This window comes from Pristiophorus japonicus, chromosome 31, assembly GCF_044704955.1.
Source record: "Pristiophorus japonicus isolate sPriJap1 chromosome 31, sPriJap1.hap1, whole genome shotgun sequence".
In the NCBI taxonomy this organism is placed as follows: Eukaryota; Metazoa; Chordata; class Chondrichthyes; family Pristiophoridae; genus Pristiophorus; species Pristiophorus japonicus.
The window spans coordinates 245,188-314,149 of record NC_092007.1 but is presented as its reverse complement, the minus strand read 5'-3'; positions in this window follow the sequence as shown (position 1 = coordinate 314,149).

Genomic DNA, 68,962 nt, shown 5'->3' with positions numbered 1-68,962 from the left:
TCTGACTAGCACGTGGCACTGGTAGCAATCCCGAGATTACTACTTTTGAGGTCCTACTTTTTAATTTAGCTCCTAGCTCCTTAAATTCGTTTCATAGGACCTCATCCCTTTTTTTACCTATGTCGTTGGTACCAATGTGCACCACGACAACTGGCTGTTCTCCCTCCTTTTTTAGAATATCCTGCACCCGCTCCGAGACACCCTTGACCCTTGCACCAGGGAGGCAACATACCATCCTGGAGTCTCGGTTGCGGCCGCACAAACGCCTATCTATTCCCCTTACAATTGAATCCCCAATCACTATCGCTTTCCCACTCTTTTTCCCCCCCTCCTGTTCAACAGAGCCAGCCACGGTGCCATGAACTTGGCTGCTGCTGCCCTCCCCTGATGAGTCATCCCCCTCAACAGTACTCAAAGCAGTGTATCTGTTTTGCAGGGGGATGACCACAGGGGACCCCTGCACTACCTTCTTTGCACTACTCTACCTGCTGGTCTTCCATTCTCTATCTGGCTGTGGACCCTTCACCTGCGGTAAGACCAACTCGCTACATGTGCTACTCACGTCATTCTCAGCATCGTGGATACTCCAGAGTGAATCCACCCTCAGCTCCAACTCCGCAACGCGGTCCATCAGGAGCTGGAGGCGGATACACTTCCCGCACACGTAGTCGTCAGGAACTCTGGAGTCGTCCCTGAGTTCCCACATGGTACAGGAGGAGCATAACACGCGACCGAGCTCTCCTGTCATGACTTAACCCTTTGATAAGCAACAACAATGCTAAAGTTTACTCACTGTTATCGAAGAGAAAAGAGAAAAACTACTTACCAATCACCAGCCAATCACTTACCCCCTTGGCTGTGACGTCACTTTCTGTTTCTTTCTACTTCTTTTTTGCCTTCTCCCTGTAGCTGCACAAGTACGCCTCTCACTGCCGCTGGGCCTTTTATAGGCCTCCGACCCCAGACTCGCGCCTCACCAACCTATCGGTAACGTCTCTCTGCAATGTCTCTCTGTAACGTCTCGCTGCAGCGTCTGTCTGTAGCGTCTCTCTGTAGCGTCTCTCTGTAACCACTCTCTGTAACGTCTCTCGGTAACGTCTCTCGGTAACGTCTCTCGGTAACGTCTCTCTGTAGCGTCTCTCTGTAACCACTCTCTGTAACGTCTCTCTGTAACGTCTCTCTGTAGCGTCTCTCTGTAACGTCTCTCGGTAACGTCTCTCGGTAACGTCTCTCGGTAACGTCTCTCGGTAACGTCTCTCGGTAACGTCTCTCGGTAACGTCTCTCGGTAACGTCTCTCGGTAACGTCTCTCTGTAACGTCTCTCTGTAGCGTCTCTCGGTAACGTCTCTCTGTAGCGTCTCTCTGTAGCTTCTCTCTGTAGCGTCTCTCGGTAACGTCTCTCGGTAACGTCTCTCTGTAGCGTCTCTCTGTAGCGTCTCTCTGTAGCGTCTCTCTGTAGCGTCTCTCTGTAGCGTCTCTCTGTAGCGTCTCTCTGTAACATCTCTCGGTAACGTCTCTCGGTAACGTCTCTCTGTAACGTCTCTCGGTAAAGTCTCTCTCTCACGTCTGTCGGTAACTTCTCTCTGTAGCGTCTCTCCCGTAACATCCCTCGGTAGCGTCTCTCGGTAACGTCTCTCTGTAACGTCTCTCTGTAGCGTCTCACTGCAATGTCTCCCTGTAACGTCTCTCTGTAACGTCTCTCTACAGCGTCTCTCTGTAACATCTCTCTGTAACGTCTCTCGGTAACGTCTCTCGGTAACGTCTCTCGGTAACGTCTCTCTGTAACGTCTCTCTGTAGCGTCTCTCTGTAACGTCTCTCTGTAATGTCTCTCTGTAATGTCTCTCGGTAACGTCTCTCGGTAACGTCTCTCGGTAACGTCTCTCTATAACGTCTCTCGGTAGCGTCTCTCGGTAGCGTCTCTCGGTAAGGACTCTCGGTAAGGTCTCTCGGTAACGTCTCTCTGTAGCATCTCTCGGTAATGTCTCTCTGTTACGTCCCTCGGTAATGTCTCTCTGCAGCGTCTCTCTGTAACGTCTCTCGGTAACGTCTCTCGGTAACGTCTCTCGGTAGAGTCTCTCGGTAGCGTCACTCGGTAACGTCTCTCTGTAGCGTCTCTCTGTAGCGTCTCTCTGTAGCGTCTCTCGGTAACGTCTCTCGGTAACGTCTCTCGGTAGAGTCTCTCGGTAACGTCTCTCGGTAGAGTCTCTCTGTAGCGTCTCTCGGTAACGTCTCTCGGTAACGTCTCTCGGTAGAGTCTCTCGGTAGCGTCACTCGGTAACGTCTCTCTGTAGCGTCTCTCGGTAACGTCTCTCTGTAACGTCTCTCGGTAACGTCTCTCGGTAACGTCTCTCGGTAACGTCTCTCTGTAACGTCTCTCGGTAACGTCTCTCTGTCGCGTCTCACTGTAACGTTTCTCGGTAGCGTCTCTCGGTAACGTCCCTCGGTAACGTCTCTCTGTGGCGTCTCTCGGTAACGTCTCTCGGTAACGTCTCTCGGTAGCGTCTCTCGGTAGCGTCTCTCGGTAGCGTCTCTCTGTAGCGTCTCTCTGTAGCGTCTCTCGATAACGTCTCTCTGTAACGTCTCTCTGTAACGTCTCTCGGCAACGTCTCTCGGTAACGTCTCTCGGCAACGTCTCTCGGTAACGTCTCTCGGCAACGTCTCTCGGTAACATCTCTCTGCAACGTCTCTCTGTAGCGTCTCTCTGTAACGTCTCTCGGCAACGTCTCTCGGTAACGTCTCTCGGCAACGTCTCTCGGTAACGTCTCTCGGTAACGTCTCTTTGCAACGTCTCTCTGCAGCGTCTCTCGGTAACGTCTCTCTGTAACGTCTCTCTGTAACGTCTCTCTGTAACGTCTCTCTGTAGCGTTTCTCTGTAGCGTCTCTCTGCAATGTCTCTCTGTAGCGTTTCTCTGTAACGTCTCTCGGGAAAGTCTATCGGTAACGTCTCTCTGAAACGTCTGTCGGTAACGTCTCTCTTTAGCGTCTCTCGGAAACGTCTCTCTGTAACGTCTCTCTGTAACGTCTCTCTGTAACGTCTCTCTGTAACGTCTCTCTGTAACGTCTCTCTTTAGCGTCTCTCAGCAACGTCTCTCTGTAACGTCTCTCTGTAACGTCTCTCTGTAATGTCTCTCGGTAACATCTCTCTGTAACGTCTCTCTGTAGCGTTTCTCTGTAACGTCTCTCTGTAACGTCTCTCTGTAACGTCTCTCGGTAACGTCCCTCGGTAACGTCTCTCGGTAACGTCTCTCCGTCGCGTCTCTCTGTAACGTCTCTCTGTAGCGTCTCTCTGTAGCGTCTCTCGGTAACATCTCTCTGTAGCGTCTCTCTGTAACGTCTCTCTGTAGCGTCTCTCTGTAACGTCTCTCTGTAACGTCTCTCTGTAACGTCTCTCTGTAACGTCTCTCTGTGACGTCTCTCTGTAACTTCTCTCTGTAATGTCTCTCGGTAACGTCTCTCTGTAACGTCTCTCTGTAACGTCTCTCTGTAGCGTCTCTCTGCAACGTCTGTCGGTAATGTCTCTCGGTAACGTCTCTCGGTAACGTCTCTCGGTAATGTCTCTCGGTAACGTCTCTCGGTAACCTCGCTCTGTAACGTCTCTCTGTAGCGTCTCCCTCTAACGTCTCTCTGTAACGTCTCTCTGTAGCGTCTCTCAGTAACGTCTCTCGGTAACGTCTCTCGGTAATGTCTCTCTGTAACGTCTGTCGGTAACGTCTCTCTTTAGCGTCTCTCGGTAACGTCTCTCTGTAACGTCTCTCGGTAATGTCTCTCTGTAACGTCTCTCAGTAACGTCTCTCTGTAACGTCTCTCGGTAACGTCTCTCGGTAATGTCTCTCGGTAACGTCTCTCGGTAACGTCTCTCGGTAATGTCTCTCTGTAACGTCTCTCAGTAACGTCTCTCGGTAACGTCTCTCGGTAATGTCTCTCTGTAACGTCTGTCGGTAACGTCTCTCTTTAGCGTCTCACTGTAACGTCTCTCGGTAGCGTCTCTCGGTAACGTCTCTCGGTAACGTCACTCTGTAGCGTCTCTCTGTAACGTCTCTCGGTAACGTCTCTCGGTAGCGTCTCTCTGTAGCGTCTCTCTGCAGCGTCTCTCGGTAACGTCTCTCGGTAACGTCTCTCGGTAATGTCTCTCTGTAGCGTCTCCCTCTAACGTCTCTCTGTAACGTCTCTCTGTAGCGTCTCTCGGTAACGTCTCTCGGTAATGTCTCTCTGTAACGTCTCTCGGTAACGTCTCTCGGTAATGTCTCTCTGTAGCGTCTGTCGGTAACGTCTCTCTGTAGCGTCTCTCGGTAACGTATCTCTTCAGCGTCTCTCGGTAACGTCGCTCTGTAATGTCTCTCTGTAACGTCTCTCGGTAACGTCTCTCTGTAACGTCTCTCGGTAACGTCTCTCTGTCGCGTCTCACTGTAACGTCTCTCGGTAGCGTCTCTCGGTAACGTCTCTCTGTAACGTCTCTCGGTAACGTCTCTCTGTAACGTCTCTCGGTAACGTCTCTCTGTCGCGTCTCACTGTAACGTCTCTCGGTAGCGTCTCTCGGTAACGTCTCTCTGCAACGTCTCTCTGCAGCGTCTCTCGGTAACGTCTCTCGGTAACGTCTCTCTGCAACGTCTCTCTGTAGCGTCTCTCTGTAACATCTCTCGGTAACGTCTCTCTGCAACGTCTCTCTGTAGCGTCTCTCTGTAACGTCTCTCTGTGACATCTCTCTGCAACGTCTCTCTGCAGCGTCTCTCGGTAACATCTCTCTGTAACGTCTCTCTGTAACGTCTCTCTGTAACATCTCTCGGTAACGTCTCTCTGCAACGTCTCTCTGTAGCGTCTCTCGGTAACGTCTCTCTTTAGGGTCTCTCGGTAACGTCTCTCTGTAACGTCTCTCTGTAACGTCTCTCGGTAACGTCTCTCTTTAGGGTCTCTCGGTAACGTCTCTCTGTAACGTCTCTCTGTAACGTCTCTCGGTAACGTCTCTCTGTAACGTCTCTCGGTAACGTCTCTCTTTAGCGTCTCTCTGTAACGTCTCTCTGTAACGTCTCTCGGTAACGTCTCTCTTTAGCGTCTCTCGGTAGCGTCTCACTGTAACGTCTCTCGGTAGTGTCTCTCTGTAACGTCTCTCGGTAACGTCTCTCTTTAGCGTCTCACTGTAACATCTCTCGGTAGCGTCTCTCGGTAGCGTCTCTCTGTAACGTCTCTCGGTAACATCTCTCGGCACGTCTCTCGGTAACGACTCTCGGTAACGTCTCTCGGTAACCTCTCTCTGTAACGTCTCTCTTTAGCGTCTCTCGGTAACGTCTCTCTGTAACGTCTGTCGGTAACGTCTCTCTTTAGCGTCTCTCGGTAACGTCTCTCTGTAACGTCTCTCGGTAACGTCTGTCGGTAACGTCTCTCTTTAGCGTCTCTCTGTAGCGTCTCTCTGTAACGTCTCTCTGTAATGTCTCTCGGTAACGTCCCTCTGTAACGTCTCTCTGTAACGTCTCTCGGTAACGTCCCTCGGTAACGTCTCCCTGTAACGTCTCTCTGTAACGTCTCTCTGTCGCGTCTCACGGAAACGTCTCTCGGTAACGTCTCTCGGTAACGTCTCTCGTTAACGTCTCTCGGTAGCGTCTCTCTGTAACGTCTCTCTGTAACGTCTCTCTGTAACGTCTCTCTGTAACGTCTCTCAGTAACGTCTCTCGGTAACGTCTCTCGGTAACGTCTCACTGTAACGTCTCACTGTAACGTCTCTCGGTAACGTCCCTCGGTAACGTCTCTCTGTGGCGTCTCTCGGTAACGTCTCTCGGTAACGTCTCTCTGTAACGTCTCTCGGTAGCGTCTCTCGGTAACGTCCCTCGGTAACGTCTCTCTGTGCGTCTCTCGGTAACGTCTCTCGGTAACGTCTCACTGTAACGTCTCTCGGGAGCGTCTCTCTGTAATGTCTCTCGGTAACGTCTCTCGGTAACGTCTCTCGGTAACGTCTCATTGTAACGTCTCTCGGTAGCGTCTCTCGGTAACGTCCCTCGGTAACGTCTCTCGGTAACGTCTCACTGTAACGTCTCTCGGTAGCGTCTCTCGGTAACGTCTCTCGGTAGCGTCTCTCGGTAACGTCTCTCGGTAACGTCTCTCTGTAACGTCTCTCAGTGACATCTCTCTGCAACGTCTCTCTGTAGCGACTCTCTGTAACGTCTCTCGGCAACGTCTCTCGGTAACGTCTCTCTGCAACGTCTCTCTGCAACGTCTCTCGGTAACATCTCTCTGTAACATCTCTCTGTAACATCTCTCGGTAACGTCTCTCTGTCGCGTCTCACTGTAACGTCTCTCGGTAATGTCTCTCTGTAGCGTCTCTCGGTAACGTCTCTCTGTAACGTCTCTTGGTAGCGTCTCTCTGTAACGTCTCTCTGTAACGTCTGTCGGTAACGTATCTCTTCAGCGTCTCTCGGTAACGTCGCTCTGTAATGTCTCTCTGTAACGTCTCTCTGTAACGTCTCTCTGTCGCGTCTCACTGCAACGTCTCTCGGTAGCGTCTCTCGGTAACGTCCCTCGGTAACGTCTCTCTGTGGCGTCTCTCGGTAACGTCTCTCGGTAACGTCTCTCGGTAGCGTCTCTCGGTAGCGTCGCTCGGTAGCGTCTCTCTGTAACGTCTCTCGGTAACGTCTCTCTGTAGCGTCTCTCTGTAACGTCTCTCGGCAACGTCTCTCGGTAACGTCTCTCTGAAACGTCTGTCGGTAACGTCTCTCTTTAGCGTCTCACTGTCGCGTCTCTCTTTAACGTCTCTCTGTAACGTCTCTCGGTAACGTCTCTCTGTAGCGTCTCTCGGTAACGTCTCTCTGTCGCGTCTCTCTGTAACGTCTCTCTGTAACGTCTCTCGGTAACGTCTCTCTTTAGCGTCTCTCGGTAACGTCTCTCTGCAGCGTCTCTCTGTAACGTCTCTCGGTAACGTCTCTCTGTAACGTCTCTCGGTAAAGTCGCTCTGTAACGTCTCTCGGTAACGTCTCTCGGTAACGTCTCTCGGTAACGTCTCTCGGTAACGTCTCTCTGTAACGTCTCTCTGTAACGTCTCTCTGTAGCGTCTCTCTGTAGCGTCTCCCTGTAACGTCTCCCTGTAACGTCTCCCTGTAACGTCTCCCTGTAACGTCTGTCTGTAACATCTCTCTGTAGCGTCTCTCTGTAACGTCTCTCTGTAACGTCTCTCTGTAACGTCTCTCTGAAACGTCTCTCTGTCGCGTCTCACGGTAACGTCTCTCGGTAACGTCTCTCTGTAACGTCTCTCTGCAGCATCTCTCTGCAACATCTCTCTGTAACGTCTCTCGGTAACGTCTCTCGGTAACGTCTCTCGGTAACGTCTCTCGGTAACGTCTCTCTGTAACGTCTCTCTGTAACGTCTCTCTGTAACGTCTCTCGGTAACGTCTCTCGGTAACGTCTCTCTGTAACGTCTCTCTGTAACGTCTCTCTGTAACGTCTCTCGGTAACGTCTCTCGGTAACGTCTCTCTGTAACGTCTCTCTGTAACGTCTCTCTGTAACGTCTCTCTGTAACGTCTCTCTGTAACGTCTCTCGGTAACGTCTCTCTGTAACGTCTCTCTGTAATGTCTCTCGGTAACGTCTCTCGGTAACGTCTCTCTGTAACGTCTCTCGGTAGCGTCTCTCGGTAATGTCTCTCGGTAACGTACGTCCCTCGGTAACTTCTCTCTGCAGCGTCTCTCTGTAACGTCTCTCGGTAACGTCTCTCGGTAACGTCTCTCAGTAGAGTCTCTCGGTAGCGTCACTCGGTAACGTCTCTCTGTAGCGTCACTCTGTAGCGTCTCTCTGTAGCGTCTCTCGGTAACGTCTCTTGGTAACGTTTCTCTGTAACGTCTGTCGGTAACGTATCTCTTCAGCGTCTCTCGGTAACGTCGCTCTGTAATGTCTCTCTGTAGTGTCTCTCTGTAACGTCTCGCTGTAACGTCTCTCTGTCGCGTCTCACTGTAACGTCTCTCGGTAGCGTCTCTCGGTAACGTCCCTCGGTAACGTCTCTCTGTGGCGTCTCTCGGTAACGTCTCTCGGTAACGTCTCTCGGTAACGTCTCTCGGTAGCGTCTCTCGGTAGCGTCTCTCGGTAGCGTCTCTCGGTCGCGTCTCTCTGTCGCGTCTCTCGGTAACGTCTCTCGGTAACGTCTCTCGGTAACGTCTCTCTTTAGCGTCTCTCGGTAACATCTCTCTGCAACGTCTCTCTGTAGCGTCTCTCTGTAACGTCTCTCGGTAGCGTCTCTCGATAACGTCCCTCGGTAACGTCTCTCTGTAACGTCTCTCTGTAGCGTCTCTCGGTAACGTCCCTCTGTAACGTCTCTCTGTAACATCTCTCAGTAACGTCTCTCTATAACGTCTCTCTGTAACGTCTCTCTGTAACGTCTCTCGGTAACGTCTCTCGGTAGCGTCTCTCGGTAACGTCTCTCTGTAACGTCTCTCTGTAGCATCTCCCTGTAACGTCTCCCTGTAACGTCTCCCTGTAACGTCTCTCTGTAACGTCTCTCTGTAACGTCTCTCTGTAGCATCTCCCTGTAACGTCTCCCTGTAACGTCTCTCTGTAACGTCTCTCTGCAACGTCTCCCTGTAGCGTCTCACTGCAATGTCTCCCTGTAACGTCTCTCTGTAACGTCTCTCTGTCGTGTCTCACGGTAACGTCTCTCGGTAACGTCTCTCGGTAACGTCTCTCTGTAACGTCTCTCTGTAACGTCTCTCTGTAACGTCTCTCTGTAACGTCTCTCTGCAGCGTCTCTCTGTAACGTCTCTCTGTCACGTCTCTCTGTAATGTCTCTCTGTAACGTCTCTCTGTCGCGTCTCACGGTAACGTCTCTCGGTAACGTCTCTCGGTAACGTCTATCCGTAACGTCTCTCGGTAACGTCTCTCTGTAACGTCTCTCTGTAGCGTCTCTCTGTAACGTCTCTCTGTAACGTCTCTCTGTAATGTCTCTCTGTAACGTCTCTCTGTAACGTCTGTCGGTAACGTCTCTCTTTAGCGTCTCACTGTAACGTCTCTCGGTAGCGTCTCTCGGTAACGTCCCTTGGTAACGTCTCTCTGTAGCGTCTCTCTGTAACGTCTCTCGGTAACGTCTCTCGGTAGCGTCTCTCGGTAGCGTCTCTCTGTAACGTCTCCCTGTAACGTCTCTCTGTAACGTCTCTCGGTAGCGTCTCTCGGTAAGGTCTCTCGGTAACGTCTCTCTGTAGCATCTCTCGGTAATGTCTCTCTGTAACGTCCCTCGGTAACGTCTCTCTGCAGCGTCTCTCTGTAACGTCTCTCGGTAACGTCTCTCGGTAACGTCTCTCTGTAGCGTCTCTCTGTAGCGTCTCTCTGTAGCGTCTCTCGGTAACGTCTCTCTGTAACGTCTCTCGGTAACGTCTCTCTGTAACGTCTCTCGGTAAGGTTTCTCTGTAGCATCTGTCGGTAACGTCTCTCTGTAATGTCTCTCGGTAACGTCTCTCTGTAACGTCTGTCGGTAACGTATCTCTTCAGCATCTCTCGGTTACATCGCTCTGCAGCGTCTCTCTGTAACATCTCTCGGTAACGTCTCTCGGTAGCGTCTCTCTTTAGCGTCTCTCGGTAACGTCCCTCGGTAACGTCTCTCTGTGGCGTCTCTCGGTAACGTCTCTCGGTAACGTCTCTCTGCAACGTCTCTCTTTAGCGTCTCTCTGTAACGTCTCTCGGTAACGTCTCTCTGTAACGTCTCTCGGTAAGGTCTCTCTGTAACGTCTCTCGGTAATGTCTCTCTGTAACGTCTCTCTGTAACGTCTCTCTGGAACGTATCTCGGTAACGTCTCTCTGTCGCGTCTCACTGTAACGTCTCTCGGTAGCGTCTCTCGGTAACATCTCTCTGTAACATCTCTCGGTAATGTCTCTCTGTAACGTCTCTCAGAAACGTCTCTCTGTAACGTCTCTCGGTAACGTCTCTCTGTAACGTCTCTCTGGAACGTCACTCTGTAACGTCTCTCTGTAACGTCTCTCTGTAGCGTCTCTCTGCAATGTCTCTCTGTAACGTCTCTCTGTAACATCTCTCGGTAATGTCTCTCTGCAACGTCTCTCAGAAACGTCTCTCTGTAACGTCTCTCGGTAACGTCTCTCGGGAAAGTCTCTCGGTAACGTCTCTCTGTAGCGTCTCTCTGTAGCGTCTCTCTGTAGCGTCTCTCGGTAACGTCTCTCGGTAACGTCTCTCTGTCACGTCTCTCTGTAGCGTCTCTCGGTAACGTCTCACTGTAGCGTCTCTCTTTAACGTCTCTCTGTAACGTCTCTCTGTAACGTCTCTCGGTAACGTCTCTCTGTAACGTCTCTCTGTAGCGTCTCTCGGTAACGTCTCTCTGTCGCGTCTCTCGGTAATGTCTCTCTGCAACGTCTCTCAGAAACGTCTCTCTGTAACATCTCTCGGTAACGTCTCTCTGTAACGTCTCTCTGGAACGTCACTCTGTAACGTCTCTCTGTAACGTCTCTCTGTAGCGTCTCTCTGCAATGTCTCTCTGTAACGTCTCTCTGTAACATCTCTCGGTAATGTCTCTCTGCAACGTCTCTCAGAAACGTCTCTCTGTAACGTCTCTCGGTAACGTCTCTCGGGAAAGTCTCTCGGTAACGTCTCTCAGTAGCGTCTCTCTGTAGCGTCTCTCTGTAGCGTCTCTCGGTAACGTCTCTCGGTAACGTCTCTCGGTAACGTCTCTCTGTAGCGTCTCTCGGTAACGTCTCACTGTAGCGTCTCTCTTTAACGTCTCTCTGTAACGTCTCTCTGTAACGTCTCTCGGTAACGTCTCTCTGTAACGTCTCTCTGTAACGTCTCTCGGTAAAGTCTCTCTGTAACGTCTCTCGGTAACGTCTCTCTGTAACATCTCTCTGTAACGTCTCTCTGTAATGTCTCTCGGTAGCGTCTCTCGGTAACGTCTCTCTTTAGCGTCTCTCGGTAACGTCTCTCTGTAACGTCTCTCTGTAACGTCTCTCTGTAACGTCTCTCTTTAGCGTCTCTCTGTAACGTCTCTCTGTAACGTCTCTCTGTAACGTCTCTCTTTAGCGTCTCTCTGTAACGTCTCTCTGTAACGTCTCTCTGTAACGTCTCTCTTTAGCGTCTCTCTGTAACGTCTCCCTGTAACGTCTCTCGGTAACGTTTCTCTGTAACGTCTCTCGGTAACGTCTCTCTGTAACGTCTCTCGGTAACGTCTCTCTGTAACGTCTCTCGGTAACGTCTCTCTTTAGGGTCTCTCGGTAACGTCTCTCTGTAACGTCTCTCTGTAACGTCTCTCGGTAACGTCTCTCTTTAGGGTCTCTCGGTAACGTCTCTCTGTAACGTCTCTCGGTAACGTCTCTCGGTAACGTCTCTCGGTAACGTCTCTCTGTAACGTCTCTCGGTAACGTCTCTATTTAGCGTCTCTCGGTAACGTCTCTCTTTAGCGTCTCTCTGTAGCGTCTCTCTGTAACGTCTCTCTGTAACGTCTCTCGGTAACGTCTCTCTTTAGCGTCTCTCGGTAGCGTCTCACTGTAACGTCTCTCGGTAGCGTCTCTCTGTAACGTCTGTCGGTAACGTCTCTCTTTAGCGTCTCTCGGTAACGTCTCACTGTAACGTCTCTCGGTAACGTCTCTCTTTAGCGTCTCACTGTAACATCTCTCGGTAGCGTCTCTCGGTAGCGTCTCTCTGTAACCTCTCTCGGTAACATCTCTCGGCACGTCTCTCGGTAACGACTCTCGGTAACGTCTCTCGGTAACCTCTCTCTGTAACGTCTCTCTGTAGCGTCTCCCTCTAATGTCTCTCTGTAACGTCTGTCGGTAACGTCTCTCTTTAGCGTCTCTCGGTAACGTCTCTCTGTAACGTCTCTCGGTAACGTCTGTCGGTAACGTCTCTCTTTAGCGTCTCTCGGCAACGTCTCTCTGTAACGTCTCTCGGCAACGTCTCTCGGTAACGTCTCTCTGCAACGTCTCTCTGCAACGTCTCTCGGTAACGTCTCTCGGTAACGTCTCTCTGTAACATCTCTCTGTAACGTCTGTCGGTAACGTCTCTCTTTAGCGTCTCTCGGTAACGTCTCTCTGTAACGTCTCTCGGTAACGTCTCTCTTTAGCGTCTCTCTGTAACGTCTCGGTAACGTCCCTCGGTAACGTCTCTCTGTAGCGTCTCTCTGTAACGTCTCTCGGTAACATCTCTCGGTAGCGTCTCTCGGTAGCGTCTCTCAGTAGCGTCTCTCTGCAGCGTCTCTCGGTAACGTCTCTCGGTAACATCTCTCGGCAACGTGTCTCGGTAACGTCTCTCGGTAACGTCTCTCGGTAACCTCTCTCTGTAACGTCTCTCTGCAGCGTCTCTCTGTAGCGTCTCTCGGTAACGTCTCTCGGTAACGTCTCTCTGTAGCGTCTCTCGGTAACGTCTCTCTGTAGCGTCTCCCTCTAACGTCTCTCTGTAACGTCTCTCTGTCGCGTCTCCCTCTAACGTCTCTCTGTAACGTCTCTCTGTAACGTCTCTCTGCAGCGTCTCTCTGTAGCGTCTCTCGGTAACGTCGCTCGGTAACGTCTCTCTGTAACGTCGCTCGGTAACGTCTCTCTGTCGCGTCTCTCTGTAACGTCGCTCGGTAACGTCTCTTTGTAACGTCTGTCGGTAACGTCTCTCTTTAGCGTCTCACTGTAACGTCTCTCGGTAACGTCCCTCGGTAACGTCCCTCGGTAACGTCTCTCTGTAACGTCTCTCGGTAACGTCTCTCGGTAGCGTCTCTCGGTAGCGTCTCTCGGTAGCGTCTCTCTGTAGCGTCTCTCGGTAACGTCTCTCGGTAACGTCTCTCGGTAACGTCTCACTGTAACGTCTCTCGGGAGCGTCTCTCTGTAATGTCTCTCGGTAACGTCTCTCGGTAACGTCTCTCGGTAACGTCTCATTGTAACGTCTCTCGGTAGCGTCTCTCGGTAACGTCCCTCGGTAACGTCTCTCGGTAACGTCTCACTGTAACGTCTCTCGGTAGCGTCTCTCGGTAACGTCTCTCGGTAGCGTCTCTCGGTAACGTCTCTCGGTAACGTCTCTCTGTAACGTCTCTCAGTGACATCTCTCTGCAACGTCTCTCTGTAGCGACTCTCTGTAACGTCTCTCGGCAACGTCTCTCGGTAACGTCTCTCTGCAACGTCTCTCTGCAACGTCTCTCGGTAACATCTCTCTGTAACATCTCTCTGTAACATCTCTCGGTAACGTCTCTCTGTCGCGTCTCACTGTAACGTCTCTCGGTAATGTCTCTCTGTAGCGTCTCTCGGTAACGTCTCTCTGTAACGTCTCTTGGTAGCGTCTCTCTGTAACGTCTCTCTGTAACGTCTGTCGGTAACGTATCTCTTCAGCGTCTCTCGGTAACGTCGCTCTGTAATGTCTCTCTGTAACGTCTCTCTGTAACGTCTCTCTGTCGCGTCTCACTGCAACGTCTCTCGGTAGCGTCTCTCGGTAACGTCCCTCGGTAACGTCTCTCTGTGGCGTCTCTCGGTAACGTCTCTCGGTAACGTCTCTCGGTAGCGTCTCTCGGTAGCGTCGCTCGGTAGCGTCTCTCTGTAACGTCTCTCGGTAACGTCTCTCTGTAGCGTCTCTCTGTAACGTCTCTCGGCAACGTCTCTCGGTAACGTCTCTCTGAAACGTCTGTCGGTAACGTCTCTCTTTAGCGTCTCACTGTCGCGTCTCTCTTTAACGTCTCTCTGTAACGTCTCTCGGTAACGTCTCTCTGTAACGTCTCTCTGTAGCGTCTCTCGGTAACGTCTCTCTGTCGCGTCTCTCTGTAACGTCTCTCTGTAACGTCTCTCGGTAACGTCTCTCTTTAGCGTCTCTCGGTAACGTCTCTCTGCAGCGTCTCTCTGTAACGTCTCTCGGTAACGTCTCTCTGTAACGTCTCTCGGTAAAGTCGCTCTGTAACGTCTCTCGGTAACGTCTCTCGGTAACGTCTCTCGGTAACGTCTCTCGGTAACGTCTCTCGGTAACGTCTCTCTGTAACGTCTCTCTGTAACGTCTCTCTGTAGCGTCTCTCTGTAGCGTCTCCCTGTAACGTCTCCCTGTAACGTCTCCCTGTAACGTCTCCCTGTAACGTCTGTCTGTAACATCTCTCTGTAGCGTCTCTCTGTAACGTCTCTCTGTAACGTCTCTCTGTAACGTCTCTCTGAAAAGTCTCTCTGTCGCGTCTCACGGTAACGTCTCTCGGTAACGTCTCTCTGTAACGTCTCTCTGCAGCATCTCTCTGCAACATCTCTCTGTAACGTCTCTCGGTAACGTCTCTCGGTAACGTCTCTCGGTAACGTCTCTCGGTAACGTCTCTCTGTAACGTCTCTCTGTAACGTCTCTCTGTAACGTCTCTCGGTAACGTCTCTCGGTAACGTCTCTCTGTAACGTCTCTCTGTAACGTCTCTCTGTAACGTCTCTCGGTAACGTCTCTCGGTAACGTCTCTCTGTAACGTCTCTCTGTAACGTCTCTCTGTAACGTCTCTCTGTAACGTCTCTCGGTAACGTCTCTCTGTAACGTCTCTCTGTAATGTCTCTCGGTAACGTCTCTCGGTAACGTCTCTCTGTAACGTCTCTCGGTAGCGTCTCTCGGTAATGTCTCTCGGTAACGTACGTCCCTCGGTAACTTCTCTCTGCAGCGTCTCTCTGTAACGTCTCTCGGTAACGTCTCTCGGTAACGTCTCTCAGTAGAGTCTCTCGGTAGCGTCACTCGGTAACGTCTCTCTGTAGCGTCACTCTGTAGCGTCTCTCTGTAGCGTCTCTCGGTAACGTCTCTTGGTAACGTTTCTCTGTAACGTCTGTCGGTAACGTATCTCTTCAGCGTCTCTCGGTAACGTCGCTCTGTAATGTCTCTCTGTAGTGTCTCTCTGTAACGTCTCTCTGTAACGTCTCTCTGTAACGTCTCGCTGTAACGTCTCTCTGTCGCGTCTCACTGTAACGTCTCTCGGTAGCGTCTCTCGGTAACGTCCCTCGGTAACGTCTCTCTGTGGCGTCTCTCGGTAACGTCTCTCGGTAACGTCTCTCGGTAACGTCTCTCGGTAGCGTCTCTCGGTAGCGTCTCTCGGTAGCGTCTCTCGGTCGCGTCTCTCTGTCGCGTCTCTCGGTAACGTCTCTCGGTAACGTCTCTCGGTAACGTCTCTCGGTAACGTCTCTCGGTAACGTCTCTCTTTAGCGTCTCTCGGTAACATCTCTCTGCAACGTCTCTCTGTAGCGTCTCTCTGTAACGTCTCTCGGTAGCGTCTCTCGATAACGTCCCTCGGTAACGTCTCTCTGTAACGTCTCTCTGTAGCGTCTCTCGGTAACGTCCCTCTGTAACGTCTCTCTGTAACGTCTCTCAGTAACGTCTCTCTATAACGTCTCTCTGTAACGTCTCTCTGTAACGTCTCTCGGTAACGTCTCTCGGTAGCGTCTCTCGGTAACGTCTCTCTGTAACGTCTCTCTGTAGCATCTCCCTGTAACGTCTCCCTGTAACGTCTCCCTGTAACGTCTCCCTGTAACGTCTCTCTGTAACGTCTCTCTGTAACGTCTCTCTGTAGCATCTCCCTGTAACGTCTCCCTGTAACGTCTCTCTGTAACGTCTCTCTGCAACGTCTCCCTGTAGCGTCTCACTGCAATGTCTCCCTGTAACGTCTCTCTGTAACGTCTCTCTGTCGTGTCTCACGGTAACGTCTCTCGGTAACGTCTCTCGGTAACGTCTCTCTGTAACGTCTCTCTGTAACGTCTCTCTGTAACGTCTCTCTGTAACGTCTCTCTGCAGCGTCTCTCTGTAACGTCTCTCTGTCACGTCTCTCTGTAATGTCTCTCTGTAACGTCTCTCTGTCGCGTCTCACGGTAACGTCTCTCGGTAACGTCTCTCGGTAACGTCTATCCGTAACGTCTCTCGGTAACGTCTCTCTGTAACGTCTCTCTGTAGCGTCTCTCTGTAACGTCTCTCTGTAACGTCTCTCTGTAATGTCTCTCTGTAACGTCTCTCTGTAACGTCTGTCGGTAACGTCTCTCTTTAGCGTCTCACTGTAACGTCTCTCGGTAGCGTCTCTCGGTAACGTCCCTTGGTAACGTCTCTCTGTAGCGTCTCTCTGTAACGTCTCTCGGTAACGTCTCTCGGTAGCGTCTCTCGGTAGCGTCTCTCTGTAACGTCTCCCTGTAACGTCTCTCTGTAACGTCTCTCGGTAGCGTCTCTCGGTAAGGTCTCTCGGTAACGTCTCTCTGTAGCATCTCTCGGTAATGTCTCTCTGTAACGTCCCTCGGTAACGTCTCTCTGCAGCGTCTCTCTGTAACGTCTCTCGGTAACGTCTCTCGGTAACGTCTCTCTGTAGCGTCTCTCTGTAGCGTCTCTCTGTAGCGTCTCTCGGTAACGTCTCTCTGTAACGTCTCTCGGTAACGTCTCTCTGTAACGTCTCTCGGTAAGGTTTCTCTGTAGCATCTGTCGGTAACGTCTCTCTGTAATGTCTCTCGGTAACGTCTCTCTGTAACGTCTGTCGGTAACGTATCTCTTCAGCATCTCTCGGTTACATCGCTCTGCAGCGTCTCTCTGTAACATCTCTCGGTAACGTCTCTCGGTAGCGTCTCTCTTTAGCGTCTCTCGGTAACGTCCCTCGGTAACGTCTCTCTGTGGCGTCTCTCGGTAACGTCTCTCGGTAACGTCTCTCTGCAACGTCTCTCTTTAGCGTCTCTCTGTAACGTCTCTCGGTAACGTCTCTCTGTAACGTCTCTCGGTAAGGTCTCTCTGTAACGTCTCTCGGTAATGTCTCTCTGTAACGTCTCTCTGTAACGTCTCTCTGGAACGTATCTCGGTAACGTCTCTCTGTCGCGTCTCACTGTAACGTCTCTCGGTAGCGTCTCTCGGTAACATCTCTCTGTAACATCTCTCGGTAATGTCTCTCTGTAACGTCTCTCAGAAACGTCTCTCTGTAACGTCTCTCGGTAACGTCTCTCTGTAACGTCTCTCTGGAACGTCACTCTGTAACGTCTCTCTGTAACGTCTCTCTGTAGCGTCTCTCTGCAATGTCTCTCTGTAACGTCTCTCTGTAACATCTCTCGGTAATGTCTCTCTGCAACGTCTCTCAGAAACGTCTCTCTGTAACGTCTCTCGGTAACGTCTCTCGGGAAAGTCTCTCGGTAACGTCTCTCTGTAGCGTCTCTCTGTAGCGTCTCTCTGTAGCGTCTCTCGGTAACGTCTCTCGGTAACGTCTCTCTGTCACGTCTCTCTGTAGCGTCTCTCGGTAACGTCTCACTGTAGCGTCTCTCTTTAACGTCTCTCTGTAACGTCTCTCTGTAACGTCTCTCGGTAACGTCTCTCTGTAACGTCTCTCTGTAGCGTCTCTCGGTAACGTCTCTCTGTCGCGTCTCTCGGTAATGTCTCTCTGCAACGTCTCTCAGAAACGTCTCTCTGTAACGTCTCTCGGTAACGTCTCTCTGTAACGTCTCTCTGGAACGTCACTCTGTAACGTCTCTCTGTAACGTCTCTCTGTAGCGTCTCTCTGCAATGTCTCTCTGTAACGTCTCTCTGTAACATCTCTCGGTAATGTCTCTCTGCAACGTCTCTCAGAAACGTCTCTCTGTAACGTCTCTCGGTAACGTCTCTCGGGAAAGTCTCTCGGTAACGTCTCTCAGTAGCGTCTCTCTGTAGCGTCTCTCTGTAGCGTCTCTCGGTAACGTCTCTCGGTAACGTCTCTCGGTAACGTCTCTCTGTAGCGTCTCTCGGTAACGTCTCACTGTAGCGTCTCTCTTTAACGTCTCTCTGTAACGTCTCTCTGTAACGTCTCTCGGTAACGTCTCTCTGTAACGTCTCTCTGTAACGTCTCTCGGTAAAGTCTCTCTGTAACGTCTCTCGGTAACGTCTCTCTGTAACATCTCTCTGTAACGTCTCTCTGTAATGTCTCTCGGTAGCGTCTCTCGGTAACGTCTCTCGGTAACGTCTCTCTTTAGCGTCTCTCGGTAACGTCTCTCTGTAACGTCTCTCTGTAACGTCTCTCTGTAACGTCTCTCTTTAGCGTCTCTCTGTAACGTCTCTCTGTAACGTCTCTCTGTAACGTCTCTCTTTAGCGTCTCTCTGTAACGTCTCTCTGTAACGTCTCTCTGTAACGTCTCTCTTTAGCGTCTCTCTGTAACGTCTCCCTGTAACGTCTCTCGGTAACGTTTCTCTGTAACGTCTCTCGGTAACGTCTCTCTGTAACGTCTCTCGGTAACGTCTCTCTGTAACGTCTCTCGGTAACGTCTCTCTTTAGGGTCTCTCGGTAACGTCTCTCTGTAACGTCTCTCTGTAACGTCTCTCGGTAACGTCTCTCTTTAGGGTCTCTCGGTAACGTCTCTCTGTAACGTCTCTCGGTAACGTCTCTCGGTAACGTCTCTCGGTAACGTCTCTCTGTAACGTCTCTCGGTAACGTCTCTATTTAGCGTCTCTCGGTAACGTCTCTCTTTAGCGTCTCTCTGTAGCGTCTCTCTGTAACGTCTCTCTGTAACGTCTCTCGGTAACGTCTCTCTTTAGCGTCTCTCGGTAGCGTCTCACTGTAACGTCTCTCGGTAGCGTCTCTCTGTAACGTCTGTCGGTAACGTCTCTCTTTAGCGTCTCTCGGTAACGTCTCACTGTAACGTCTCTCGGTAACGTCTCTCTTTAGCGTCTCACTGTAACATCTCTCGGTAGCGTCTCTCGGTAGCGTCTCTCTGTAACCTCTCTCGGTAACATCTCTCGGCACGTCTCTCGGTAACGACTCTCGGTAACGTCTCTCGGTAACCTCTCTCTGTAACGTCTCTCTGTAGCGTCTCCCTCTAATGTCTCTCTGTAACGTCTGTCGGTAACGTCTCTCTTTAGCGTCTCTCGGTAACGTCTCTCTGTAACGTCTCTCGGTAACGTCTGTCGGTAACGTCTCTCTTTAGCGTCTCTCGGCAACGTCTCTCTGTAACGTCTCTCGGCAACGTCTCTCGGTAACGTCTCTCTGCAACGTCTCTCTGCAACGTCTCTCGGTAACGTCTCTCGGTAACGTCTCTCTGTAACATCTCTCTGTAACGTCTGTCGGTAACGTCTCTCTTTAGCGTCTCTCGGTAACGTCTCTCTGTAACGTCTCTCGGTAACGTCTCTCTTTAGCGTCTCTCTGTAACGTCTCGGTAACGTCCCTCGGTAACGTCTCTCTGTAGCGTCTCTCTGTAACGTCTCTCGGTAACATCTCTCGGTAGCGTCTCTCGGTAGCGTCTCTCAGTAGCGTCTCTCTGCAGCGTCTCTCGGTAACGTCTCTCGGTAACATCTCTCGGCAACGTGTCTCGGTAACGTCTCTCGGTAACGTCTCTCGGTAACCTCTCTCTGTAACGTCTCTCTGTAACGTCTCTCTGTAACGTCTCTCTGTAGCGTCTCCCTCTAACGTCTCTCTGTAGCGTCTCTCTGTAACGTCTCTCTGTAACGTCGCTCGGTAACGTCGCTCGGTAACGTCTCTCTGTAACGTCTCTCTGTAACGTCGCTCGGTAACGTCTCTCTGTCGCGTCTCTCTGTAGCGTCTCTCGGTAACGTCGCTCGGTAACGTCTCTCTGTAACGTCTCTCTGTAACGTCGCTCGGTAACGTCGCTCGGTAACGTCTGTCGGTAACGTCTCTCTTTAGCGTCTCACTGTAACGTCTCTCGGTAACGTCCCTCGGTAACGTCCCTCGGTAACGTCTCTCTGTAACGTCTCTCGGTAACGTCTCTCTGTCGCGTCTCACTGTAACGTCTCTCGGTAGCGTCTCTCGGTAACATCTCTCTGTAACATCTCTCGGTAATGTCTCTCTGTAACGTCTCTCAGAAACGTCTCTCTGTAACGTCTCTCGGTAACGTCTCTCTGTAACGTCTCTCTGGAACGTCACTCTGTAACGTCTCTCTGTAACGTCTCTCTGTAGCGTCTCTCTGCAATGTCTCTCTGTAACGTCTCTCTGTAACATCTCTCGGTAATGTCTCTCTGCAACGTCTCTCAGAAACGTCTCTCTGTAACGTCTCTCGGTAACGTCTCTCGGGAAAGTCTCTCGGTAACGTCTCTCTGTAGCGTCTCTCTGTAGCGTCTCTCTGTAGCGTCTCTCGGTAACGTCTCTCGGTAACGTCTCTCTGTCACGTCTCTCTGTAGCGTCTCTCGGTAACGTCTCACTGTAGCGTCTCTCTTTAACGTCTCTCTGTAACGTCTCTCTGTAACGTCTCTCGGTAACGTCTCTCTGTAACGTCTCTCTGTAGCGTCTCTCGGTAACGTCTCTCTGTCGCGTCTCTCGGTAATGTCTCTCTGCAACGTCTCTCAGAAACGTCTCTCTGTAACGTCTCTCGGTAACGTCTCTCTGTAACGTCTCTCTGGAACGTCACTCTGTAACGTCTCTCTGTAACGTCTCTCTGTAGCGTCTCTCTGCAATGTCTCTCTGTAACGTCTCTCTGTAACATCTCTCGGTAATGTCTCTCTGCAACGTCTCTCAGAAACGTCTCTCTGTAACGTCTCTCGGTAACGTCTCTCGGGAAAGTCTCTCGGTAACGTCTCTCAGTAGCGTCTCTCTGTAGCGTCTCTCTGTAGCGTCTCTCGGTAACGTCTCTCGGTAACGTCTCTCGGTAACGTCTCTCTGTAGCGTCTCTCGGTAACGTCTCACTGTAGCGTCTCTCTTTAACGTCTCTCTGTAACGTCTCTCTGTAACGTCTCTCGGTAACGTCTCTCTGTAACGTCTCTCTGTAACGTCTCTCGGTAAAGTCTCTCTGTAACGTCTCTCGGTAACGTCTCTCTGTAACATCTCTCTGTAACGTCTCTCTGTAATGTCTCTCGGTAGCGTCTCTCGGTAACGTCTCTCGGTAACGTCTCTCTTTAGCGTCTCTCGGTAACGTCTCTCTGTAACGTCTCTCTGTAACGTCTCTCTGTAACGTCTCTCTTTAGCGTCTCTCTGTAACGTCTCTCTGTAACGTCTCTCTGTAACGTCTCTCTTTAGCGTCTCTCTGTAACGTCTCTCTGTAACGTCTCTCTGTAACGTCTCTCTTTAGCGTCTCTCTGTAACGTCTCCCTGTAACGTCTCTCGGTAACGTTTCTCTGTAACGTCTCTCGGTAACGTCTCTCTGTAACGTCTCTCGGTAACGTCTCTCTGTAACGTCTCTCGGTAACGTCTCTCTTTAGGGTCTCTCGGTAACGTCTCTCTGTAACGTCTCTCTGTAACGTCTCTCGGTAACGTCTCTCTTTAGGGTCTCTCGGTAACGTCTCTCTGTAACGTCTCTCGGTAACGTCTCTCGGTAACGTCTCTCGGTAACGTCTCTCTGTAACGTCTCTCGGTAACGTCTCTATTTAGCGTCTCTCGGTAACGTCTCTCTTTAGCGTCTCTCTGTAGCGTCTCTCTGTAACGTCTCTCTGTAACGTCTCTCGGTAACGTCTCTCTTTAGCGTCTCTCGGTAGCGTCTCACTGTAACGTCTCTCGGTAGCGTCTCTCTGTAACGTCTGTCGGTAACGTCTCTCTTTAGCGTCTCTCGGTAACGTCTCACTGTAACGTCTCTCGGTAACGTCTCTCTTTAGCGTCTCACTGTAACATCTCTCGGTAGCGTCTCTCGGTAGCGTCTCTCTGTAACCTCTCTCGGTAACATCTCTCGGCACGTCTCTCGGTAACGACTCTCGGTAACGTCTCTCGGTAACCTCTCTCTGTAACGTCTCTCTGTAGCGTCTCCCTCTAATGTCTCTCTGTAACGTCTGTCGGTAACGTCTCTCTTTAGCGTCTCTCGGTAACGTCTCTCTGTAACGTCTCTCGGTAACGTCTGTCGGTAACGTCTCTCTTTAGCGTCTCTCGGCAACGTCTCTCTGTAACGTCTCTCGGCAACGTCTCTCGGTAACGTCTCTCTGCAACGTCTCTCTGCAACGTCTCTCGGTAACGTCTCTCGGTAACGTCTCTCTGTAACATCTCTCTGTAACGTCTGTCGGTAACGTCTCTCTTTAGCGTCTCTCGGTAACGTCTCTCTGTAACGTCTCTCGGTAACGTCTCTCTTTAGCGTCTCTCTGTAACGTCTCGGTAACGTCCCTCGGTAACGTCTCTCTGTAGCGTCTCTCTGTAACGTCTCTCGGTAACATCTCTCGGTAGCGTCTCTCGGTAGCGTCTCTCAGTAGCGTCTCTCTGCAGCGTCTCTCGGTAACGTCTCTCGGTAACATCTCTCGGCAACGTGTCTCGGTAACGTCTCTCGGTAACGTCTCTCGGTAACCTCTCTCTGTAACGTCTCTCTGTAACGTCTCTCTGTAACGTCTCTCTGTAGCGTCTCCCTCTAACGTCTCTCTGTAGCGTCTCTCTGTAACGTCTCTCTGTAACGTCGCTCGGTAACGTCGCTCGGTAACGTCTCTCTGTAACGTCTCTCTGTAACGTCGCTCGGTAACGTCTCTCTGTCGCGTCTCTCTGTAGCGTCTCTCGGTAACGTCGCTCGGTAACGTCTCTCTGTAACGTCTCTCTGTAACGTCGCTCGGTAACGTCGCTCGGTAACGTCTGTCGGTAACGTCTCTCTTTAGCGTCTCACTGTAACGTCTCTCGGTAACGTCCCTCGGTAACGTCCCTCGGTAACGTCTCTCTGTAACGTCTCTCGGTAACGTCTCTCGGTAGCGTCTCTCGGTAGCGTCTCTCGGTAGCGTCTCTCTGTAGCGTCTCTCGGTAACGTCTCTCGGTAACGTCTCTCGGTAACGTCTCTCTGTAACGTCTGTCTGTAACGTCTCTCTGTAACGTCTCTCTGTAACGTCTCTCTGTAACGTCTCTCTGTAGCGTCTCACTACAATGTCTCCCTGTAACGTCTCTCTGTAACGTCTCTCTGTCGCGTCTCACGGAAACGTCTCTCGGTAACGTCTCTCGGTAACGTCTCTCGGTAGCGTCTCTCGGTAGCGTCTCTCTGTAACGTCTCTCTGTAACGTCTCTCGGTAACGTCTCTCGGTAACGTCTCTCGGTAACGTCTCTCGGTAACGTCTCACTGTAACGTCTCTCGGTAACGTCCCTCGGTAACGTCTCTCTGTGGCGTCTCTCGGTAACGTCTCTCGGTAACGTCTCTCTGTAACGTCTCTCGGTAGCGTCTCTCGGTAACGTCCCTCGGTAACGTCTCTCTGTGCGTCTCTCGGTAACGTCTCTCGGTAACGTCTCACTGTAACGTCTCTCGGGAGCGTCTCTCTGTAATGTCTCTCGGTAACGTCTCTCGGTAACGTCTCTCGGTAACGTCTCACTGTAACGTCTCTCGGTAGCGTCTCTCGGTAACGTCCCTCGGTAACGTCTCTCGGTAACGTCTCACTGTAACGTCTCTCGGTAGCGTCTCTCGGTAATGTCTCTCGGTAGCGTCTCTCTGTAGCGTCTCTCGGTAACGTCTCTCTGTAACGTCTCTCAGTGACATCTCTCTGCAACGTCTCTCTGTAGCGTCTCTCTGTAACGTCTCTCGGCAACGTCTCTCGGCAACGTCTCTCGGTAACGTCTCTCGGCAACGTCTCTCGGTAACGTCTCTCTGCAACGTCTCTCGGTAACGTCTCTCTGTAACATCTCTCTGTAACATCTCTCGGTAACGTCTCTCTGTCGCGTCTCACTGTAACGTCTCTCGGTAATGTCTCTCTGTAGCGTCTCTCGGTAACGTCTCTCTGTAACGTCTCTTGGTAGCGTCTCTCTGTAACGTCTCTCTGTAACGTCTGTCGGTAACGTATCTCTTCAGCGTCTCTCGGTAACGTCGCTCTGTAATGTCTCTCTGTAACGTCTCTCTGTAACGTCTCTCTGTCGCGTCTCACTGCAACGTCTCTCGGTAGCGTCTCTCGGTAACGTCCCTCGGTAACGTCTCTCTGTGGCGTCTCTCGGTAACGTCTCTCGGTAACGTCTCTCGGTAGCGTCTCTCGGTAGCGTCGCTCGGTAGCGTCTCTCTGTAACGTCTCTCGGTAACGTCTCTCTGTAGCGTCTCTCTGTAACGTCTCTCGGCAACGTCTCTCGGTAACGTCTCTCTGAAACGTCTGTCGGTAACGTCTCTCTTTAGCGTCTCACTGTCGCGTCTCTCTTTAACGTCTCTCTGTAACGTCTCTCTGTAACGTCTCTCGGTAACGTCTCTCTGTAACGTCTCTCTGTAGCGTCTCTCGGTAACGTCTCTCTGTCGCGTCTCTCTGTAACGTCTCTCTGTAACGTCTCTCTGTAACGTCTCTCTGTAACGTCTCTCTGTAACGTCTCTCTGTAACGTCTCTCGGTAACGTCTCTCTTTAGCGTCTCTCGGTAACGTCTCTCTGCAGCGTCTCTCTGTAACGTCTCTCGGTAACGTCTCTCTGTAACGTCTCTCGGTAAAGTCGCTCTGTAACGTCTCTCGGTAACGTCTCTCGGTAACGTCTCTCGGTAACGTCTCTCTGTAACGTCTCTCTGTAACGTCTCTCTGTAGCGTCTCCCTGTAACGTCTCCCTGTAACGTCTGTCTGTAACATCTCTCTGTAGCGTCTCTCTGTAACGTCTCTCTGTAACGTCTCTCTGTAACGTCTCTCTGTAACGTCTCTCTGTCGCGTCTCACGGTAACGTCTCTCGGTAACGTCTCTCTGTAACGTCTCTCTGCAGCATCTCTCTGCAACATCTCTCTGTAACGTCTCTCGGTAACGTCTCTCGGTAACGTCTCTCTGTAACGTCTCTCTGTAACGTCTCTCTGTAACGTCTCTCGGTAACGTCTCTCTGTAACGTCTCTCTGTAACGTCTCTCTGTAACGTCTCTCTGTAACGTCTCTCTGTAACGTCTCTCTGTAACGTCTCTCTGTAACGTCTCTCTGTAACGTCTCTCTGTAACGTCTCTCGGTAACGTCTCTCGGTAACGTCTCTCTGTAACGTCTCTCTGTAACGTCTCTCTGTAACGTCTCTCGGTAACGTCTCTCTGTAATGTCTCTCGGTAACGTCTCTCGGTAACGTCTCTCTGTAACGTCTCTCGGTAGCGTCTCTCGGTAGCGTCTCTCGGTAATGTCTCTCGGTAACGTACGTCCCTCGGTAACTTCTCTCTGCAGCGTCTCTCTGTAACGTCTCTCGGTAACGTCTCTCGGTAACGTCTCTCAGTAGAGTCTCTCGGTAGCGTCACTCGGTAACGTCTCTCTGTAGCGTCACTCTGTAGCGTCTCTCTGTAGCGTCTCTCGGTAACGTCTCTTGGTAACGTTTCTCTGTAACGTCTGTCGGTAACGCATCTCTTCAGCGTCTCTCGGTAACGTCGCTCTGTAATGTCTCTCTGTAGTGTCTCTCTGTAACGTCTCTCTGTAACGTCTCTCTGTAACGTCTCTCTGTAACGTCTCTCTGTAACGTCTCTCTGTCGCGTCTCACTGTAACGTCTCTCGGTAGCGTCTCTCGGTAACGTCCCTCGGTAACGTCTCTCTGTGGCGTCTCTCGGTAACGTCTCTCGGTAACGTCTCTCGGTAACGTCTCTCGGTAGCGTCTCTCGGTAGCGTCTCTCGGTCGCGTCTCTCTGTCGCGTCTCTCTGTAACGTCTCTCTGTAACGTCTCTCGGTAACGTCTCTCTTTAGCGTCTCTCGGTAACATCTCTCTGCAACGTCTCTCTGTAGCGTCTCTCTGTAACGTCTCTCGGTAGCGTCTCTCGGTAACGTCCCTCGGTAACGTCTCTCTGTAACGTCTCTCTGTAGCGTCTCTCGGTAACGTCCCTCTGTAACGTCTCTCTGTAACGTCTCTCGGTAACGTCTCTCTATAACGTCTCTCTGTAACGTCTCTCTGTAACGTCTCTCGGTAACGTCTCTCGGTAGCGTCTCTCGGTAACGTCTCTCTGTAACGTCTCTCTGTAGCATCTCCCTGTAACGTCTCCCTGTAACGTCTCCCTGTAACGTCTCTCTGTAACGTCTCTCTGTAACGTCTCTCTGTAACGTCTCTCTGTAGCATCTCCCTGTAACGTCTCCCTGTAACGTCTCTCTGTAACGTCTCTCTGCAACGTCTCCCTGTAGCGTCTCACTGCAATGTCTCCCTGTAACGTCTCTCTGTAACGTCTCTCTGTCGTGTCTCACGGTAACGTCTCTCGGTAACGTCTCTCGGTAACGTCTCTCGGTAACGTCTCTCGGTAACGTCTCTCTGTAACGTCTCTCTGTAACGTCTCTCTGTAACGTCTCTCTGCAGCGTCTCACTGTAACGTCTCTCGGCAGCGTCTCTCGGTAACGTCCCTTGGTAACGTCTCTCTGTAGCGTCTCTCTGTAACGTCTCTCGGTAACGTCTCTCGGTAGCGTCTCTCGGTAGCGTCTCTCTGTAACGTCTCCCTGTAACGTCTCTCTGTAACGTCTCTCGGTAGCGTCTCTCGGTAAGGTCTCTCGGTAACGTCTCTCTGTAGCATCTCTCGGTAATGTCTCTCTGTAACGTCCCTCGGTAACGTCTCTCTGCAGCGTCTCTCTGTAACGTCTCTCGGTAACGTCTCTCGGTAACGTCTCTCTGTAGCGTCTCTCTGTAGCGTCTCTCGGTAACGTCTCTCTGTAACGTCTCTCGGTAACGTCTCTCTGTAACGTCTCTCGGTAAGGTTTCTCTGTAGCATCTGTCGGTAACGTCTCTCTGTAACGTCTCTCGGTAACGTCTCTCGGTAACGTCGCTCTGTAACGTCTCTCTGTAGCGTCTCTCTGTAACATCTCTCGGTAACGTCTCTCGGTAGCGTCTCTCTTTAGCGTCTCTCGGTAACGTCCCTCGGTAACGTCTCTCTGTGGCGTCTCTCGGTAACGTCTCTCGGTAACGTCTCTCTGCAACGTCTCTCTTTAGCGTCTCTCTGTAACGTCTCTCGGTAACGTCTCTCTGTAACGTCTCTCGGTAAGGTCTCTCTGTAACGTCTCTCGGTAACGTCTCTCTGTAACGTCTCTCTGGAACGTATCTCGGTAACGTCTCTCTGTAACATCTCTCGGTAATGTCTCTCTGCAACGTCTCTCTTTAGCGTCTCTCTGTAACGTCTCTCGGTAACGTCTCTCTGTAACGTCTCTCGGTAAGGTCTCTCTGTAACGTCTCTCGGTAACGTCTCTCTGTAACGTCTCTCTGGAACGTATCTCGGTAACGTCTCTCTGTAACATCTCTCGGTAATGTCTCTCTGCAACGTCTCTCAGAAACGTCTCTCTGTAACGTCTCTCGGTAACGTCTCTCTGTAACGTCTCTCTGGAACGTCACTCTGTAACGTCTCTCTGGAACGTCTCTCTGTAGCGTCTCTCTGCAATGTCTCTCTGTAACATCTCTCGGTAATGTCTCTCTGCAACGTCTCTCAGAAACGTCTCTCTGTAACGTCTCTCGGTAACGTCTCTCGGGAAAGTCTCTCGGTAACGTCTCTCTGTAGCGTCTCTCTGTAGCGTCTCTCTGTAGCGTCTCTCGGTAACGTCTCTCGGTAACGTCTCTCTGTAACGTCTCTCTGTAGCGTCTCTCGGTAACGTCTCACTGTAGCGTCTCTCTTTAACGTCTCTCTGTAACGTCTCTCTGTAACGTCTCTCGGTAACGTCTCTCTGTAACGTCTCTCTGTAGCGTCTCTCTGTCGCGTCTCTCTGTAACGTCTCTCTGTAACGTCTCTCTGTAACGTCTCTCTGTAACGTCTCTCGGTAAGGTCTCTCTGTAACGTCTCTCGGTAACGTCTCTCTGTAACGTCTCTCTGGAACGTATCTCGGTAACGTCTCTCTGTCGCGTCTCACTGTAACGTCTCTCGGTAGCGTCTCTCGGTAACGTCTCTCTGTAACATCTCTCGGTAATGTCTCTCTGCAACGTCTCTCTGTAACGTCTCTCGGTAACGTCTCTCTGTAACGTCTCTCTGTAACGTCACTCTGTAACGTCTCTCTATAACGTCTCTCTGTAGCGTCTCTCTGCAATGTCTCTCTGTAACGTCTCTCTGTAACATCTCTCGGTAATGTCTCTCTGCAACGTCTCTCAGAAACGTCTCTCTGTAACGTCTCTCGGTAACGTCTCTCGGGAAAGTCTCTCGGTAACGTCTCTCTGTAGCGTCTCTCTGTAGCGTCTTTCTGTAGCGTCTCTCGGTAACGTCTCTCGGTAACGTCTCTCTGTAACGTCTCTCTGTAGCGTCTCTCGGTAACGTCTCACTGTAGCGTCTCTCTTTAACGTCTCTCTGTAACGTCTCTCTGTAACGTCTCTCGGTAACGTCTCTCGGTAACGTCTCTCGGTAACGTCTCTCGGTAACGTCTCTCGGTAACGTCTCTCTGTAAAGTCTCTCTGTAACGTCTCTCGGTAACGTCTCTCTGTAACGTCTCTCTGTAACGTCTCTCTGTAATGTCTCTCGGTAGCGTCTCTCGGTAACGTCTCTCGGTAACGTCTCTCTTTAGCGTCTCTCGGTAACGTCTCTCTTTAGCGTCTCTCGGTAACGTCTCTCTGTAACGTCTCTCTGTAACGTCTCTCTGTAACGTCTCTCTGTAGCGTCTCTCTGTAACATCTCTCTGTAACGTCTCTCGGTAACGTTTCTCTGTAACGTCTCTCGGTAACGTCTCTCGGTAACGTCTCTCGGTAACGTCTCTCTGTAACGTCTCTCGGTAACGTCTCTCTTTAGGGTCTCTCGGTAACGTCTCTCTGTAACGTCTCTCGGTAACGTCTCTCTTTAGGGTCTCTCGGTAACGTCTCTCTGTAACGTCTCTCTGTAACGTCTCTCGGTAACGTCTCTCGGTAACGTCTCTCGGTAACGTCTCTCTGTAACGTCTCTCTGTAACGTCTCTCGGTAACGTCTCTATTTAGCGTCTCTCGGTAACGTCTCTATTTAGCGTCTCTCGGTAACGTCTCTCTTTAGCGTCTCTCTGTAGCGTCTCTCTGTAACGTCTCTCTGTAACGTCTCTCGGTAACGTCTCTCTTTAGCGTCTCTCGGTAGCGTCTCACTGTAACGTCTCTCGGTAGCGTCTCTCTGTAACGTCTGTCGGTAACGTCTCTCTTTAGCGTCTCTCGGTAACGTCTCACTGTAACGTCTCTCGGTAACGTCTCTCTTTAGCGTCTCACAGTAACATCTCTCGGTAGCGTCTCTCGGTAGCGTCTCTCTGTAACGTCTCTCGGTAACATCTCTCGGCACGTCTCTCGGTAACGACTCTCGGTAACGTCTCACTGTAACGTCTCTCGGTAACGTCTCTCTTTAGCGTCTCACTGTAACGTCTCTCGGTAGCGTCTCTCGGTAGCGTCTCTCTGTAACGTCTGTCGGTAACGTCTCTCTTTAGCGTCTCTCGGTAACGTCTCTCGGTAACGTCTCTCGGTAGCGTCTCTCGGTAGCGTCTCTCGGTAGCGTCTCTCTGTAGCGTCTCTCGGTAACGTCTCTCGGTAACGTCTCTCTGTAACGTCTCTCTGTAACGTCTCTCTGTAACGTCTCTCTGTCGCGTCTCACGGTAACGTCTCTCGGTAACGTCTCTCGGTAACGTCTCTCGGTAACGTCTCTCGGTAGCGTCTCTCTGTAACGTCTCTCTGTAACGTCTCTCTGTAACGTCTCTCTGTAACGTCTCTCGGTAACGTCTCTCGGTAACGTCTCTCGGTAACGTCTCACTGTAACGTCTCTCGGTAACGTCCCTCGGTAACGTCTCTCTGTGGCGTCTCTCGGTAACGTCTCTCGGTAACGTCTCTCGGTACCGTCTCTCGGTACCGTCTCTCGGTAACGTCTCTCGGTACCGTCTCTCGGTACCGTCTCTCGGTAACGTCTCTCGGTAACGTCTCTCGGTAACGTCTCTCGGTAACGTCTCTCGGTAACGTCTCTCGGTAACGTCTCTCTGTAACGTCTCTCTGTAACGTCTCTCTGTCGCGTCTCACGGTAACGTCTCTCTGTAACGTCTCTCTGTAACGTCGCTCGGTAACGTCTCTCTGTAACGTCTGTCGGTAACGTCTCTCTTTAGCGTCTCACTGTAACGTCTCTCGGTAACGTCCCTCGGTAACGTCCCTCGGTAACGTCTCTCTGTAACGTCTCTCGGTAACGTCTCTCGGTAGCGTCTCTCGGTAGCGTCTCTCGGTAGCGTCTCTCGGTAGCGTCTCTCGGTAGCGTCTCTCTGTAGCGTCTCTCGGTAACGTCTCTCTGTAGCGTCTCTCTGTAACGTCTGTCTGTAACGTCTCTCTGTAACGTCTCTCTGTCGCGTCTCACGGTAACGTCTCTCGGTAACGTCTCTCGGTAACGTCTCTCGGTAACGTCTCTCGGTAGCGTCTCTCTGTAACGTCTCTCTGTAACGTCTCTCTGTAACGTCTCTCTGTAACGTCTCTCGGTAACGTCTCTCGGTAACGTCTCTCTGCAACGTCTCTCTGCAACGTCTCTCTGTAGCGTCTCTCGGTAACGTCTCTCGGTAATGTCTCTCTGTAACCTCTCTCTGTAGCGTCTCTCTGCAATGTCTGTCGGTAATGTCTCTCGGTAACGTCTCTCTGTAGCGTCTCTCGGTAACGTCTCTCTGTAGCGTCTCTCTGTAACGTCTCACGGTAACGTCTCTCGGTAACGTCTCTCTGTAGCGTCTCTCGGTAATGTCTCTCGGTAACGTCTCTCTGTAACGTCTCTCTGTAGCGTCTCCCTGTAACGTCTCTCTGTCGCGTCTCTCTGTAACGTCTCTCTGTAGCGTCTCTCTTTAAAATCTCTCTGTAACGTCTCTCGGTAACGTCTCTCTGTAACGTCTCTCTGTAGCGTCTCCCTCTAACGTCTCTCGGTAACGTCTCTCTGTAGCGTCTCTCGGTAACGTCTCTCTGTAACGTCTCTCTGTAACGTCGCTCGGTAACGTCTCTCTGTAACGTCTGTCGGTAACGTCTCTCTTTAGCGTCTCACTGTAACGTCTCTCGGTAACGTCCCTCGGTAACGTCCCTCGGTAACGTCTCTCTGTAACGTCTCTCGGTAACGTCTCTCGGTAGCGTCTCTCGGTAGCGTCTCTCGGTAGCGTCTCTCGGTAGCGTCTCTCTGTAGCGTCTCTCGGTAACGTCTCTCGGTAACGTCTCTCTGTAACGTCTCTCTGTAACGTCTCTCTGTAACGTCTCTCTGTCGCGTCTCACGGTAACGTCTCTCGGTAACGTCTCTCGGTAACGTCTCTCGGTAACGTCTCTCGGTAGCGTCTCTCTGTAACGTCTCTCTGTAACGTCTCTCTGTAACGTCTCTCGGTAACGTCTCTCTGCAACGTCTCTCTGCAACGTCTCTCTGCAACGTCTCTCTGTAACGTCTCTCGGTAATGTCTCTCTGTAACCTCTCTCTGTAGCGTCTCTCTGCAATGTCTCTCTGTAACGTCTCTCTGTAACGTCTCTCGGTAACGTCTCTCGGTAACGTCTCTCTGTAACGTCTCTCTGTAGCGTTTCTCTGTAACGTCTCTCTGTAGCGTCTCTCTGCAACATCTCTCGGTAAAGTCTCTCAGTAACGTCTCTCGGTAACGTCTCTCGGTAACGTCTCTCGGTAACGTCTCTCTGTAGCGTCTCTCTGTAACTTCTCTCTGTAGCGTCTCTCTGTAACGTCTCTCTGTAACGTCTCTCTGTAACGTCTCTCTGTAACGTCTCTCTGTAATGTCTCTCGGTAACGTCTCTCTGTAGCGTCTCTCTGCAATGTCTGTCGGTAATGTCTCTCGGTAACGTCTCTCTGTAGCGTCTCTCGGTAACGTCTCTCTGTAGCGTCTCTCTGTAACGTCTCACGGTAACGTCTCTCGGTAACGTCTCTCTGTAGCGTCTCTCGGTAATGTCTCTCGGTAACGTCTCTCTGTAGCGTCTCCCTGTAACGTCTCTCTGTCGCGTCTCTCGGTAACGTCTCTCTGTAACGTCTCTCTGTAGCGTCTCTCGGTAACGTCTCTCTGTAGCGTTTCTCTGTAATGTCTCTCGGTAACGTCTCTCGGTAACATTTCTCTGTAACGTCTCTCGGTCGCGTCTCTCTGTAGCGTCTCTCTGTAACGTCTCTCTGTAGCGTCTCTCTGTAGCGTCTCTCGGTAGCGTCTCTCGGTAGCGACTCTCGGTAGCGTCTCTCTGTAGCGTCTCTCGGTAGCGACTGTCTGTAGCGTCTCTCGGTAACGTATCTCTGTAACGTCTCTCTGTAGCGTCTCCCTGTAACGTCTCTCTGTCGCGTCTCTCTGTAACGTCTCTCTGTAGCGTCTCTCTTTAAAATCTCTCTGTAACGTCTCTCGGTAACGTCTCTCTGTAACGTCTCTCTGTAGCGTCTCCCTCTAACGTCTCTCGGTAACGTCTCTCTGTAACGTCTCTCGGTAACGTCTCTCGGTAAGGTCTCTCGGTAGCGTCTCTCGGTAGCGTCTCTCTGTAGCGTCTCTCTGTAGCGTCTCTCGGTAACGTCTCTCGGTAACGTCTCTCTGTAGCGTCTCTCTGTAACGTCTCTCTGTAACGTCTCTCTGTAGCGTCTCACTGCAATGTCTCCCTGTAACGTCTCTCTGTAACGTCTCTCTGTAACGTCTCTCTGTAACGTCTCTCGGTAACGTCTCTCGGTAACGTCTCTCGGTAACGTCTCTCGGTAACGTCTCTCGGTAAGGTCTCTCGGTAACGTCTCTCTGTAGCGTCTCTCTTTAGTGTCTCACTGTAACATCTCTCTGTAGCGTCTCTCTGTAACGTCTCTCGGTAGCGTCTCTCTGTAACGTTTCTCTGTAACGTCTCTCTGTAGCATCTCCCTGTAACGTCTCCCTGTAACGTCTCTCTGTAACGTCTCTCGGTAGCGTCTCTCGGTAAGGTCTCTCGGTAACGTCTCTCTGTAGCATCTCTCGGTAATGTCTCTCTGTAACGTCCCTCGGTAACGTCTCTCTGCAGCGTCTCTCTGTAACGTCTCTCGGTAACGTCTCTCGGTAACGTCTCTCTGTAACGTCTCTCTGTAACGTCTCTCTGCAACGTCTCTCTGTGACGTCTCTCTGTGACGTCTCTCTGTAACGTCTCTCTGCAACGTCTCTCTGTAACGTCTCTCTGTAACGTCTCTCTGTAACGTCTCTCTGTAGCGTCTCTCTGTAGCGTCTCTCTGTACCGTCTCTCGGTAACGTCTCTCTGTAACGTCTCTCTGTAACGTCTCTCTGCAACGTCTCTCTGTGACGTCTCTCTGTGACGTCTCTCTGTAACGTCTCTCTGCAACGTCTCTCTGTAACGTCTCTCTGTAACGTCTCTCTGTAACGTCTCTCTGTAGCGTCTCTCTGTAACGTCTCTCGGTAACGTCTCTCGGTAACGTCTCTCTTTAGCGTCTCTCGGTAAGGTTTCTCTGTAGCGTCTGTCGGTAACGTCTCTCTGTAATGTCTCTCGGTAACGTCTCTCTGTAACGTCTGTCGGTAACGTATCTCTTCAGCGTCTCTCGGTTACATCGCTCTGTAACGTCTCTCTGTAACATCTCTCGGTAGCGTCTCTCGGTAACGTCTCTCGGTAGCGTCTCTCTTTAGCGTCTCTCGGTAACGTCCCTCGGTAACGTCTCTCTGTGGCGTCTCTCGGTAACGTCTCTCTGTAACGTATCTCGGTAACGTCTCTCTGTCGCGTCTCACTGTAACGTCTCTCGGTAGCGTCTCTCGGTAACGTCCCTCGGTAACGTCTCTCTGTGGCGTCTCTCGGTAACGTCTCTTGGTAACGTCTCTCGGTAGCGTCTCTCTTTAGCGTCTCTCGGTAACGTCCCTCGGTAACGTCTCTCTGTGGCGTCTCTCGGTAACGTCTCTCTGTAGCGTCTCTCTGTAACGTCTCTCGGTAACGTCTCTCGGTAACGTCTCTCGGTAATGTCTCTCTGCAACGTCTCACTGTAGCGTCTCTCGGTAACGTCTCTCGGTAACGTCTCTCGGTAATGTCTCTCGGCAATGTCTCTCGGTAACGTCTCTCTGTAGCGTCTCTCTGCAATGTCTCTCTGTAACGTCTCTCTGTAACATCTCTCTGTAACGTCGTCTGTAACGTCTCTCTGTAACGTCTCTCTGTAACATCTCTCTGTAACGTCTCTCTGTAACGTCTCTCTGTAGCGTCTCTCTGTAGCGTCTCTCTGCAACATCTCTCTGTAACGTCTCTCTGTAACATCTCTCTGTAACGTCTCTCTGTAACGTCTCTCTGTAACATCTCTCTGTAACGTCTCTCTGTAACGTCTCTCTGTAACGTCTCTCTGTAGCGTCTCTCTGTAGCGTCTCTCTGCAACATCTCTCTGTAACGTCTCTCTGTAACATCTCTCTGTAACGTCTCTCGGTAACGTCTCTCTGTAACGTCTCTCTGTAGCGTTTCTCTGTAACGTCTCTCTGCAGCGTCTCTCTGCAACGTCTCTCGGTAAAGTCTCTCAGTAACGTCTCTCTGTAACGTCTGTCGGTAACGTCTCTCTTTAGCGTCTCTTGGTAACGTCTCTCTGCAACGTCTCTCTAACGTCTCTCTGTAACGTCTCTCTGTAACGTCTCTCGGTAACGTCTCTCTGCAACGTCTCTCTGTAGCGTCTCTCGGTAACGTCTCTCGGTAATGTCTCTCTGTAACCTCTCTCTGTAGCGTCTCTCTGCAATGTCTCTCTGTAACGTCTCTCTGTAACGTCTCTCGGTAACGTCTCTCTGTAACGTCTCTCTGTAGCGTTTCTCTGTAACGTCTCTCTGTAGCGTCTCTCTGCAACGTCTCTCGGTAAAGTCTCTCAGTAACGTCTCTCTGTAACGTCTCTCGGTAACGTCTCTCTGTAACGTCTCTCTGTAGCGTCTCTCTGTAACGTCTCTCTGTAGCGTCTCTCTGTAACGTCTCTCTGTAACGTCTCTCTGTAACGTCTCTCTGTAACGTCTCTCTGTAACGTCTCTCTGTAACGTCTCTCGGTAACGTCTCTCGGTAACGTCTCTCGGTAACGTCTCTCTGTAGCGTCTCTCTGCAATGTCTGTCGGTAATGTCTCTCGGTAACGTCTCTCTGTAACGTCTCTCGGTAACGTCTCTCTGCAACGTCTCTCTGTAACGTCTCTCTGTAACGTCTCTCTGTAACGTCTCTCTGCAACGTCTCTCTGTAACGTCTCTCTGTGACGTCTCTCTGTAACGTCTCTCTGTAGCGTCTCTCTGTAACGTCTCTCGGTAACGTCTCTCGGTAACGTCTCTCTTTAGCGTCTCTCGGTAACGTCTCTCTGCAACGTCTCTCTGCAACGTCTCTCTGTAACGTCTCTCGGTAACGTCTCTCGGTAATGTCTCTCTGTAGCGTCTCTCTGTAGCGTCTCTCGGTAACGTCTCTCGGTAATGTCTCTCGGCAATGTCTCTCGGTAACGTCTCTCTGTAGCGTCTCTCTGCAATGTCTCTCTGTAACGTCTCTCTGTAACGTCTCTCTGCAACGTCTCTCTGTAACGTCTCTCTGTAACGTCTCTCTGTAACGTCTATCGGTAACGTCTCTCGGTAACGTCTCTCGGTAATGTCTCTCGGTAATGTCTCTCGGTAACGTCTCTCTGTAGCGTCTCTCTGTAACGTCTCACGGTAACGTCTCTCGGTAACGTCTCTCTGTAGCGTCTCTCGGTAATGTCTCTCGGTAACGTCTCTCTGTAACGTCTCTCTGTAGCGTCTCTCTGTAACGTCTCTCTGTAGCGTCTCTCTTTAAAATCTCTCTGTAACGTCTCTCGGTAACGTCTCTCGGTAACGTCTCTCGGTAACCTCTCTCTGTAACGTCTCTCTGTAGCGAATCCCTCTAACGTCTCTCGGTAACGTCTCTCTGTAGCGTCTCTCGGTAATGTCTCTCTGTAATGTCTGTCGGTAACGTCTCTCTTTAGCGTCTCTCGGTAACGTCTCTCTGTAACGTCTCTCTGTAACGTCTCTCGGTAACGTCTCTCTGTAACGTCTGTCGGTAACGTCTCTCTTTAGCGTCTCACTGTAACATCTCTCTATAACGTCTCTCGTTAGCGTCTCTCGGTAGCGTCTCTCTGTAACGTCTCTCTGTAGCGTCTCTCTGTAGCGTCTCTCTGTAGCGTCTCTCGGTAACGTCTCTCGGTAACGTCTCTCTGTAGCATCTCCCTGTAACGTCTCCCTGTAACGTCTACCCTGTAACGTCTACCCTGTAACGTCTCTCTGTAACGTCTCTCTGTAACGTCTCTCTGTAGCGTCTCACTGCAACGTCTCCCTGTAACGTCTCTCTGTCGCGTCTCACGGTAACGTCTCTCGGTAACGTCTCTCGGTAACGTCTCTCGGTAAGGTCTCTCGGTAACGTCTCTCTGTAGCGTCTCTCTTTAGCGTCTCACTGTAACGTCTCTCTGTAGCGTCTCTCTGTAACATCTCTCGGTAACGTCTCTCGGTAGCGTCTCTCTGTAACGTTTCTCTGTAACGTCTCTCTGTAGCATCTCCCTGTAACGTCTCCCTGTAACGTCTCTCTGTAACGTCTCTCGGTAGCGTCTCTCGGTAAGGTCTCTCGGTAACGTCTCTCTGTAGCATCTCTCGGTAATGTCTCTCTGTAACGTCCCTCGGTAACGTCTCTCTGCAGCGTCTCTCTGTAACGTCTCTCGGTAACGTCTCTCGGTAATGTCTCTCTGTAGCGTCTCTCTGTAGCGTCTCTCTGTAGCGTCTCTCGGTAACGTCTCTCTGTAACGTCTCTCGGTAACGTCTCTCTGCAACGTCTCTCTGTAACGTCTCTCTGTGACGTCTCTCTGCGACGTCTCTCTGCGACGTCTCTCTGTAACGTCTCTCTGTGACGTCTCTCTGTGACGTCTCTCTGTAACGTCTCTCTGCAACGTCTCTCTGTAACGTCTCTCTGTAACGTCTCTCTGTAACGTCTCTCTGTAGCGTCTCTCTGTAACGTCTCTCGGTAACGTCTCTCGGTAACGTCTCTCTTTAGCGTCTCTCGGTAACGTCTCTCTGCAACGTCTCTCTGTAACGTCTCTCGGTAACGTCTCTCGGTAATGTCTCTCTGTAGCGTCTCTCTGTAGCGTCTCTCGGTAACGTCTCTCGGTAATGTCTCTCGGCAATGTCTCTCGGTAACGTCTCTCTGTAGCGTCTCTCTGCAATGTCTCTCTGTAACGTCGCTCTGTAACATCTCTCTGTAGCGTTTCTCTGTAACGTTTCTCTGTAACGTCTCTCTGCAACGTCTCTCTGTAACGTCTCTCTGTAACGTCTCTCTGTAACGTCTATCGGTAACGTCTCTCGGTAACGTCTCTCGGTAATGTCTCTCGGTAACGTCTCTCTGTAGCGTCTCTCTGCAATGTCTCTCTGTAACGTCTCTCTGTAACGTCTCTCTGTAGCGTTTCTCTGTAACGTCTCTCTGTAACGTCTCTCTGTAACGTCTCTCTGCAACGTCTCTCTGTAACGTCTCTCTGTAACGTCTCTCTGTAACGTCTCTCTGCAACGTCTCTCTGTAACGTCTCTCTGTAACGTCTCTCTGCAACGTCTCTCTGCAACGTCTCTCTGTAACGTCTCTCTGTAACGTCTCTCTGCAACGTCTCTCTGTAACGTCTCTCTGTAACGTCTCTCTGTAACGTCTCTCTGCAACGTCTCTCTGTAACGTCTCTCTGCAACGTCTCTCGGTAACGTCTCTCGGTAGCGTCTCTCGGTAACGTCTCTCTGTAACGTCTCTCTGTAACGTCTCTCTGTAACGTCTGTCGGTAACGTCTCTCTTTAGCGTCTCTCGGTAACGTCTCTCTGTAACGTCTCTCGGTAACGTCTCTCTGTAACGTCTCTCTGTAACATCTCTCTGTAACGTCTCTCTGTAACGTCTCTCTGTAACGTCTCTCGGTAACGTCTCTCGGTAACGTCTCTCGGTAACGTCTCTCTGTAACGTCTCTCTGTAGCGTCTCTCTGTAACATCTCTCTGTAGCGTCTCTCTGTAACGTCTCTCTGTAACGTCTCTCTGTAACGTCTCTCTGTAACGTCTCTCTGTAACGTCTCTCGGTAACGTCTCTCGGTAACGTCTCTCGGTAACGTCTCTCGGTAACGTCTCTCTGTAGCGTCTCTCTGCAATGTCTGTCGGTAATGTCTCTCGGTAACGTCTCTCTGTAACGTCTCTCGGTAACGTCTCTCTGCAACGTCTCTCTGTAACGTCTCTCTGTAACGTCTCTCTGTAACGTCTCTCTGTAACGTCTCTCTGCAACGTCTCTCTGTAACGTCTCTCTGTGACGTCTCTCTGTAACGTCTCTCTGCAACGTCTCTCTGTAACGTCTCTCGGTAACGTCTCTCTGCAACGTCTCTCTGTAACGTCTCTCTGTAACGTCTCTCTGTAACGTCTCTCTGCAACGTCTCTCTGTAACGTCTCTCTGTGACGTCTCTCTGTAACGTCTCTCTGCAACGTCTCTCTGTAACGTCTCTCTGTAACGTCTCTCTGTAACGTCTCTCTGTAGCGTCTCTCTGTAACGTCTCTCGGTAACGTCTCTCGGTAACGTCTCTCTTTAGCGTCTCTCGGTAACGTCTCTCTGCAACGTCTCTCTGTAACGTCTCTCGGTAACGTCTCTCGGTAATGTCTCTCTGTAGCGTCTCTCTGTAGCGTCTCTCGGTAACGTCTCTCGGTAATGTCTCTCGGCAATGTCTCTCGGTAACGTCTCTCTGTAGCGTCTCTCTGCAATGTCTCTCTGTAACGTCTCTCTGTAACATCTCTCTGTAGCGTTTCTCTAACGTCTCTCTGTAACGTCTCTCTGCAACGTCTCTCTGTAACGTCTCTCTGTAACGTCTCTCTGTAACGTCTATCGGTAACGTCTCTCGGTAACGTCTCTCGGTAATGTCTCTCGGTAATGTCTCTCGGTAACGTCTCTCTGTAGCGTCTCTCGGTAACGTCTCTCTGTAGCGTCTCTCTGTAACGTCTCACGGTAACGTCTCTCGGTAACGTCTCTCTGTAGCGTCTCTCGGTAATGTCTCTCGGTAACGTCTCTCTGTAACGTCTCTCTGTAGCGTCTCCCTGTAACGTCTCTCTGTCGCGTCTCTCTGTAACGTCTCTCTGTAGCGTCTCTCTTTAAAATCTCTCTGTAACGTCTCTCGGTAACGTCTCTCTGTAGCGTCTCTCGGTAATGTCTCTCTGTAATGTCTGTCGGTAACGTCTCTCTTTAGCGTCTCTCGGTAACGTCTCTCTGTAACGTCTCTCTGTAACGTCTCTCGGTAACGTCTCTCTGTAACGTCTGTCGGTAACGTCTCTCTTTAGCGTCTCACTGTAACGTCTCTCTATAACGTCTCTCGTTAGCGTCTCTCGGTAGCGTCTCTCTGTAACGTCTCTCTGTAGCGTCTCTCTGTAGCGTCTCTCTGTAGCGTCTCTCGGTAACGTCTCTCGGTAACGTCTCTCTGTAGCATCTCCCTGTAACGTCTCCCTGTAACGTCTACCCTGTAACGTCTCTCTGTAACGTCTCTCTGTAGCGTCTCTCTGTAGCGTCTCTCTGTAACGTCTCTCTGTAGCGTCTCACTGCAACGTCTCCCTGTAACGTCTCTCTGTCGCGTCTCACGGTAACGTCTCTCGGTAACGTCTCTCGGTAACGTCTCTCGGTAAGGTCTCTCGGTAACGTCTCTCTGTAGCGTCTCTCTTTAGCGTCTCACTGTAACGTCTCTCTGTAGCGTCTCTCTGTAACATCTCTCGGTAACGTCTCTCGGTAGCGTCTCTCTGTAACGTTTCTCTGTAACGTCTCTCTGTAGCATCTCCCTGTAACGTCTCCCTGTAACGTCTCTCTGTAACGTCTCTCGGTAGCATCTCTCTGTAACGTCCCTCGGTAACGTCTCTCTGCAGCGTCTCTCTGTAACGTCTCTCGGTAACGTCTCTCGGTAACGTCTCTCGGTAATGTCTCTCTGTAGCGTCTCTCTGTAGCGTCTCTCTGTAGCGTCTCTCGGTAACGTCTCTCTGTAACGTCTCTCGGTAACGTCTCTCTGCAACGTCTCTCTGTAACGTCTCTCTGTAACGTCTCTCTGCAACGTCTCTCTGCAACGTCTCTCTGTGACGTCTCTCTGTGACGTCTCTCTGTAACGTCTCTCTGCAACGTCTCTCTGTAACGTCTCTCTGTAACGTCTCTCTGTAACGTCTCTCTGTAACGTCTCTCTGGACCGTCTCTCGGTAACGTCTCTCGGTAACGTCTCTCTTTAGCGTCTCTCGGTAACGTCTCTCTGCAACGTCTCTCTGTAACGTCTCTCGGTAACGTCTCTCGGTAATGTCTCTCTGTAGCGTCTCTCTGTAGCGTCTCTCGGTAACGTCTCTCGGTAATGTCTCTCGGCAATGTCTCTCGGTAACGTCTCTCTGTAGCGTCTCTCTGCAATGTCTCTCTGTAACGTCGCTCTGTAACATCTCTCTGTAGCGTTTCTCTAACGTCTCTCTGTAACGTCTCTCTGCAACGTCTCTCTGTAACGTCTCTCTGTAACGTCTCTCTGTAACGTCTATCGGTAACGTCTCTCGGTAACGTCTCTCGGTAATGTCTCTCGGCAATGTCTCTCGGTAACGTCTCTCTGTAGCGTCTCTCTGCAATGTCTCTCTGTAACGTCTCTCTGTAACGTCTCTCTGTAGCGTTTCTCTGTAACGTCTCTCTGTAACGTCTCTCTGTAACGTCTCTCTGCAACGTCTCTCTGTAACGTCTCTCGGTAACGTCTCTCGGTAACGTCTCTCTGTAGCGTCTCTCGGTAACGTGGCTCTGCAACGTCTCTCTGTAGCGTCTCTCTGTAACGTCTCTCGGTAACGTCTCTCGGTAACGTCTCTCTGTTACGTCTCTCTGTAGCGTCTCTCGGTAACGTCTCTCTGTTACGTCTCTCTGTAGCGTCTCTGCAACGTCTGTCGGTAACGTCTCTCGGTAACGTCTCTCTGTAGCGTCTCTCGGTAACGTCTCTCTGTAACGTCTCTCTGTAACGTCTCTCTGTAACGTCTCTCTGTAACATCTCTGTAGCGTCTCATGGTAACGTCTCACGGTAACGTCTCTCGGTAACGTCTCTCTGCAGCGTCTCTTGGTAGCGTCTCTCGGTAGCGTCTCTCGGAAGCGTCTCTCGGTAATGTCTCTCGGTAACAACTCTCGGTAACGTCTCTCGGTAATGTCACTCTCTCACATCTGTCGGTAACGTCTCTGTTTAGCGTCTCTCGGGAAGGTCTCTCGGTAACGTCTCTCTGTAACATCTCTCTGTAGCGTCTCTCTGTAGCGTCTCCCTGTAACGTCTCTCTGTCGCGTCTCTCTGTAACGTCTCTCTGTAGCGTCTCTCTGTAAAATCTCTCTGTAACGTCTCTCGGTAACGTCTCTCTGTAGCGTCTCTCTGTAACGTCTCTCTGTAACGTCTCTCTGTAACGTCTCTCGGTAACGTCTCTCTGCAACGTCTCTCTGCAACGTCTCTCTGTAGCGTCTCTCGGTAACGTCTCTCGGTAATGTCTCTCTGTAACGTCTCTCTGTAGCGTCTCTCTGCAATGTCTCTCTGTAACGTCTCTCTGTAACGTCTCTCGGTAACGTCTCTCTGTAACGTCTCTCTGTAGCGTCTCTCTGCAACGTCTCTCGGTAAAGTCTCTCTGTAACGTCTCTCTGTAACGTCTGTCGGTAACGTCTCTCTGTAACGTCTCTCTGTAGCGTCTCTCTGTAACGTCTCTCTGTAACGTCTCTCTGTAACGTCTCTCTGTAACGTCTCTCGGTAACGTCTCTCTGTAACGTCTCTCTGTAGCGTCTCTCTGTAGCGTCTCTCTGTAACGTCTCTCTGTAGCGTCTCTCTGTAACGTCTCTCTGCAACGTCTCTCTGTAACGTCTCTCTGTAACGTCTCTCTGTAACGTCTCTCTGTAATGTCTCTCGGTAATGTCTCTCGGTAACGTCTCTCTGTAGCGTCTCTCTGCAATGTCTGTCGGTAATGTCTCTCAGTAACGTCTCTCTGTAGCGTCTCTCGGTAACGTCTCTCTGTAGCGTCTCTCTGTAACGTCTCACGGTAACGTCTCTCGGTAACGTCTCTCTGTAGCGTCTCTCGGTAATGTCTCTCGGTAACGTCTCTCTGTAACGTCTCTCTGTAGCGTCTCCCTGTAACGTCTCTCTGTCGCGTCTCTCGGTAAAATCTCTCTGCAACGTCTCTCGGTAACGTCTCTCTGCAACGTCTCTCTGTAGCGTCTCTCGGTAACGTCTCTCTGTAACGTCTCTCGGTAATGTCTCTCTCTCACGTCTGTCGGTAACGTCTCTGTTTAGCGTCTCTCGGGAAGGTCTCTCGGTAACGTCTCTCTGTAACATCTCTCTGTAGCGTCTCTCTGTAGCGTCTCCCTGTAACGTCTCTCTGTCGCGTCTCTCTGTAACGTCTCTCTGTAGCGTCTCTCTTTAAAATTTCTCTGTAACGTCTCTCGGTAACGTCTCTCTGTAGCGTCTCCCTCTAACGTCTCTCGGTAACGTCTCTCTGTAGCGTCTCTCGGTAACGTCTCTCTGTAACGTCTCTCGGTAGCGTCTCTCGGTAACGTCCCTCGGTAACATCTCTCTGTAGCGTCTCTCTGTAACGTCTCTCGGTAGCGTGTCTCGGTAGCGTCTCTCTGTAGCGTCTCTCGGTAACGTCTCTCTGTAGCATCTCCCTGTAACGTCTCCCTGTAACGTCTCCCTGTAACGTCTCTCTGTAACGTCTCTCTGTAGCGTCTCTCTGTAACGTCTCTCTGTAACGTCTCTCTGTAACGTCTCTCTGTAGCGTCTCACTGCAATGTCTCCCTGTAACGTCTCTCTGTAACGTCTCTCTGTCGCGTCTCACGGTAACGTCTCTTGGTAACGTCTCTCTTTAGCGTCTCACTGTAACGTCTCTCTGTAGCGTCTCTCTGTAACGTCTCTCGGTAACGTCTCTCGGTAGCGTCTCTCTGTAACGTTTCTCTGTAACGTCTCTCTGTAGCATCTCCCTGTAACGTCTCCCTGTAACGTCTCTCTGTAACGTCTCTCGGTAACGTCTCTCGGTAAGGTCTCTCTGTAGCGTCTCTCTGTAGCGTCTCTCTGTAGCGTCTCTCGGTAACGTCTCTCTGCAACGTCTCTCTGTAACGTCTCTCTGTAACGTCTCTCTGTAACGTCTCTCTGTAACGTCTCTCTGTAACGTCTCTCTGTAACGTCTCTCTGTAACGTCTCTCTGCAACGTCTCTCTGCAACGTCTCTCTGTAACGTCTCTCTGTAACGTCTCTCTGTAACGTCTCTCTGTAGCGTCTCTCGGTAACGTCTCTCGGTAACGTCTCTCGGTAACGTCTCTCTTTAGCGTCTCTCGGTAACGTCTCTCTGCAACGTCTCTCTGTAACGTCTCTCGGTAACGTCTCTCGGTAATGTCTCTCGGTAACGTCTCTCTGTAACATCTCTCTGTAGCGTTTCTCTGTAACGTCTCTCTGTAACGTCTCTCTGCAACGTCTCTCTGTAACGTCTCTCTGTAACGTCTCTCTGTAACGTCTGTCGGTAACGTCTCTCGGTAACGTCTCTCGGTATTGTCTCTCGGCAATGTCTCTCGGTAACGTCTCTCTGTAGCGTCTCTCTGCAATGTCTCTCGGTAACGTCTCTCTGTAGCGTTTCTCTGTAACGTCTCTCTGCAACGTCTCTCTGTAACGTCTCTCTGTAACGTCTCTCTGCAACGTCTCTCTGTAACGTCTCTCTGTAACGTCTCTCTGCAACGTCTCTCTGCAACGTCTCTCTGTAACGTCTCTCTGTAACGTCTCTCGGAAACATCTCTCTGAAGCGTCTCTCTGTAACGTCTCTCGGTAACGTCTCTCTTTAGCGTCTCTCGGTAACGTCTCTCTGCAACGTCTCTCTGTAGCGTCTCTCTGTAACGTCTCTCTGTAACGTCTCTCTGTAACGTCTCTCTGTAACGTCTCTCGGTAACATCTCTCTGTAGCGTCTCTCTGTAACGTCTCTCGGTAACGTCTCTCGGTAACGTCTCTCTTTAGCGTCTCTCGGTAACGTCTCTCTGCAACGTCTCTCTGTAGCGTCTCTCTGTAACGTCTCTCGGTAACGTCTCTCGGTAACGTCTCTCTGTTACGTCTCTCTGTAGCGTCTCTGCAACGTCTGTCGGTAATGTCTCTCGGTAACGTCTCTCTGTAGCGTCTCTCGGTAACGTCTCTCTGTAGCGTCTCTCTGTCGCGTCTCCCTGTAACGTCTCTCTGTAACGTCTCTCTGTAACGTCTCTCTGTAACATCTCTGTAGCGTCTCACGGTAACGTCTCTCGGTAACGTCTCTCTGTAGCGTCTCTCTGCAGCGTCTCTCGGTAACGTCTCTCGGTAACGTCTCTCTGCAGCGTCTCTCGGTAGCGTCTCTCGGTAGCGTCTCTCGGAAGCGTCTCTCGGTAATGTCTCTCGGTAACAACTCTCGGTAACGTCTCTCGGTAATGTCACTCTCTCACGTCTGTCGGTAACGTCTCTGTTTAGCGTCTCTCGGTAAGGTCTCTCGGTAACGTCTCTCTGTCGCATCTCTCTGTAACGTCTCTCTGTAACATCTCTCTGTAGCGTCTCTCTGTAGCGTCTCCCTGTAACGTCTCTCTGTCGCATCTCTCTGTAACGTCTCTCTGTAACGTCTCTCGGTAACGTCTCTCTGTAACGTCTCTCGGTAACGTCTCTCTGTAACGTCTGTCGGTAACGTCTCTCGGTAACGTCTCTCGGTAAGGTTTCTCTGTAGCGTCTCTCGGTAACGTCTCTCTGTAATGTCTCTCGGTAACGTCTCTCTGTAACGTCTCTCGGTAGCGTCTCTCTTTAGCGTCTCTCGGTAACGTCTCTCTGTAGCGTCTCTCGGTAACGTCTCTCGGTAACGTCTCTCTGTAACGTCTCTCTGTAGCGTCTCTCGGTAACGTCTCTCGGTAACGTCTCTCGGTAACGTCTCTCGGCAACGTCTCTCGGTAATGTCTCTCTGCAACGTCTCACTGTAGCGTCTCTCGGTAACGTCTCTCGGTAACGTCTCTCGGTAATGTCTCTCAGCAATGTCTCTCGGTAACGTCTCTCTGTAACGTCTCTCTGTAGCGTCTCTCTGCAATGTCTCTCTGTAACGTCTGTCTGTAACATCTCTCTGTAACGTCTCTTGGTAACGTCTCTCTGTAACGTCTCTCTGTAGCGTTTCTCTGTAACGTCTCTCTGCAACGTCTCTCTGCAACGTCTCTCGGTAACGTCTCTCTGTAACGTCTGTCGGTAACGTCTCTCTTTAGCGTCTCTCGGTAACGTCTCTCTGTAACGTCTCTCTGTAACGTCTCTCTGTAACGTCTCTCTGTAACGTCTCTCTGTAACGTCTCTCGGTAACGTCTCTCTGCAGCGTCTCTCTGTGACGTCTCTCGGTAAAGTGTCTCGGTAACGTCTCTCTGTAACGTCTGTCGGTAACGTCTCTAGCGTCTCTCGGTAACGTCTCTCTGTAACGTCTCTCTGTAACGTCTCTCTGTAACGTCTCTCTGTAACGTCTCTCTGTAACGTCTCTCTGTAACGTCTCTCTGTAACGTCTCTCTGTAACGTCTCTCTGTAACGTCTCTCTGTAGCATCTCTCTTTAGCGTCTCTCGGTAACGTCTCTCTGCAACGTCTCTCTGTAGCATCTCTCTGTAACGTCTCTCTGTAACGTCTCTCGGTAACGTCTCTCTGTCGCGTCTCTCTGTAACGTCTCTCGGTAACGTCTCTCGGTAACGTCTCTCTTTAGCGTCTCTCGGTAACGTCTCTCTGTAGCGTCTCTCTGTAGCGTCTCTCGGTAACGTCTCTCGGTAACGTCTCTCGGTAACGTCTCTCGGTAACGTCTCTCTGTAACGTCTCTCTGTAACGTCTCTCTGTAACGTCTCTCTGTAGCGTCTCTCGGTAACGTCTCGCAGTAACGTCTCTCGGTAACGTCTCTCGGTAACGTCTCTCTGTAACGTCTCTCTGTAACGTCTCTCTGTAACGTCTCTCTGTAACGTCTCTCTGTAACGTCTCTCTGTAACGTCTCTCTGTGACGTCTCTCGGTAAAGTCTCTCGGTAACGTCTCTCTGTAACGTCCGTCGGTATCGTCTCTAGCGTCTCTCGGTAACGTCTCTCTGTAACGTCTCTCTGTAACGTCTCTCTGTAACGTCTCTCTGTAACGTCTCTCTGTAACGTCTCTCGGTAACGTCTCTCTGTAACGTCTCTCTGTAACGTCTCTCTTTAGCGTCTCTCTGTAGCGTCTCTGCAACGTCTGTCGGTAACGTGGCTCTGTAACGTCTCTCTGTAACGTCTCTCTGTAACGTCTCTCTGTAACGTCTCTCTTTAGCGTCTCTCTTTAGCGTCTCTGCAACGTCTGTCGGTAACGTCTCTCTGTAACGTCTCTCTGTAACGTCTCTCTGTAACGTCTCTCTGTAACGTCTCTCTGTAACGTCTCTCTGTAACGTCTCTCTGTAACGTCTCTCGGTAACGTCTCTCTGCAACGTCTCTCTGCAACGTCTCTCTGTAGCGTCTCTCGGTAACGTCTCTCGGTAACGTCTCTCTGTAACGTCTCTCTGTAGCGTCTCTCTGCAATGTCTCTCTGTAACGTCTCTCTGTAACGTCTCTCGGTAACGTCTCTCTGTAACGTCTCTCTGTAGCGTCTCTCTGCAACGTCTCTGGGTAAAGTCTCTCTGTAACGTCTCTCTGTAGCGTCTCTCTGTAACGTCTCTCTGTAGCGTCTCTCTGTAACGTCTCTCTGTAACGTCTCTCTGTAACGTCTCTCTGTAACGTCTCTCGGTAACGTCTCTCTGTAACGTCTCTCTGTAGCGTCTCTCTGTAACGTCTCTCTGTAGCGTCTCTCTGTAACGTCTCTCTGCAACGTCTCTCTGTAGCGTTTCTCTGTAACGTCTCTCTGTAGCGTCTCTCTGCAACGTCTCTCGGTAAAGTCTCTCAGTAACGTCTCTCTGTAACGTCTCTCGGTAACGTCTCTCTGTAACGTCTCTCTGTAGCGTCTCTCTGTAACGTCTCTCTGTAGCGTCTCTCTGTAACGTCTCTCTGTAACGTCTCTCTGTAACGTTTCTCTGTAACGTCTCTCGGTAACGTCTCTCTGTAACGTCTCTCGGTAACGTCTCTCGGTAACGTCTCTCGGTAACGTCTCTCGGTAACGTCTCTCGGTAACGTCTCTCTGTAGCGTCTCTCTGCAATGTCTGTCGGTAATGTCTCTCGGTAACGTCTCTCTGTAACGTCTCTCGGTAACGTCTCTCTGCAACGTCTCTCTGTAACGTCTCTCTGTAACGTCTCTCTGTAACGTCTCTCTGCAACGTCTCTCTGTAACGTCTCTCTGTGACGTCTCTCTGTAACGTCTCTCTGCAACGTCTCTCTGTAACGTCTCTCTGTAACGTCTCTCTGTAACGTCTCTCTGTAGCGTCTCTCTGTAACGTCTCTCGGTAACGTCTCTCGGTAACGTCTCTCTTTAGCGTCTCTCGGTAACGTCTCTCTGCAACGTCTCTCTGTAACGTCTCTCGGTAACGTCTCTCGGTAATGTCTCTCTGTAGCGTCTCTCTGTAGCGTCTCTCGGTAACGTCTCTCGGTAATGTCTCTCGGCAATGTCTCTCGGTAACGTCTCTCTGTAGCGTCTCTCTGCAATGTCTCTCTGTAACGTCTCTCTGTAACATCTCTCTGTAGCGTTTCTCTGTAACGTCTCTCTGTAACGTCTCTCTGCAACGTCTCTCTGTAACGTCTCTCTGTAACGTCTCTCTGTAACGTCTATCGGTAACGTCTCTCGGTAACGTCTCTCGGTAATGTCTCTCGGTAATGTCTCTCGGTAACGTCTCTCTGTAGCGTCTCTCGGTAACGTCTCTCTGTAGCGTCTCTCTGTAACGTCTCACGGTAACGTCTCTCGGTAACGTCTCTCTGTAGCGTCTCTCGGTAATGTCTCTCGGTAACGTCTCTCTGTAACGTCTCTCTGTAGCGTCTCCCTGTAACGTCTCTCTGTCGCGTCTCTCTGTAACGTCTCTCTGTAGCGTCTCTCTTTAAAATCTCTCTGTAACGTCTCTCGGTAACGTCTCTCGGTAACGTCTCTCGGTAACCTCTCTCTGTAACGTCTCTCTGTAGCGAATCCCTCTAACGTCTCTCGGTAACGTCTCTCTGTAGCGTCTCTCGGTAATGTCTCTCTGTAATGTCTGTCGGTAACGTCTCTCTTTAGCGTCTCTCGGTAACGTCTCTCTGTAACGTCTCTCTGTAACGTCTCTCGGTAACGTCTCTCTGTAACGTCTGTCGGTAACGTCTCTCTTTAGCGTCTCACTGTAACGTCTCTCTATAACGTCTCTCGTTAGCGTCTCTCGGTAGCGTCTCTCTGTAACGTCTCTCTGTAGCGTCTCTCTGTAGCGTCTCTCTGTAGCGTCTCTCGGTAACGTCTCTCGGTAACGTCTCTCTGTAGCATCTCCCTGTAACGTCTCCCTGTAACGTCTACCCTGTAACGTCTCTCTGTAACGTCTCTCTGTAGCGTCTCTCTGTAACGTCTCTCTGTAACGTCTCTCTGTAGCGTCTCACTGCAACGTCTCCCTGTAACGTCTCTCTGTCGCGTCTCACGGTAACGTCTCTCGGTAACGTCTCTCGGTAACGTCTCTCGGTAAGGTCTCTCGGTAGCGTCTCTCTTTAGCGTCTCACTGTAACGTCTCTCTGTAGCGTCTCTCTGTAACATCTCTCGGTAACGTCTCTCGGTAGCGTCTCTCTGTAACGTTTCTCTGTAACGTCTCTCTGTAGCATCTCCCTGTAACGTCTCCCTGTAACGTCTCTCTGTAACGTCTCTCGGTAGCGTCTCTCGGTAAGGTCTCTCGGTAACGTCTCTCTGTAGCATCTCTCGGTAATGTCTCTCTGTAACGTCCCTCGGTAACGTCTCTCTGCAGCGTCTCTCTGTAACGTCTCTCGGTAACGTCTCTCGGTAATGTCTCTCTGTAGCGTCTCTCTGTAGCGTCTCTCTGTAGCGTCTCTCGGTAACGTCTCTCGGTAACGTCTCTCTGCAACGTCTCTCTGTAACGTCTCTCTGTAACGTCTCTCTGTAACGTCTCTCTGTAACGTCTCTCTGTAACGTCTCTCTGCAACGTCTCTCTGCGACGTCTCTCTGTGACGTCTCTCTGTAACGTCTCTCTGCAACGTCTCTCTGTAACGTCTCTCTGTAACGTCTCTCTGTAACGTCTCTCTGTAACGTCTCTCTGTAACGTCTCTCTGGACCGTCTCTCGGTAACGTCTCTCGGTAACGTCTCTCTTTAGCGTCTCTCGGTAACGTCTCTCTGCAACGTCTCTCTGCAACGTCTCTCGGTAACGTCTCTCGGTAATGTCTCTCTGTAGCGTCTCTCTGTAGCGTCTCTCGGTAACGTCTCTCGGTAACGTCTCTCGGTAACGTCTCTCGGCAATGTCTCTCGGTAACGTCTCTCTGTAGCGTCTCTCTGCAATGTCTCTCTGTAACGTCGCTCTGTAACATCTCTCTGTAGCGTTTCTCTGTAACGTCTCTCTGTAACGTCTCTCTGCAACGTCTCTCTGTAACGTCTCTCTGTAACGTCTCTCTGTAACGTCTATCGGTAACGTCTCTCGGTAACGTCTCTCGGTAATGTCTCTCGGCAATGTCTCTCTGTAACGTCTCTCTGTAACGTCTCTCTGTAGCGTTTCTCTGTAACGTCTCTCTGTAACGTCTCTCTGTAACGTCTCTCTGTAACGTCTCTCTGCAACGTCTCTCTGTAATGTCTCTCTGTAACGTCTCTCTGTAACGTCTCTCTGCAACGTCTCTCTGTAACGTCTCTCTGTAACGTCTCTCTGCAACGTCTCTCTGTAACGTCTCTCTGTAACGTCTCTCTGTAACGTCTCTCTGCAACGTCTCTCTGTAACGTCTCTCTGTAACGTCTCTCTGCAACGTCTCTCTGTAACGTCTCTCTGTAACGTCTCTCTGTAACGTCTCTCTGTAACGTCTCTCTGCAACGTCTCTCGGTAACGTCTCTCGGTAGCGTCTCTCGGTAACGTCTCTCTGTCGCGTCTCTCTGTAATGTCTCTCTGTAACGTCTCTCTGTAACGTCTCTCTGTAACGTCTGTCGGTAACGTCTCTCTTTAGCGTCTCTCGGTAACGTCTCTCTGTAACGTCTCTCGGTAACGTCTCTCTGTAACGTCTCTCTGTAACATCTCTCTGTCACGTCTCTCTGTAACGTCTCTCTGTAACGTCTCTCTGTAACGTCTCTCGGTAACGTCTCTCTGTAACGTCTCTCTGTAACGTCTCTCTGCAGCGTCTCTCTGTAAAGTCTCTCGGAAACGTCTCTCTAACGTCTGTCGGTAACGTCTCTAACGTCTCTCGGTAACGTCTCTCATTAACGTCTCTCTGTAACGTCTCTCTGTAACGTCTCTCTGTAACGTCTCTCTGTAACGTCTCTCTGTAACGTCTCTCTGCAGCGTCTCTCTGCAGCGTCTCTGCAACGTCTGTCGGTAATGTCTCTCGGTAACGTCTCTCTGTAGCGTCTCTCGGTAACGTCTCTCTGTAACGTCTCTCTGTAGCGTCTCTCGGTAACGTCTCTCGGTAACGTCTCTCGGTAACGTCTCTCTGTAGCGTCTCTCGGTAACGTGGCTCTGCAACGTCTCTCTGTAGCGTCTCTCTGTAACGTCTCTCGGTAACGTCTCTCGGTAACGTCTCTCGGTAACGTCTCTCTGTAGCGTCTCTCGGTAACGTCTCTCTGTTACGTCTCTCTGTAGCGTCTCTGCAACGTCTGTCGGTAACGTCTCTCGGTAACGTCTCTCTGTAGCGTCTCTCGGTAACGTCTCTCTGTAACGTCTCTCTGTAACGTCTCTCTGTAACGTCTCTCTGTAACATCTCTGTAGCGTCTCACGGTAACGTCTCTCGGTAACGTCTCTCGGTAACGTCTCTCTGCAGCGTCTCTTGGTAGCGTCTCTCGGTAGCGTCTCTCGGAAGCGTCTCTCGGTAATGTCTCTCGGTAACAACTCTCGGTAACGTCTCTCGGTAATGTCACTCTCTCACATCTGTCGGTAACGTCTCTGTTTAGCGTCTCTCGGGAAGGTCTCTCGGTAACGTCTCTCTGTAACATCTCTCTGTAGCGTCTCTCTGTAGCGTCTCCCTGTAACGTCTCTCTGTCGCGTCTCTCTGTAACGTCTCTCTGTAGCGTCTCTCTGTAGCGTCTCTCTGTCGCGTCTCTCTGTAACGTCTCTCTGTAGCGTCTCTCTGTAAAATCTCTGTAACGTCTCTCGGTAACGTCTCTCTGCAACGTCTCTCTGTAGCGTCTCTCTGTAACGTCTCTCTGTAACGTCTCTCTGTAACGTCTCTCGGTAACGTCTCTCTGCAACGTCTCTCTGTAGCGTCTCTCGGTAACGTCTCTCGGTAATGTCTCTCTGTAACGTCTCTCTGTAGCGTCTCTCTGCAATGTCTCTCTGTAACGTCTGTCGGTAACGTCTCTAGCGTCTCTCGGTAACGTCTCTCTGTAACGTCTCTCTGTAACGTCTCTCTGTAACGTCTCTCTGTAACGTCTCTCTGTAACGTCTCTCTGTAACGTCTCTCTGTAACGTCTCTCTGTAACGTCTCTCTGTAGCATCTCTCTTTAGCGTCTCTCGGTAACGTCTCTCTGCAACGTCTCTCTGTAGCATCTCTCTGTAACGTCTCTCTGTAACGTCTCTCGGTAACGTCTCTCTGTCGCGTCTCTCTGTAACGTCTCTCGGTAACGTCTCTCGGTAACGTCTCTCTTTAGCGTCTCTCGGTAACGTCTCTCTGTAGCGTCTCTCTGTAGCGTCTCTCGGTAACGTCTCTCAGTAACGTCTCTCGGTAACGTCTCTCGGTAACGTCTCTCTGTAACGTCTCTCTGTAACGTCTCTCTGTAACGTCTCTCTGTAGCGTCTCTCGGTAACGTCTCGCAGTAACGTCTCTCGGTAACGTCTCTCGGTAACGTCTCTCTGTAACGTCTCTCTGTAACGTCTCTCTGTAACGTCTCTCTGTAACGTCTCTCTGTAACGTCTCTCTGTAACGTCTCTCTGTGACGTCTCTCGGTAAAGTCTCTCGGTAACGTCTCTCTGTAACGTCCGTCGGTATCGTCTCTAGCGTCTCTCGGTAACGTCTCTCTGTAACGTCTCTCTGTAACGTCTCTCTGTAACGTCTCTCTGTAACATCTCTGTAGCGTCTCACGGTAACGTCTCTCGGTAACGTCTCTCGGTAACGTCTCTCTGCAGCGTCTCTTGGTAGCGTCTCTCGGTAGCGTCTCTCGGAAGCGTCTCTCGGTAATGTCTCTCGGTAACAACTCTCGGTAACGTCTCTCGGTAATGTCACTCTCTCACATCTGTCGGTAACGTCTCTGTTTAGCGTCTCTCGGGAAGGTCTCTCGGTAACGTCTCTCTGTAACATCTCTCTGTAGCGTCTCTCTGTAGCGTCTCCCTGTAACGTCTCTCTGTCGCGTCTCTCTGTAACGTCTCTCTGTAGCGTCTCTCTGTAGCGTCTCTCTGTCGCGTCTCTCTGTAACGTCTCTCTGTAGCGTCTCTCTGTAAAATCTCTGTAACGTCTCTCGGTAACGTCTCTCTGCAACGTCTCTCTGTAGCGTCTCTCTGTAACGTCTCTCTGTAACGTCTCTCTGTAACGTCTCTCGGTAACGTCTCTCTGCAACGTCTCTCTGTAGCGTCTCTCGGTAACGTCTCTCGGTAATGTCTCTCTGTAACGTCTCTCTGTAGCGTCTCTCTGCAATGTCTCTCTGTAACGTCTGTCGGTAACGTCTCTAGCGTCTCTCGGTAACGTCTCTCTGTAACGTCTCTCTGTAACGTCTCTCTGTAACGTCTCTCTGTAACGTCTCTCTGTAACGTCTCTCTGTAACGTCTCTCTGTAACGTCTCTCTGTAACGTCTCTCTGTAGCATCTCTCTTTAGCGTCTCTCGGTAACGTCTCTCTGCAACGTCTCTCTGTAGCATCTCTCTGTAACGTCTCTCTGTAACGTCTCTCGGTAACGTCTCTCTGTCGCGTCTCTCTGTAACGTCTCTCGGTAACGTCTCTCGGTAACGTCTCTCTTTAGCGTCTCTCGGTAACGTCTCTCTGTAGCGTCTCTCTGTAGCGTCTCTCGGTAACGTCTCTCAGTAACGTCTCTCGGTAACGTCTCTCGGTAACGTCTCTCTGTAACGTCTCTCTGTAACGTCTCTCTGTAACGTCTCTCTGTAGCGTCTCTCGGTAACGTCTCGCAGTAACGTCTCTCGGTAACGTCTCTCGGTAACGTCTCTCTGTAACGTCTCTCTGTAACGTCTCTCTGTAACGTCTCTCTGTAACGTCTCTCTGTAACGTCTCTCTGTGACGTCTCTCGGTAAAGTCTCTCGGTAACGTCTCTCTGTAACGTCCGTCGGTATCGTCTCTAGCGTCTCTCGGTAACGTCTCTCTGTAACGTCTCTCTGTAACGTCTCTCTGTAACGTCTCTCTGTAACGTCTCTCTGTAACGTCTCTCTGTAACGTCTCTCGGTAACGTCTCTCTGTAACGTCTCTCTGTAACGTCTCTCTTTAGCGTCTCTCTGTAGCGTCTCTGCAACGTCTGTCGGTAACGTGGCTCTGTAACGTCTCTCTGTAACGTCTCTCTGTAACGTCTCTCTGTAACGTCTCTCTTTAGCGTCTCTCTTTAGCGTCTCTGCAACGTCTGTCGGTAACGTCTCTCTGTAACGTCTCTCTGTAACGTCTCTCTGTAACGTCTCTCTGTAACGTCTCTCTGTAACGTCTCTCTGTAACGTCTCTCGGTAACGTCTCTCTGCAACGTCTCTCTGCAACGTCTCTCTGTAGCGTCTCTCGGTAACGTCTCTCGGTAACGTCTCTCTGTAACGTCTCTCTGTAGCGTCTCTCTGCAATGTCTCTCTGTAACGTCTCTCTGTAACGTCTCTCGGTAACGTCTCTCTGTAACGTCTCTCTGTAGCGTCTCTCTGCAACGTCTCTGGGTAAAGTCTCTCTGTAACGTCTCTCTGTAGCGTCTCTCTGTAACGTCTCTCTGTAGCGTCTCTCTGTAACGTCTCTCTGTAACGTCTCTCTGTAACGTCTCTCTGTAACGTCTCTCGGTAACGTCTCTCTGTAACGTCTCTCTGTAGCGTCTCTCTGTAACGTCTCTCTGTAGCGTCTCTCTGTAACGTCTCTCTGCAACGTCTCTCTGTAGCGTTTCTCTGTAACGTCTCTCTGTAGCGTCTCTCTGCAACGTCTCTCGGTAAAGTCTCTCAGTAACGTCTCTCTGTAACGTCTCTCGGTAACGTCTCTCTGTAACGTCTCTCTGTAGCGTCTCTCTGTAACATCTCTCTGTAGCGTCTCTCTGTAACGTCTCTCTGTAACGTCTCTCTGTAACGTCTCTCTGTAACGTCTCTCGGTAACGTCTCTCTGTAACGTCTCTCGGTAACGTCTCTCGGTAACGTCTCTCGGTAACGTCTCTCGGTAACGTCTCTCGGTAACGTCTCTCTGTAGCGTCTCTCTGCAACGTCTGTCGGTAACGTCTCTCGGTAACGTCTCTCTGTAACGTCTCTCGGTAACGTCTCTCTGCAACGTCTCTCTGTAACGTCTCTCTGTAACGTCTCTCTGTAACGTCTCTCTGCAACGTCTCTCTGTAACGTCTCTCTGTGACGTCTCTCTGTAACGTCTCTCTGCAACGTCTCTCTGTAACGTCTCTCTGTGACGTCTCTCTGTAACGTCTCTCTGCAACGTCTCTCTGTAACGTCTCTCTGTAACGTCTCTCTGTAACGTCTCTCTGTAGCGTCTCTCTGTAACGTCTCTCGGTAACGTCTCTCGGTAACGTCTCTCTTTAGCGTCTCTCGGCAACGTCTCTCTGCAACGTCTCTCTGCAACGTCTCTCGGTAACGTCTCTCGGTAACGTCTCTCGGTAATGTCTCTCTGTAGCGTCTCTCTGTAGCGTCTCTCGGTAACGTCTCTCGGTAATGTCTCTCGGCAATGTCTCTCGGTAACGTCTCTCTGTAGCGTCTCTCTGCAATGTCTCTCTGTAACGTCTCTCTGTAACATCTCTCTGTAGCGTTTCTCTGTAACGTCTCTCTGTAACGTCTCTCTGCAACGTCTCTCTGTAACGTCTCTCTGTAACGTCTCTCTGTAACGTCTATCGGTAACGTCTCTCGGTAACGTCTCTCGGTAATGTCTCTCGGTAATGTCTCTCGGTAACGTCTCTCTGTAGCGTCTCTCGGTAACGTCTCTCTGTAGCGTCTCTCTGTAACGTCTCACGGTAACGTCTCTCGGTAACGTCTCTCTGTAGCGTCTCTCGGTAATGTCTCTCGGTAACGTCTCTCTGTAACGTCTCTCTGTAGCGTCTCCCTGTAACGTCTCTCTGTCGCGTCTCTCTGTAACGTCTCTCTGTAGCGTCTCTCTTTAAAATCTCTCTGTAACGTCTCTCGGTAACGTCTCTCGGTAACGTCTCTCGGTAACCTCTCTCTGTAACGTCTCTCTGTAGCGAATCCCTCTAACGTCTCTCGGTAACGTCTCTCTGTAGCGTCTCTCGGTAATGTCTCTCTGTAATGTCTGTCGGTAACGTCTCTCTTTAGCGTCTCTCGGTAACGTCTCTCTGTAACGTCTCTCTGTAACGTCTCTCGGTAACGTCTCTCTGTAACGTCTGTCGGTAACGTCTCTCTTTAGCGTCTCACTGTAACGTCTCTCTATAACGTCTCTCGTTAGCGTCTCTCGGTAGCGTCTCTCTGTAACGTCTCTCTGTAGCGTCTCTCTGTAGCGTCTCTCTGTAGCGTCTCTCGGTAACGTCTCTCGGTAACGTCTCTCTGTAGCATCTCCCTGTAACGTCTCCCTGTAACGTCTACCCTGTAACGTCTCTCTGTAACGTCTCTCTGTAGCGTCTCTCTGTAACGTCTCTCTGTAACGTCTCTCTGTAGCGTCTCACTGCAACGTCTCCCTGTAACGTCTCTCTGTCGCGTCTCACGGTAACGTCTCTCGGTAACGTCTCTCGGTAACGTCTCTCGGTAAGGTCTCTCGGTAGCGTCTCTCTTTAGCGTCTCACTGTAACGTCTCTCTGTAGCGTCTCTCTGTAACATCTCTCGGTAACGTCTCTCGGTAGCGTCTCTCTGTAACGTTTCTCTGTAACGTCTCTCTGTAGCATCTCCCTGTAACGTCTCCCTGTAACGTCTCTCTGTAACGTCTCTCGGTAGCGTCTCTCGGTAAGGTCTCTCGGTAACGTCTCTCTGTAGCATCTCTCGGTAATGTCTCTCTGTAACGTCCCTCGGTAACGTCTCTCTGCAGCGTCTCTCTGTAACGTCTCTCGGTAACGTCTCTCGGTAATGTCTCTCTGTAGCGTCTCTCTGTAGCGTCTCTCTGTAGCGTCTCTCGGTAACGTCTCTCGGTAACGTCTCTCTGCAACGTCTCTCTGTAACGTCTCTCTGTAACGTCTCTCTGTAACGTCTCTCTGTAACGTCTCTCTGTAACGTCTCTCTGCAACGTCTCTCTGCGACGTCTCTCTGTGACGTCTCTCTGTAACGTCTCTCTGCAACGTCTCTCTGTAACGTCTCTCTGTAACGTCTCTCTGTAACGTCTCTCTGTAACGTCTCTCTGTAACGTCTCTCTGTAACGTCTCTCTGGACCGTCTCTCGGTAACGTCTCTCGGTAACGTCTCTCTTTAGCGTCTCTCGGTAACGTCTCTCTGCAACGTCTCTCTGTAACGTCTCTCGGTAACGTCTCTCGGTAATGTCTCTCTGTAGCGTCTCTCTGTAGCGTCTCTCGGTAACGTCTCTCGGTAACGTCTCTCGGCAATGTCTCTCGGTAACGTCTCTCTGTAGCGTCTCTCTGCAATGTCTCTCTGTAACGTCGCTCTGTAACATCTCTCTGTAGCGTTTCTCTGTAACGTCTCTCTGTAACGTCTCTCTGCAACGTCTCTCTGTAACGTCTCTCTGTAACGTCTCTCTGTAACGTCTATCGGTAACGTCTCTCGGTAACGTCTCTCGGTAATGTCTCTCGGCAATGTCTCTCTGTAACGTCTCTCTGTAACGTCTCTCTGTAGCGTTTCTCTGTAACGTCTCTCTGTAACGTCTCTCTGTAACGTCTCTCTGTAACGTCTCTCTGCAACGTCTCTCTGTAATGTCTCTCTGTAACGTCTCTCTGTAACGTCTCTCTGCAACGTCTCTCTGTAACGTCTCTCTGTAACGTCTCTCTGCAACGTCTCTCTGTAACGTCTCTCTGTAACGTCTCTCTGTAACGTCTCTCTGCAACGTCTCTCTGTAACGTCTCTCTGTAACGTCTCTCTGCAACGTCTCTCTGTAACGTCTCTCTGTAACGTCTCTCTGTAACGTCTCTCTGTAACGTCTCTCTGCAACGTCTCTCGGTAACGTCTCTCGGTAGCGTCTCTCGGTAACGTCTCTCTGTCGCGTCTCTCTGTAATGTCTCTCTGTAACGTCTCTCTGTAACGTCTCTCTGTAACGTCTGTCGGTAACGTCTCTCTTTAGCGTCTCTCGGTAACGTCTCTCTGTAACGTCTCTCGGTAACGTCTCTCTGTAACGTCTCTCTGTAACATCTCTCTGTCACGTCTCTCTGTAACGTCTCTCTGTAACGTCTCTCTGTAACGTCTCTCTGTAACGTCTCTCGGTAACGTCTCTCGGTAACGTCTCTCTGTAACGTCTCTCTGTAACGTCTCTCTGTAACGTCTCTCTGTAACGTCTCTCTGTAACGTCTCTCTGCAGCGTCTCTCTGTAGCGTCTCTGCAACGTCTGTCGGTAATGTCTCTCGGTAACGTCTCTCTGTAGCGTCTCTCGGTAACGTCTCTCTGTAACGTCTCTCTGTAGCGTCTCTCGGTAACGTCTCTCGGTAACGTCTCTCGGTAACGTCTCTCTGTAGCGTCTCTCGGTAACGTGGCTCTGCAACGTCTCTCTGTAGCGTCTCTCTGTAACGTCTCTCGGTAACGTCTCTCGGTAACGTCTCTCGGTAACGTCTCTCTGTAGCGTCTCTCGGTAACGTCTCTCTGTTACGTCTCTCTGTAGCGTCTCTGCAACGTCTGTCGGTAACGTCTCTCGGTAACGTCTCTCTGTAGCGTCTCTCGGTAACGTCTCTCTGTAACGTCTCTCTGTAACGTCTCTCTGTAACGTCTCTCTGTAACATCTCTGTAGCGTCTCACGGTAACGTCTCTCGGTAACGTCTCTCGGTAACGTCTCTCTGCAGCGTCTCTTGGTAGCGTCTCTCGGTAGCGTCTCTCGGAAGCGTCTCTCGGTAATGTCTCTCGGTAACAACTCTCGGTAACGTCTCTCGGTAATGTCACTCTCTCACATCTGTCGGTAACGTCTCTGTTTAGCGTCTCTCGGGAAGGTCTCTCGGTAACGTCTCTCTGTAACATCTCTCTGTAGCGTCTCTCTGTAGCGTCTCCCTGTAACGTCTCTCTGTCGCGTCTCTCTGTAACGTCTCTCTGTAGCGTCTCTCTGTAGCGTCTCTCTGTCGCGTCTCTCTGTAACGTCTCTCTGTAGCGTCTCTCTGTAAAATCTCTGTAACGTCTCTCGGTAACGTCTCTCTGCAACGTCTCTCTGTAGCGTCTCTCTGTAACGTCTCTCTGTAACGTCTCTCTGTAACGTCTCTCGGTAACGTCTCTCTGCAACGTCTCTCTGTAGCGTCTCTCGGTAACGTCTCTCGGTAATGTCTCTCTGTAACGTCTCTCTGTAGCGTCTCTCTGCAATGTCTCTCTGTAACGTCTCTCTGTAACGTCTCTCGGTAACGTCTCTCGGTAACGTCTGTCGGTAACGTCTCTCTGTAACGTCTCTCTGTAGCGTCTCTCTGTAACGTCTCTCTGTAACGTCTCTCGGTAACGTCTCTCTGTAACGTCTCTCTGTAACGTCTCTCTGTAGCGTCTCTCTGTAACGTCTCTCTGTAGCGTCTCTCTGTAACGTCTCTCTGCAACGTCTCTCTGTAACGTCTCTCTGTAACGTCTCTCTGTAACGTCTCTCTGTAATGTCTCTCGGTAATGTCTCTCGGTAACGTCTCTCTGTAGCGTCTCTCTGCAATGTCTGTCGGTAATGTCTCTCGGTAACGTCTCTCTGTAGCGTCTCTCGGTAACGTCTCTCTGTAGCGTCTCTCTGTAACGTCTCACGGTAACGTCTCTCGGTAACGTCTCTCTGTAGCGTCTCTCGGTAATGTCTCTCGGTAACGTCTCTCTGTAACGTCTCTCTGTAGCGTCTCCCTGTAACGTCTCTCTGTCGCGTCTCTCGGTAAAATCTCTCTGCAACGTCTCTCGGTAACGTCTCTCTGCAACGTCTCTCTGTAGCGTCTCTCGGTAACGTCTCTCTGTAACGTCTCTCGGTAATGTCTCTCTCTCACGTCTGTCGGTAACGTCTCTGTTTAGCGTCTCTCGGGAAGGTCTCTCGGTAACGTCTCTCTGTAACATCTCTCTGTAGCGTCTCTCTGTAGCGTCTCCCTGTAACGTCTCTCTGTCGCGTCTCTCTGTAACGTCTCTCTGTAGCGTCTCTCTTTAAAATTTCTCTGTAACGTCTCTCGGTAACGTCTCTCTGTAGCGTCTCCCTCTAACGTCTCTCGGTAACGTCTCTCTGTAGCGTCTCTCGGTAACGTCTCTCTGTAACGTCTCTCTGTAACGTCTCTCGGTAGCGTCTCTCGGTAACGTCCCTCGGTAACATCTCTCTGTAGCGTCTCTCTGTAACGTCTCTCGGTAGCGTCTCTCGGTAGCGTCTCTCTGTAGCGTCTCTCGGTAACGTCTCTCTGTAGCATCTCCCTGTAACGTCTCCCTGTAACGTCTCCCTGTAACGTCTCTCTGTAACGTCTCTCTGTAACGTCTCTCTGTAGCGTCTCACTGCAATGTCTCCCTGTAACGTCTCTCTGTAACGTCTCTCTGTCGCGTCTCACGGTAACGTCTCTTGGTAACGTCTCTCTGTAGCGTCTCTCTTTAGCGTCTCACTGTAACGTCTCTCTGTAGCGTCTCTCTGTAACGTCTCTCGGTAACGTCTCTCGGTAGCGTCTCTCTGTAACGTTTCTCTGTAACGTCTCTCTGTAGCATCTCCCTGTAACGTCTCCCTGTAACGTCTCTCTGTAACGTCTCTCGGTAACGTCTCTCGGTAAGGTCTCTCTGTAGCGTCTCTCTGTAGCGTCTCTCTGTAGCGTCTCTCGGTAACGTCTCTCTGCAACGTCTCTCTGTAACGTCTCTCTGTAACGTCTCTCTGTAACGTCTCTCTGTAACGTCTCTCTGTAACGTCTCTCTGTAACGTCTCTCTGTAACGTCTCTCTGTAACGTCTCTCTGCAACGTCTCTCTGCAACGTCTCTCTGCAACGTCTCTCTGTAACGTCTCTCTGTAACGTCTCTCTGTAGCGTCTCTCTGTAACGTCTCTCGGTAACGTCTCTCGGTAACGTCTCTCGGTAACGTCTCTCTGTAACGTCTCTCTGTAACGTCTGTCGGTAACGTCTCTCGGTAACGTCTCTCGGTATTGTCTCTCGGCAATGTCTCTCGGTAACGTCTCTCTGTAGCGTCTCTCTGCAATGTCTCTCGGTAACGTCTCTCTGTAGCGTTTCTCTGTAACGTCTCTCTGTAACGTCTCTCTGCAACGTCTCTCTGTAACGTCTCTCTGTAACGTCTCTCTGTAACGTCTCTCGGTAACATCTCTCTGTAGCGTCTCTCTGTAACGTCTCTCGGTAACGTCTCTCTGTAGCGTCTCTCGGTAACGTCTCTCTGTAGCGTCTCTCTGTCGCGTCTCCCTGTAGCGTCTCTCTGTAACGTCTCTCGGTAACGTCTCTCGGTAACGTCTCTCTGTTACGTCTCTCTGTAGCGTCTCTGCAACGTCTGTCGGTAACGTCTCTCTGTAACGTCTCTCTGTCGCGTCTCTCGGTAACGTCTCTCTGTAGCGTCTCTCTGTCGCGTCTCCCTGTAACGTCTCTCTGTAACGTCTCTCTGTAACATCTCTGTAGCGTCTCACGGTAACGTCTCTCGGTAACGTCTCTCTGTAGCGTCTCTCTGCAGCGTCTCTCGGTAACGTCTCTCGGTAACGTCTCTCTGCAGCGTCTCTCGGTAGCGTCTCTCGGTAGCGTCTCTCGGAAGCGTCTCTCGGTAATGTCTCTCGGTAACAACTCTCGGTAACGTCTCTCGGTAATGTCACTCTCTCACGTCTGTCGGTAACGTCTCTGTTTAGCGTCTCTCGGTAAGGTCTCTCGGTAACGTCTCTCTGTCGCATCTCTCTGTAACGTCTCTCTGTAACATCTCTCTGTAGCGTCTCTCTGTAGCGTCTCCCTGTAACGTCTCTCTGTCGCATCTCTCTGTAACGTCTCTCTGTAACATCTCTCTGCAACGTCTCTCTGTAGCGTCTCTCGGTAACGTCTCTCTGTAACGTCTCTCGGTAATGTCTCTCTCTCACGTCTGTCGGTAACGTCTCTGTTTAGCGTCTCTCGGGAAGGTCTCTCGGTAACGTCTCTCTGTAACATCTCTCTGTAGCGTCTCTCTGTAGCGTCTCCCTGTAACGTCTCTCTGTCGCGTCTCTCTGTAACGTCTCTCTGTAGCGTCTCTCTTTAAAATTTCTCTGTAACGTCTCTCGGTAACGTCTCTCTGTAGCGTCTCCCTCTAACGTCTCTCGGTAACGTCTCTCTGTAGCGTCTCTCGGTAACGTCTCTCTGTAACGTCTCTCGGTAGCGTCTCTCGGTAACGTCCCTCGGTAACATCTCTCTGTAGCGTCTCTCTGTAACGTCTCTCGGTAGCGTCTCTCGGTAGCGTCTCTCTGTAGCGTCTCTCGGTAACGTCTCTCTGTAGCATCTCCCTGTAACGTCTCCCTGTAACGTCTCCCTGTAACGTCTCTCTGTAACGTCTCTCTGTAGCGTCTCTCTGTAACGTCTCTCTGTAACGTCTCTCTGTAACGTCTCTCTGTAACGTCTCTCTGTAGCGTCTCTCTGTAGCGTCTCACTGCAATGTCTCCCTGTAACGTCTCTCTGTAACGTCTCTCTGTCGCGTCTCACGGTAACGTCTCTTGGTAACGTCTCTCTGTAGCGTCTCTCTTTAGCGTCTCACTGTAACGTCTCTCTGTAGCGTCTCTCTGTAACGTCTCTCGGTAACGTCTCTCGGTAGCGTCTCTCTGTAACGTTTCTCTGTAACGTCTCTCTGTAGCATCTCCCTGTAACGTCTCCCTGTAACGTCTCTCTGTAACGTCTCTCGGTAACGTCTCTCGGTAAGGTCTCTCTGTAGCGTCTCTCTGTAGCGTCTCTCTGTAGCGTCTCTCGGTAACGTCTCTCTGCAACGTCTCTCTGTAACGTCTCTCTGTAACGTCTCTCTGTAACGTCTCTCTGTAACGTCTCTCTGTAACGTCTCTCTGTAACGTCTCTCTGTAACGTCTCTCGGTAACGTCTCTCGGTATTGTCTCTCGGCAATGTCTCTCGGTAACGTCTCTCTGTAGCGTCTCTCTGCAATGTCTCTCGGTAACGTCTCTCTGTAGCGTTTCTCTGTAACGTCTCTCTGTAACGTCTCTCTGCAACGTCTCTCTGTAACGTCTCTCTGTAACGTCTCTCTGCAACGTCTCTCTGTAACGTCTCTCTGCAACGTCTCTCTGCAACGTCTCTCTGTAACGTCTCTCTGTAACGTCTCTCGGAAACATCTCTCTGAAGCGTCTATCTGTAACGTCTCTCGGTAACGTCTCTCTTTAGCGTCTCTCGGTAACGTCTCTCTGCAACGTCTCTCTGTAGCGTCTCTCTGTAACGTCTCTCTGTAACGTCTCTCTGTAACGTCTCTCTGTAACGTCTCTCGGTAACGTCTCTCTGTAGCGTCTCTCTGTAACGTCTCTCGGTAACGTCTCTCGGTAACGTCTCTCTTTAGCGTCTCTCGGTAACGTCTCTCTGCAACGTCTCTCTGTAGCGTCTCTCTGTAACGTCTCTCGGTAATGTCTCTCGGTAACGTCTCTCTGTAGCGTCTCTCGGTAACGTCTCTCTGTAGCGTCTCTCTGTCGCGTCTCCCTGTAGCGTCTCTCTGTAACGTCTCTCGGTAACGTCTCTCGGTAACGTCTCTCTGTTACGTCTCTCTGTAGCGTCTCTGCAACGTCTGTCGGTAACGTCTCTCTGTAACGTCTCTCTGTCGCGTCTCTCGGTAACGTCTCTCTGTAGCGTCTCTCTGTCGCGTCTCCCTGTAACGTCTCTCTGTAACGTCTCTCTGTAACATCTCTGTAGCGTCTCACGGTAACGTCTCTCGGTAACGTCTCTCTGTAGCGTCTCTCTGCAGCGTCTCTCGGTAACGTCTCTCGGTAACGTCTCTCTGCAGCGTCTCTCGGTAGCGTCTCTCGGTAGCGTCTCTCGGAAGCGTCTCTCGGTAATGTCTCTCGGTAACAACTCTCGGTAACGTCTCTCGGTAATGTCACTCTCTCACGTCTGTCGGTAACGTCTCTGTTTAGCGTCTCTCGGTAAGGTCTCTCGGTAACGTCTCTCTGTCGCATCTCTCTGTAACGTCTCTCTGTAACATCTCTCTGTAGCGTCTCTCTGTAGCGTCTCCCTGTAACGTCTCTCTGTCGCATCTCTCTGTAACGTCTCTCTGTAACGTCTCTCGGTAACGTCTCTCGGTAACGTCTCTCTGTAACGTCTCTCGGTAACGTCTCTCTGTAACGTCTGTCGGTAACGTCTCTCGGTAACGTCTCTCGGTAAGGTTTCTCTGTAGCGTCTCTCGGTAACGTCTCTCTGTAATGTCTCTCGGTAACGTCTCTCTGTAACGTCTCTCTGTAACGTCTCTCGGTAGCGTCTCTCTTTAGCGTCTCTCGGTAACGTCTCTCTGTAGCGTCTCTCGGTAACGTCTCTCGGTAACGTCTCTCGGTAACGTCTCTCTGTAGCGTCTCTCGGTAACGTCTCTCGGTAACGTCTCTCGGTAACGTCTCTCGGCAACGTCTCTCGGTAATGTCTCTCTGCAACGTCTCACTGTAGCGTCTCTCGGTAACGTCTCTCGGTAACGTCTCTCGGTAACGTCTCTCAGCAATGTCTCTCGGTAACGTCTCTCTGTAACGTCTCTCGGTAACGTCTCTCGGTAATGTCTCTCAGCAATGTCTCTCGGTAACGTCTCTCGGTAACGTCTCTCTGTAACGTCTCTCGGTAACGTCTCTCTGTAACGTCTGTCGGTAACGTCTCTCGGTAACGTCTCTCGGTAAGGTTTCTCTGTAGCGTCTCTCGGTAACGTCTCTCTGTAATGTCTCTCGGTAACGTCTCTCTGTAACGTCTCTCTGTAACGTCTCTCGGTAGCGTCTCTCTTTAGCGTCTCTCGGTAACGTCTCTCTGTAGCGTCTCTCGGTAACGTCTCTCGGTAACGTCTCTCGGTAACGTCTCTCTGTAGCGTCTCTCGGTAACGTCTCTCGGTAACGTCTCTCGGTAACGTCTCTCGGCAACGTCTCTCGGTAATGTCTCTCTGCAACGTCTCACTGTAGCGTCTCTCGGTAACGTCTCTCTGTAGCGTCTCTCGGTAACGTCTCTCTGTAATGTCTCTCGGTAACGTCTCTCTGTAACGTCTCTCTGTAACGTCTCTCGGTAGCGTCTCTCTTTAGCGTCTCTCGGTAACGTCTCTCTGTAGCGTCTCTCGGTAACGTCTCTCGGTAACGTCTCTCGGTAACGTCTCTCTGTAGCGTCTCTCGGTAACGTCTCTCGGTAACGTCTCTCGGTAACGTCTCTCGGCAACGTCTCTCGGTAATGTCTCTCTGCAACGTCTCACTGTAGCGTCTCTCGGTAACGTCTCTCGGTAACGTCTCTCGGTAATGTCTCTCAGCAATGTCTCTCGGTAACGTCTCTCTGTAACGTCTCTCTGTAGCGTCTCTCTGCAATGTCTCTCTGTAACGTCTGTCTGTAACATTTCTCTGTAACGTCTCTTGGTAACGTCTCTCTGTAACGTCTCTCTGTAGCGTTTCTCTGTAACGTCTCTCTGCAACGTCTCTCTGCAACGTCTCTCGGTAACGTCTCTCTGTAACGTCTGTCGGTAACGTCTCTCTTTAGCGTCTCTCGGTAACGTCTCTCTGTAACGTCTCTCTGTAACGTCTCTCTGTAACGTCTCTCTGTAACGTCTCTCGGTAACGTCTCTCTGCAGCGTCTCTCTGTGACGTCTCTCGGTAAAGTCTCTCGGTAACGTCTCTCTGTAACGTCTGTCGGTAACGTCTCTAGCGTCTCTCGGTAACGTCTCTCTGTAACGTCTCTCTGTAACGTCTCTCTGTAACGTCTCTCTGTAACGTCTCTCTGTAACGTCTCTCGGTAACGTCTCTCGGTAACGTCTCTCTGTAACGTCTCTCTGCAGCGTCTCTCTGTAACGTCTCTCGGTAACGTCTCTCGGTAACGTCTCTCTTTAGCGTCTCTCGGTAACGTCTCTCTGCAACGTCTCTCTGTAGCATCTCTCTGTAACGTCTCTCTGTAACGTCTCTCGGTAACGTCTCTCTGTAACGTCTGTCGGTAACGTCTCTCGGTAACGTCTCTCGGTAAGGTTTCTCTGTAGCGTCTCTCGGTAACGTCTCTCTGTAATGTCTCTCGGTAACGTCTCTCTGTAACGTCTCTCGGTAGCGTCTCTCTTTAGCGTCTCTCGGTAACGTCTCTCTGTAGCGTCTCTCGGTAACGTCTCTCTGCAACGTCTCTCTGTACCGTCTCTCTGTAACGTCTCTCGGTAACGTCTCTCGGTAACGTCTCTCGGTAACGTCTCTCGGCAACGTCTCTCGGTAATGTCTCTCTGCAACGTCTCACTGTAGCGTCTCTCGGTAACGTCTCTCGGTAACGTCTCTCGGTAATGTCTCTCGGCAATGTCTCTCGGTAACGTCTCTCTGTAACGTCTCTCTGTAGCGTCTCTCTGCAATGTCTCTCTGTAACGTCTGTCTGTAACATCTCTCTGTAACGTCTCTTGGTAACGTCTCTCTAACGTCTCTCTGTAGCGTTTCTCTGTAACGTCTCTCTGTAACGTCTCTCTGCAACGTCTCTCGGTAACGTCTCTCGGTAACGTCTGTCGGTAACGTCTCTCTTTAGCGTCTCTCGGTAACGTCTCTCTGTAGCGTCTCTCTGTAACGTCTCTCTGTAACGTCTCTCTGTAACGTCTCTCTGTAACGTCTCTCGGTAACGTCTCTCTGTAACGTCTCTCTGCAGCGTCTCTTTGTGACGTCTCTCGGTAACGTCTCTCGGTAACGTCTCTCTGTAACGTCTGTCGGTAACGTCTCGAGCGTCTCTCGGTAACGTCTCTCTGTAACGTCTCTCTGTAACGTCTCTCGGTAACGTCTCTCTGTAACGTCTCTCTGCAGCGTCTCTCTGTAACGTCTCTCGGTAACGTCTCTCGGTAACGTCTCTCTTTAGCGTCTCTCGGTAACGTCTCTCTGCAACGTCTCTCTGTAGCGTCTCTCTGTAACGTCTCTCTGTAACGTCTCTCGGTAACGTCTCTCTGTCGCGTCTCTCGGTAACGTCTCTCGGTAACGTCTGTCGGTAACGTCTCTCGGTAACGTCTCTCGGTAAGGTTTCTCTGTAGCGTCTCTCGGTAACGTCTCTCAGTAATGTCTCTCGGTAACGTCTCTCTGTAACGTCTCTCGGTAGCGTCTCTCTTTAGCGTCTCTCGGTAACGTCTCTCTGTAGCATCTCTCGGTAACGTCTCTCTGCAACGTCTCTCTGTAGCGTCTCTCGGTAACGTCTCTCGGTAACGTCTCTCGGCAACGTCTCTCGGTAATGTCTCTCTGCAACGTCTCACTGTAGCGTCTCTCGGTAACGTCTCTCGGTAACGTCTCTCGGTAATGTCTCTCGGCAATGTCTCTCGGTAACGTCTCTCTGTAACGTCTCTCTGTAGCGTCTCTCTGCAATGTCTCTCTGTAACGTCTGTCTGTAACATCTCTCTGTAACGTCTCTTGGTAACGTCTCTCTGTAACGTCTCTCTGTAGCGTTTCTCTGTAACGTCTCTCTGTAACGTCTCTCTGCAACGTCTCTCGGTAACGTCTCTCTGTAACGTCTGTCGGTAACGTCTCTCTTTAGCGTCTCTCGGTAACGTCTCTCTGTAACGTCTCTCTGTAGCGTCTCTCTGTAACGTCTCTCTGTAACGTCTCTCTGTAACGTCTCTCTGTAACGTCTCTCGGTAACGTCTCTCTGTAACGTCTCTCTGCAGCGTCTCTCTGTGACGTCTCTCGGTAAAGTCTCTCGGTAACGTCTCTCTGTAACGTCTGTCGGTAACGTCTCTAGCGTCTCTCGGTGACGTCTCTCTGTAACGTCTCTCTGTAACGTCTCTCTGTAACGTCTCTCTGTAACGTCTCTCTGTAACGTCTCTCTGTAACGTCTCTCGGTAACGTCTCTCTGTAACGTCTCTCTGCAGCGTCTCTCTGTAACGTCTCTCGGTAACGTCTCTCGGTAACGTCTCTCTTTAGCGTCTCTCGGTAACGTCTCTCTGCAACGTCTCTCTGTAGCGTCTCTCTGTAACGTCTCTCTGTAACGTCTCTCGGTAACGTCTCTCTGTCGCGTCTCTCTGTAACGTCTCTCGGTAACGTCTCTCGGTAACGTCTCTCTTTAGCGTCTCTCGGTAACGTCTCTCGGTAGCGTCTCTCTGTAACGTCTCTCTGTAACGTCTCTCGGTAACGTCTCTCGGTAACGTCTCTCTGTCGCGTCTCTCTGCAGCGTCTCTCTGTAACGTCTCTCGGTAACGTCTCTCTGCAACGTCTCTCTGTAGCGTCTCTCTGTAGCTTCTCTCGGTAACGTCTCTCTGTAAGGTCTCTCGGTAACATCTCTCTGCAACGTCTCTCTGCAACGTCTCTCTGTGGCGTCTCTCTGTAACGTCTCTCTGTAAGGTCTCTCGGTAACATCTCTCTGCAACGTCTCTCTGTAACGTCTCTCTGTAGCGTCTCTCTGTAACGTCTCTCTGCAACGTCTCTCTGTAGCGTCTCTCTGTAACGTCTCTCGGTAACGTCTCTCGGTAACGTCTCTCTGTTACGTCTCTCTGTAACGTCTCTCTGTAGCATCTCTCTGTAACGTCTCTCTGCAACGTCTCTCTGTAGCGTCTCTCTGCAACGTCTCTCTGCAACGTCTCTCTGTAACGTCTCTCTGTAGCGTCTCTCGGTAACGTCTCTCTGTAACGTCTCTCTGTAGCGTCTCTCTGTAGCGTCTCTCTGTAACGTCTCTCTGCAACGTCTCTCTGTAGCGTCTCTCGGTAACGTCTCTCTGTAACGTCTCTCTGTCGCGTCTCTCGGTAACGTCTCTCTGTAGCGTCTCTCTGTAGTGTCTCTCGGTAATGTCACTCTCTCACGTCTGTCGGTAACGTCTCTGTTTAGCGTCTCTCGGTAAGGTCTCTCGGTAACGTCTCTCTGTAACATCTCTCTGTAGCGTCTCTCTGTAGCGTCTCCCTGTAACGTCTCTCTGTAGCGTCTCTCTGTAACGTCTCTCTGTAACGTCTCTCGGTAACGTCTCTCGGTAACGTCTCTCGGTAACGTCTCTCTGTAACGTCTCTCGGTAACGTCTCTCTGTAACGTCTCTCTGTAACATCTCTCGGTAACGTCTCTCTGTAGCGTCTCTCGGTAACGTCTCTCTGTAACGTCTCTCGGTAACGTCTCTCTGTAACGTCTCTCGGTAACGTCTCTCTGTAACGTCTGTCGGTAACGTCTCTCGGTAACGTCTCTCGGTAAGGTTTCTCTGTAGCGTCTCTCGGTAACGTCTCTCTGTAATGTCTCTCGGTAACGTCTCTCTGTAACGTCTGTCGGTAACGTATCTCTTCAGCGTCTCTCTGTAGCGTCTCTCTGTCGCATCTCTCGGTAACGTCGCTCTGTAACATCTCTCTGTAGCGTCTCTCTGTAACGTCTCTCTGTAACGTCTCTCTGTAACGTCTCTCGGTAACGTCTCTCGGTAACGTCTCTCGGTAACGTCTCTCGGTAGCGTCTCTCGGTAACGTCCCTCGGTAACGTCTCTCTGTGGCGTCTCTCGGTAACGTCTCTCGGTAACGTCTCTCGGTAGCGTCTCTCGTTAGCGTCTCTCGGTAACGTCTCTCTGCAACGTCTCTCTGTAACGTCTCTCGGTAACGTCTCTCGGTAACGTCTCTCGGTAACGTCTCTCGGCAACGTCTCTCGGTAATGTCTCTCTGCAACGTCTCACTGTAGCGTCTCTCGGTAACGTCTCTCGGTAACGTCTCTCTGTAACGTCTCTCGGTAACGTCTCTCGGTAACGTCTCTCGGCAACGTCTCTCGGTAATGTCTCTCTGCAACGTCTCACTGTAGCGTCTCTCGGTAACGTCTCTCGGTAACGTCTCTCGGTAATGTCTCTCGGCAATGTCTCTCGGTAACGTCTCTCTGTAACGTCTCTCTGTAGCGTCTCTCTGTAACGTCTGTCGGTAACGTCTCTAGCGTCTCTCGGTAACGTCTCTCTGTAACGTCTCTCTGTAACGTCTCTCTGTAACGTCTCTCTGTAACGTCTCTCTGTAACGTCTCTCGGTAACGTCTCTCTGTAACGTCTCTCTGCAGCGTCTCTCTGTTACGTCTCTCGGTAACGTCTCTCGGTAACATCTCTCTGCAACGTCTCTCTGTAGCGTCTCTCTGTAACGTCTCTCTGTAACGTCTCTCGGTAACGTCTCTCTGTCGCGTCTCTCTGTAACGTCTCTCGGTAACGTCTCTCGGTAACGTCTCTCTTTAGCGTCTCTCGGTAACGTCTCTCTGCAACGTCTCTCTGTAGCGTCTCTCTG